The 56,510-nt window shown below is 35.1% G+C and overlaps 2 protein-coding genes and 1 non-coding gene across 5 annotated transcripts; 1 reads left to right on the top strand and 2 right to left on the bottom strand.

Moving 5' to 3' along the window:
• Positions 1 to 1,807: 1,807 nt before the first annotated feature.
• Positions 1,808 to 22,140, bottom strand: LOC146131858 (stomatin-like). 3 transcript variants are annotated; one of them, XM_083397970.1, is made up of 8 exons: positions 19,678 to 22,140; positions 19,211 to 19,314; positions 18,794 to 18,866; positions 18,387 to 18,469; positions 16,071 to 16,274; positions 8,994 to 9,049; positions 5,385 to 5,463; positions 1,808 to 3,618 (listed from the first exon to the last, which is right to left on the bottom strand). In XM_083397970.1, the coding sequence occupies exons 1-8, from the start codon at positions 19,769 to 19,771 to the stop codon at positions 3,430 to 3,432; spliced, it is 882 nt and encodes a 293-aa protein (XP_083254096.1). In that variant the 5' UTR covers positions 19,772 to 22,140; the 3' UTR covers positions 1,808 to 3,429. The 3 variants fall into 3 exon arrangements, with proteins under 3 accessions (XP_083254096.1, XP_083254099.1, XP_083254098.1); XM_083397973.1 differs by having other exon boundaries at positions 21,172 to 22,140; XM_083397972.1 differs by having other exon boundaries at positions 21,681 to 22,140.
• Positions 22,141 to 34,734: 12,594 nt separating this feature from the next.
• On the bottom strand, positions 34,735 to 54,442 carry LOC146131856 (short transient receptor potential channel 4-associated protein-like). The gene is made up of 17 exons (XM_083396614.1): positions 53,940 to 54,442; positions 53,262 to 53,393; positions 52,853 to 52,942; positions 51,518 to 51,682; positions 50,482 to 50,669; positions 47,910 to 48,073; positions 46,234 to 46,401; positions 45,079 to 45,188; positions 43,936 to 44,070; positions 42,988 to 43,102; positions 41,568 to 41,788; positions 41,130 to 41,270; positions 40,147 to 40,258; positions 39,338 to 39,444; positions 38,416 to 38,486; positions 36,911 to 37,040; positions 34,735 to 35,700 (listed from the first exon to the last, which is right to left on the bottom strand). The coding sequence occupies exons 1-17, from the start codon at positions 54,096 to 54,098 to the stop codon at positions 35,545 to 35,547; spliced, it is 2,364 nt and encodes a 787-aa protein (XP_083252740.1). The 5' UTR covers positions 54,099 to 54,442; the 3' UTR covers positions 34,735 to 35,544.
• Trnaq-uug (transfer RNA glutamine (anticodon UUG)) lies at positions 48,608 to 48,682 on the top strand. Its single transcript has one exon. It is a non-coding gene; the product is annotated as a tRNA-Gln (tRNA).
• Positions 54,443 to 56,510: the final 2,068 nt, after the last annotated feature.

Here is a 56,510-nt window from a genome sequence, read left to right as displayed (position 1 = left end):
AAACGCTAAATCGCACCCTAACCCAAACAATATGTGTTGTGGTATGCGGCATTTGAAGAAAAAAATTTTTTATCAATTTTTACGTACAATAGTGAAAGAGCGCCAAATTTTCGCGTTGGTCTAGAATCCTATCACAACGCACATTATTTGGGTTAGGGTGGGTCAAGTATTATTATTAAATAATGTATATAATAATACTTGACCCACCCACACCCAAACACCAACCGACACCCTAACCCAAATATTGTGCGTTGTTTTAAAAATGTGGTAGGATTTCTAGATTAATTTTACTTATCCTGCATTCCGTCAAAGTTTTGTCAAAGCAACACATGATGCGCAATCATGCGTGTAAATAAAAACATTGTCTCTGAGAATAATAGAAATTAAAAATAATAGGAGAGAGTACGTTTAATATAAAGAATAATCCTACGAAAGGTGTTAAGCCTGCGTAAAAATATTTTCTGCGTCTTTTCTAACTTTTTTACAATTGTTGATTTAATACAAAGACGGCAGCTAACTTTGCTTTGCAAACTCTAGATAGCACCGTAGGGGTTCTTAAACTTTTTTGTAACGCGGCGCCCTTTACAAAATTTCTTGGTTGGCGTGTATCCGGTTCAGCATGAAAATTTTGGGAGATGACGTTGTAGGGGTCGTCTTATTATTTGTTGTTATTTAATGGCGTGGCCCAAACGCAGACCTGTCACCATAAACATTGCTCGTAAAGCAACAGGAGGATGTTATTTGCATTCCGTTAACACGCCTCTGCTAAACGATTCTATGGCCAGGCGATGTGTACAAAAGCCAAACGAAGCTTAACGAAACTAAACTGGATCTTAACTTAACCAACTAAACGCAGCTGGACAATGGCTCAACCCACTCTCAAATAATGTAACGAATATAGAAGTTATTATGCTGGATTATTAGTACTGTGCATGGACCTTAAGCTATTCCTGTAAGTTGATTGCCGTTCTGATGTTATTCAATAAACTCAGATACGCTTAATACCGTGCTGTGGTTTAGCTGTTGGAACACGCAACCTTCAATCAACATTTAACAAATGGAGTCGGAATCAAATCATAGCAGAAACCTGCACCAGCTCCAAACAATTCAGTTTTAGCCCTGCAACGTCATAAATTAACGTCGTAAAACATGTAGATTTGAAAAGAATGCCGTGTTTTAAGATTCAATTTATTTTTGTGCATCTTTGCGAACTTTTAACAAAAAGAACATAAAGAATAACACAAGAACAGCGAAAGAGTTGAGCCCTAACTAATTTCTTTGGTCAGAAACTGAAATGGATTCTCACAACGTTTAAGGAGAAAAAATGCATTTTGTTCAACTAAACAGATTTATTTATAAAATTATTTTGTTTACACACTAAGATTGCAGTTAAGTCTTTATGGACCTCTTAAAACTAATCTACGGTTTAAAAACCCTGATATAGCAGTTTTGTGTTTGCTTTGAGAAATATTGGCGGGAATGACACGTGTTTGCCACTTTTAGAAGTTTTATTTAAATTCTTTGGTGACAATGTTATGACTTGAATCCCACATGTATGTCCAATGACTAGGAGTAAGGCTTGACTTGCATGGCGTTAAAAACTTAAAATGAATTGACTGGGATTTTAAAAATGACTTGTTTAAAACAGTGCCGCTCAGTAAAATAACTGCCCTGTGTCACAAAAACAAATCGGGATTTTAGTATACAAAACTTCATTTTCTTAACCCTTAAATAATTTAGCAACATGTTTCTCTAAATAACTGATTCTTTTCTGTAAATCGTTACTTTCCAACAAGATGCAACGCGCTGAATTAAGTAGATATTTATTATTGGGTTAGTGCAGAGGATGGTTATGTACAATACAAGTTACGAGCAAGAATGCGGAACAGATCTTTCGTTTTGAGGAGAACATAATAAAATACAAGCTGTGGTATTTTAAAGCTGGCTTACAAAATATACATGTTCAGTAAAGAAAGGGTTGTTATTCTGTACCAAATTCTCATACATTTCTGAGTGAGTTTTGTGCACGAAAGAACGCCAATTTGTTTGCTAGAAGGAAATTTACGTTTAATTTTATTGTTTTAACTTTATGGTGTAGAAAAAGACAACTATGTACAATCTGCAGTTGACAAAAACATCTGTACGGGACGGAAAAAAGAATCAAAAATTATAAGTTGCAAGAGAAAACCTGATGAAGATAAAAACAAAAGAAATGCTAAAGCTGATAAAAGCTAAGTTAATTGCCCGATTAAGTAAAACAATACCGTAACACGATTTAGTGAACAGCCTTGCAATATACACGGCGATATTTTCTACAGTTTAAAATATACTGTTTTTTCAGCATGATATTTTGTTAAGTCTAATATTATCACACTAGGATAATGTTTCTCAGTCTTTTTTCGCGGCGACCCAAACACTTAAGCATAAGTACGACATCGTAGCTTCGGAGACCTAATTATTGTTACTAAACTTTTTGAAAGCGAAAACATAGTAAATTTGAAATAATCGGTACGAATTTAACTAATATGAGCCACGTTTTCGTAAAACTTCCTCAATTTTTTTAATTTTTGGAGAAATTTTGCTCAGAGCCAATATCGTTAAGCCTAACCAGGTGAACTAAAGCAGTCGGCGGCCCATAGGTTGAAAAACAATGCACTAGGAACTAAAGCAGGACTGTTAATCTGCGTCAATTAAACGGTGAAAAAAGAAACGGTTAAACACTAAGGGTTTGAGAGCGCTGGAAAAAAATGGAGAACAAATGCAAAAACGTAATTAGAAAAATTAGGGAAAGCAACAACGAAAAACTGGCCCGAGATATTCAACATCAACGGTTAATTTTTGGTGGTGAACTGTAACACTAGGTTTAGATGAGTTGCTTGATTTGCAATAGTGAACAACGCGAGAGGCAAAAGCGCTTATTTAATAAAATAGTGCTATGGTTAAAAGGTCAAAGCTTGAAGATTATTTTTGTAAAACACACACATTTTGACTTTGGTGAATTATTGTTTTTTATATTTCTTAGGTAAAGGCTTAAAATAAAATAATATAGCAATAATAGCAATAGCTAACTTGTATTACATAGTCTGAATAAGTTTCTAAGATAAAATCCTGGTTGAAAACATTTTTTTGTCAGCATGATTCATCTACTACTTTCTATAGATTCTATTAACAAAAAAAAACGTTTTCAGGGAGAAATGATATTAAAACTCAGCCATAGAGTTTACTGTTTTAAACCCCAAAAAAAACATTTATACCCTTTATCCAATTTCCATAGCCAAAAAAATAGGTTCACGATTAATTCTAGTTTTTTTTTAAAGAATTTGCCGCTAGTTGGCGACAACACACACACGGGTTAAAAAAAGGCGAAAAAAAACAGTTTTTCATCGTTGCTCTTTCTCTTTCCGCTTCCACTCTCCGCTCCGGCTCCTTCTACTTTTTCATGTAGGTGCTGATCAAGTCGATGGGCAGAGGGAAAACGATGGTGGAGTTCTTCTCGGCGCTTATAGAGGTCAGGGTTTGCAAGTATCGAAGCTGCATCGCGTTGGGAGACTCGCTCATCACGTCTGCGGCTTCTTTGAGCTTCCTGGATGCGTTCATTTCACCCTCAGCTGCGATGACCTGGTAAAAAGGGGGATGTTTAGTCGGTTGTTTCGTTGGTTTGCTGGATCTTAAGATAATGGTTGGAGGTTGAAATGAATCGAGCTTCATTGAAAACATTCAAGATATGCCACTTACTTAAAAATCATTTTTAATTTTACCGTTTGCCGATATTAGTTGAAAAATTTGATTGGGTTGTTTTTTTGGCGTTTTTTTCAGGTTTATTATTATTTTCATTTTTCGGTTAGTTTATCGCTGTTTTAGGGTTTAAACTGAAAAGTTTTATTTGCGGCTAAGGTTGCCTGCCACAAGTGAGTTAAATCGATTGTTTTCTGCCTTTATTTGCAGATTAATTTCTCCGTCCTTTTTGACGTGTTGACGGATTTTTTCTGACAGTGAGTTACAATTAAAACAAAAACGTTAGCTGAAATATTTTGGTAATTACACCCCGGGTAGCCATTATCTAATAAAAGCGCGACCATTTCGCCGTTTCACTGCACACAAAATAAACACAAAATAAACAACAATTGAGAGATAAGACGTTCGCAATTATGCTGTAAATTTCGCATTCCTTATTGCTATTCTACGCCGTAACGTACTCGATATTATCATTAAAGATCTGTGTCTTTATGCCTTTTAAACAGAGCTTAAAGCTAATGAGTGATTTATTTTAAAAATCGACCTGCCATTAACAAGAATACAATTACATTGAGCTCTATTTAAGGAAAGCAAACACATTGCACTGTGGAGTTAATATTTAACATGGTCTGTGGCACAGATTGCCTTGGCTGTAAAGAGATTACCTGACTAACAAAGAAAAAAATGCCTAACCACGAAATCCTGATGATTGATATTAATAGGGATGACTGTTAATATTCGCTTCAAGCCGATTCTCGATACAAAGTGATTAGGTGTGACTCGTCCTATACTATAGGGTTGTATCGGCGAAGATTAGATACCAAATTAATATTGGCATTACTGCCATATATTGAAATCAAACGCAAGGTTCCTATAATACTTAACATTGTTTTATTCATTACATACTTAAAAGTTTTAGAATTTTCAAAAAAGGGGTGTATCTTGAAAACCGGGTGTAAACAATAAAAAAGGAATACATGATGGTAGAACATATTCCAACCACGTATTGTGGGTGGATGATTTATGCGACCCTATCCTATAAGTCGATTGCTGTATATCCGATATGTTTTGTTATGTAAATAGGTCAAATACAGGCTGTAGAGTCGGGAGTCAAACACAGGACTCCGCAGTCCTGATTATCCTGATAAATTGTGTTTGTGTGTTTATGTGCGGGTGTGCGCGTCTGCGTCTGTTTGTCTGTGTTCCTGTTTGTCGAGGTGTCTGTTTGTCTGTGATTGTGTTTGTCTGTGCGTCTGTGCGTCTGTGATTGTGTTTGTCTGTGTACTTGTGCGTCTGTGATTGTGTTTGTCTGTGTATCTGTGATTGTGTTTGTCCGTGTTTCTGTGATTGTGTTTGTCTGTAAATCTGTGCGTCAGTACTTCTGTTTGTTGATATGTATGTGCGTCTGTGATTGTGTTTGTCCGTGTTTCTGTTTGTCTGTGTATCTGTGCGTCAGTACGTCTGTTTGTCGATGTGTTTAAAATGTATCTGTGCGTCTGTCATTCTGTCGATGGGTCTGTGTGTCCGTGATTCTATCTCACAATGTGTGTGTGTGTCAGTGTGTTGTGCGTCTGTGTGTTGTGCGTCTGTGTGTTTGTTCGTCTGTGTGTCAGTGATTGTCTGCGTGTCTGTGTATCTGTGGTCCTCACCTTGGCCCTCGCGTCCCTCGCTGCTTCTGCTTCGGCGGCCATGGCTCTCTGAAGTTGAACTGGAAGACGAACGTCCTTTCTGCAAAGCGCAAAATAAGCAGGTGAATAAATATAAATAAGAGCTCCGTATACAGGTCATAGGTTACACCAGTGGTTCCCAACATGGGTGCCATTACTAATTCTCAAGGGTGGCTAAGAAATCCGGGTCTCGGAAAAAAAAACTGTTTTCTCTTTTTTAATCAACAAACATACATACAAGCAGGCAACTGAACCCAGTGATTAACTGCTGGTGAGTTATAATATTAAAAAAATCCGGGTCTCGGGATCTGATTTCAGCTTAATTAATAAGACGTTTACAACTCTTTATGTACCATTAAGTACAGTAAACCAAATTATATTTTTATTGTTTGCTATATTGTGTATAGTTGTGTGTGTTGTTTCAGTTGTTGTAATCGTGGTATCATAGTGAATTACTTCACGTGTATTTTTGTGGGGGTGTTTATTTATTATTTATCTTGGATGGCACAAGGCATAAAAGGTTGGGAACCACTGCGTTACACTGTGTGAGGCAAAATCTAGTTAACAGCGGCGGTATAGCAGCATTGTCAAACCAAATAATGGCGTGGGTTGGTTTCGGAATATCCGTTATGTTGGCATTACATTATACGCCAGTGTTGTTAGAACAATATCTTGGGTTACAACCGTTCTACATATTCAACAATGAAAACCGAAAAATGGGGTCAGTTAGAATCGTCTAATCTAATAGATGGGGCTTTTCTCGCGCCAACACCTTGATTAATCTCAAATTGGCTTCAAGTTTAATATATGTGTTTGATCGTTTAGGCCTACCTTTGAAGTACCGCAAATCCGCAATGGTCACGAAAACCTTTTATTTACTACACAGTAAAACAGAACAAATCCAATCTAAACAATTTTGTTAAATCCCAAATAAAACTGAAATCCTCAATAACAAGGTTGGTGTAAAAAATGTAAAAAAAAGATAATCTATTCCGGGTTAGCGGACTTTTAGATTGATGTACATATGAGATTTACCATTTAACTGAGTGTAAATTACAACTGTAATGTTGAATTGCGAGAAAGTAGATGCGTCTTTAATCACCACAGTTAAGAATAAATTGGTTTGCCACGAGGTCAATATTGACCAGTTTTGAGCAAAAGGCTTTTGAACGATTATTCCGTTGAAAAAGAAAATCATTACAAATATGGCAGGCTTGGCATTTTGTTTTTTTTGCCGAAAAAGAAAATAGATGTCTTACGCAGGCGATTCAAATTCTCAACAAATATCTTGTATTGATAATGAACTGAATCCGCCAAGGGAAATATTGACCCGCGTTTTGTCAGGCCTACAAACATTTGATTGAGGAGTCACGGGTTTGGAAATGACAAAGTCGGCTGTATTGGCTTAATTTCACATTCAGGCGTCTAAGCAAAGATTTGAGGTTTACCAACGGCGTTTTCAGCTTTGCGAGCAAACAGATTTGGAAAGGGGAAAATCTATTTAAATGCAGCTGTATTGCTAGAATATTATTGTAAGCTCTAAAGCTGCCGTTATCGTTTTAAAATTTACTATAAACGATTGAGGCATTCACTGTTTTTGTCTCAATAATTAATTACTAGTGCGCGTAACTTTTTGTAATTTGAGCATAAAATAACCTATCGTATTTCGAATAGGCATATAATGCACAATTTTAATTGGTTAACTGTAAATATTGCAATATTTAGCTAATTCTTTCCGTGCAATAAGTTGATTAGTATTTGATAACGTTGTATTTTGGAGGAATTGTGTCGCAATTTTTGGTATTTTTTTTAGTCTGACGCAACTGAAAAAGTTTAGGAACTACTGCTCCGAAGTGTGAACAAAAAAACTTGCATTGAGAGTTTGCGTAAATTGTCAAGGTTAAATCTAGATACTTCTAAATCTTATTAAAGTAAAGTTGATTGGCTTAATTGCACATTCCTGCAAATTTAACAGGCTTCTGCAAACGTCAATTGGACCGCAGACCAACAATCAAACATTCGAGATTGCATAAGGGATATAGTGACGTCACAGTAACCGTTATGAACAATTGGAGGTCTTAAAAAATGTTTGAAATAAAGTGAATTCTTCAATTTGAATTAAATGTTAAAGATTTGGGCTTTTGTAATTTTTAAACTATAAAAATTCTTTAAACGTACAAATTTAAATCCTGAAGGTTTGATATACACTACGGGCCCAAGACGTATCATTCATGGTATAACAAAAAAACGTGGTTAGGTGTGGTTTAGAAATCTTAGTGTAATCTTTACCACAAAAAATACAAAACTCATTTAGACAAAGCATAGAGGCTTCTAAACTTTCGTAGCCTAATTCGCTGCATTTTTTTACAAAAGGATACAATTAAAACTGAGCCATCAGCATAATACCCAAGATAATAGTATGTAAATACAATTATATTTTAGTTTTTTAACGGATAATGTGCAATACATTAAAGCCTCGCATGCTTTTTTGCGTAATCGTTACATAGGGTATTTTTCCACAGTCTTTGCATGCTGCGAAAAACAGTTTGGGAATCACTGGTCTACAGTGTTACGTAACAACGTTCGTATTAGTCCCCAAGGATACCGGAGCACTTTTACTTCTATTTCTAAGCAAGCTAATCAGCAATCATGATTAGCGGATATTTAAAGTCCCACGGGTCCAATCTTCATAACGCAAAGAGCACAATATATATCATAAAATCGCTCCTCAATCAATACAACTGCAGAAAATGGGACAACTCTAAATGCGTACGGCGATTTTCTTCTGGACAAAATATTGCAAGGATGTCTAATTGCATTTTGATTAGGGTTTTTAATATTTCCTCGTGATGAATATGTCAAGAAAATTTCTCATCGTTAAATTAAGACGCATATTTTGTTCGCTGTGTATTGTAAGGTTGCCAAATTGGATTGTTAATGATGGTTCAATATTTTCTCCTAGTTACTTATTGGAGCTGACAACATATTGCTAAACTTAAACTGTTACAGGAATTATACGCCGGGAACTCCTATAGAACTAATAAAGATTTTTCTTTTTCATTTAAAATTTAAAATAAGTTAATTTAAATCCAAAATTAACTGCAAAAATCCCATTAGCGAAAAAGTTATGCATCTTCAGCAAAATTAGGTGATAACGCAGTGTTTTTCAACCGTCAAGGCCCCAAATCTTAGTTTTGTTCACATATATAAAGTTCAGTGAATGTGATTGTGTCGCCCAAGCTACGCTGTTATACTAACGCTTAGTGTTCAGGTTGCCGCGAAAAAATGGCAAGAAACACTTGCATACACCAACAGGATTTGAAATTTCGTCGATATATGAAGACATTACGTGATCAGCAAAAACCAAGTCAGACTAACAAGAAAGAAAAGGAGGTTTTTCCGGTTAAGAATAAGAAGTGCTTCTATAGGGTGTTGCCGAACTTTATTAACTTGATTATCGTTAAACGATAGAAATATTGGCTAGGCTGTTATACTTACGAAAAATTGGTAAAAAATACAGCAACAGGATTCGAAATTCCGTCGATATATGAAGACATTACCGACTAACAAGCAAAAAATGCCAGGACTCACATTTCAACTCGTTCCACCTTGATTCCCCATGGGTCCGTGGCCTCATCCAGGGTTGACTGAAAGTAAAAGGGACATGAATTATTCAAGCGGTACAAGGATGACGTCATTTCTGCAGAACGACTGTCAAAATGAGGGCTTTGCTGCAGAAAGACAGCCTCTACATACGGTAAACGAGCGGATTATGTCAGTATTTGATACGGATTTTTTTTTAACTTTTTTTTGGAATTATTTTTAAACTTTTTTTTGAATTTTTTTTTAAACATTATGAGATATTGTTAATCTGTTGTCTTAAACGTGTTCAACCAAACCAAAACGATAAAACAAATAAAAAAAATCGTCTTAGAGCGCAAACTTTTTTTCAAACAAAAAAGAACACGCTCAAATACAAAAAACGTATTTGCCTAATTTGTCTAAGTGGATTTTATACAAGAGATACCAATACTAGACCCTCAAATCATTGTTGGACATAGCAGAAGGCCATACAAAGCAAGTTAGGTTTGTGTGGACTGATCCAGACTTGCCCCACACTGCTCTATTTGTACCAAGCCTGGACCTAATCGGAGTCACTTCTCTAAACAGCTGCAGTGGCAACAGACGGGACGCTATATAGGGCGTCTGCATATAACAGATTCCGTTCCACAATCCACAGGCGTCTATGCATTAGTAGTAGGTGTCAATTAGTAAACAATTTCCGATCTTTATACCTTTTAAACAGCAATTTTGTTAGGCTATGCCAAGAATAACACACATAGGCATAGATAATTCTAATAGAGACCAAGCTCACCCGAAGTCGTACTGATTAATCATAGCAAAATGATTTATTTACTCTAATTTCAGTGTTTTCTCATACACCATATATTGGGTCTATTTTTGTATACTTTTTAACGAAGGAGTCTACTAAGCGGAGATTGAAATTTCATTTTTTACAGGGTATACTCTGTTTAGGTTAAAGGTGTTCTAAAATTAAATAACACTTATTGATCCTAATATAAGTGTTTGTTTGTTTGTTTATTGAGGCAAAAACGTAAAAATAAAAACGACTTTGCTATATATATATTTTGTTAGCATTGATTCAAAATATATTTTTAATTACTTTTAATGAACGTGATCTTGGTTGAAACCACCAATGCGTTTATTTTTCAATAGTTATATGATGTAAAATGCGAACGTGCCAGAATGGCCTATCATACAACACACAACAATAAGCATAATCAATTTCTCAGTAGCACGCAGCGTTATTTAGCGTTTATTGTTGTGAAATAAAACAGCACAATTTCCTTTGCAATTCGAAGTAAAAATATAAATGTTCGCGGTAATTAGTCATTACGAAAGCTAGTTTGGTGTGTTTTGGCCATTGAGATAGACATGTCAAAACCGGCACCGTTGATGGGGCCATTTATTGACATTTCGTATTGCTAGCTTTTGCTAAATTGTATTGCGTTGTATGTTTAAATACGCCTTAAGACACATTTTAGGGAATTCTGATTTTGTCGGACAAAATGCCTTGATGCAATGGAAATCAAATGATTTAAATTGCTTCACCATAGTTACAAACTAAAACTTTGCCGCAGATTTTATTTTTTAGGTTCTACCCCTAATTAAGTATGCTGCACAATTTTTTTTCTTTGTCGTGCCAAATAAAGGATTCGCTTTTATTTTTAAAAGAATTAATGTGAAAAAAATATTAAAATTGGACAATTTATTGGCGCCATTGTAATCGTAAGAAATTAAACAAAACAAAATTTGTAAACTATTAGGTTTATACCACTTTTTAGGACCTTCGATAAATGACAATTCGAAATGTCACCACTATACTTCACATAACGTCGTATAGTTAGTCTGGCTGGGCGGGTCCTAACTGCGCAGTGGAGCAGTGCGCAGGTTCGTTGTTAACAGCAACGCGATGTTTTGTCACGGGCGAGTGCGCATGAGTTGAACTGAACTGCAGTGGCCCGTGACGATTGGGAGTGGTTTGTCAAAAGTCGTAGTTACCAAAAAAAACCTTTTCTATGAAGTGCGATTTTTGCCAGAACAAAGGAAAATTGAAATGATTGTAAATGTACAACTTCAATATATTTTTTTTATTTATTTTTTGTTGAAGATTATTTTTAGGACAGTCCATTGGAATTGCTTATATAATATACTTCACAAAAAATGAGTTCGGCCAAAAAACTTGAAAATTTTAATCTTTAATATAGGTTCACATATTTCAAAGCATTACAACCTTGGCTTACTGTGACATTGCGTGTTAATTATTGCTTATATCGCTTTAATAGCGATAAGCCAAGTTATCACCGGCGATATGCCTTTCAAGGTAAACTTATGTACATCAACCAAACAATGACTTTTACCCGATGTATATAGGGAAAAGGTTAACAACAATACAGGCTTTATGACGTAGACAATACAAAGGAAGCAATGACTCGGCAATTTATTTCTGTTGTGCTAGATGTCTGTTGACATAGCAATGAAAATACAGCAAAACGGGCGTTTTACACAGTTTATCCTGGTAAATAATGATGCTGAAATGCTTTTGCCGACAGTAAGGCACCAAAATAGTTTTAAAAGCGCATTTTTTTTAATCAACACTGAAATAATGCAAGTAAGTTATGCGCAAAGCAAAGTCGCTTGTTTTATTCATTTCTCGTACTCTTTTTTCGTCTTATTTTTAGTGCATTTTCTTTGGCTGTTTGGTACGCAAATAGCAATTTATCAAGATCTTATAAGTTAACAATTTCCAACGCAAAAAAGCAGTCATTTTCTTTTAAGCGCGTGGTATGTCCAATGGAAACGTAAAACAAAACGTTAAACCTTCTTAATGGAAGGGTAAATAGTTTAGCAGTTGAGCATGACAGGACACAACTGGGTAAATAGGTGACATACCTTTTAACCAGTGAAGCATGTCTTTTTTCGCTTAAGTTGTACGTATTATTGAAGTCTTGGGACACAAGAAATTCAATTTAAACTGTACAAAAGGAATTGGATATTTTCGTTCACATTTGACCTATTTTTGTGTCGGCCTTATACTTAAAGATTTACAAGTTAAAAAAAAACTGTCATTGTTTAGGGCAGTGCTTCTAACGTTGTGTGATATGTAGGTGTGCCATAACACTTTTGGTAAGTTTGGAAAATAATTTATTTGTAGTACCAACAGACATACACGCAAGCATATGAGACTTCAATACGCACTATCCATTACAAGTTTTTATTATTAATACATTTACATATAGTTTTTCGTGTGTTAAGCGCGATTGTAAAGTTTCTCTGTAGTTCTGTTAAAAGTGTGCCGCGAATACGATGTTTTTGGTGTGCCACAAGCTAGATCAAATTGAGAAACACTGATTTGGAGAAACAGAAGTTGAAATGTGTTCTCTTGCAGAACGTATAAGGTTAGAGCTGACATGTAAAAATCTCCGTCATGTGACACAACGTATCAAAATACAAATTCGAAAGAATGTCAGCCAGAATAACATTAACGTCAGGTCTCGTGTCCTGTACACCGCATTATAACAAACAGGTAGCATGCTTCCTGCTATTGTGACATCACAAGCGAGTGTGTCACAAGGCATCATTTAAACATCGATCAATACACAACTTTCAGTTTTTAAACGGCTGACAAACAAGTTCCTTTGGCGTGACGTGTTTAGCATAAAATACGTTTAAGTCATTAATATTAAAAAAACTTGTATTTGTAAATTAAAGCATTATCTGTAAATCATACTGAAATATCAAACATACCTCAATAACCGAGCACAAATGTTTAGAAAATCTATAAACAACAGATAACTGTTTGGGCGTAATTTAAAAAAAATCATAGTGCTATCACATTTCCTTATTTGTTTTAACAGAAAAATGCTTTGCAGTACATTTTAGAACAAAAAACAGAGGCCAGAATAATTCATTCAAGCGCATTCCAACCGCAAGTGACAACATTTGGCATTAAAATACCCAACCGACGCCTAGAGTTACAAATTACCGACATATTTTCGTAAAAATTGTAAATCGCGTGTAGCGGATCCAAATAACCGCTAAAAATGCGATTTAGTGCAAATAACGAACTTTTTCCGTTTCAATTAAGGCCCATACATCCAACACCCCTAAAATCTCTGCTACGGACATACAGACATGAGGAGCACGTAAATTGGGATTATAGAACGAGCAGGGCGCGCAATTCGGCCCATTTGAATGGCATAATTCAATCAATGCTGTGGAGGGCCGACAGTACTAATGGCCTCCCTAGCTGACTCCTGTCATACACAGTCATTCATAATTCAGAGTCGGCCTCCACAAACTAAAGCCGCTTCGAACTCAAAGTCGCGTATTCTTCGATTTTTACCCGCTATCTTGTCTGCCGCGAAACAGTAATGTATTGCGCGTCTGTAAATTTTTTTTGATCGGTTTGGCATGTTTTCTGTAATTTAACAAATTATACAAAAAGTTTTTTTTTTCAATCAAACTACTTGACATTTTTTACCTATACAAAAAGTTATATTGTTTTTCAATCGACCTATTTGCCATTTAGGTAGCCTATTAGGCATTTTGTAGTCATAAACGGACAAATTAAATAATTTTTTTGAAATTAAAAAAAATCAAATTATAACTTTTGGTGTGGGAAAAACTACAGAAAAAACTTTAAATAAGACGATCGAAGAACACAATGATTACAAATCCAGATTCAGTGAGTTGCAAAGTAATTATTTAAACAGAACGTTTTGTATTGCAAAAACGAGATGGTTAGAAAAACGCCACATAAATATAACGGTTTGTTTAGCGGAAAACGTACACACAAATTTCCGCAAAAACGCCGGTTATTTAGTATTTACGGAAATGTGCAAAGAGGGTAGAAATGCTAAATTGCAACTGCTGTTCTGTTGTTAAATATCAAATAAAACCGAATGCGTGGACATCCATCGTTAGGTATAGTATTAATTTCAATAGCCTACAAGTAATTACAAGGGATTCCAGCCTTAAGACCGATATTAGAACAATATCAACGTCGGAATAAAACACATTTTGGAAAAGACCATAATACACTGATAATCGTAATAACGTTAAAATCGGAATACGACCCAATTCCATTGGAATAAAACCTAAACGGCTAGAATAAGGCCTATACAACGGTTTACCCAACCCAACCCCCCCCCCCCGTAGCTTTAGGAATAATTCCCTGATATTTTTAACCCTAACCCGATTTCGAACCGCACCCATTTACCCGCCTAACTCCCAATAGAGGCACAAACAATCCGGTGCCAAAACAGCGGCGCCGTTTAAACTGGGGCGTTCAAACATCGACACCAAAACTGGAAATGCCAGACAGGTGTCCCCCAACCGCCCCTAAAGTTTAAGGGGCTCTTTTGTCCAATTAGGCCTTATTTCAATGAATTTAGGACTTGTTCCGACAGGTTTATGTATTATTCAGACCATCTTAGATTATATTTTGTCGTCAGGGTATTACTGCGTATTTGGCTTTTTAGGTCGTCGGTCTTAATACTAAGATTCTGCTTAGTATATTGTTGCTGTGTATGACGTAGGTCTTATGGTGTGTCCCATTGCAAGTGATAAAAGCAATAGCTAATTGAACTCCCAAATCATCAAAATAATATTCCCAATGAAAAAACTTCTAATTGCTAAAATACGCTTCGCAAAAAAAACGCAGACAGACGCCAGAAAACACAAAACAACATCGTAAAAGCATCAAATCTCTACAAGGGTCGCTCTATCATAGGCTGCTTTGTATACCTGTACATACAAAATACTAAAGAAGGCAGACCCATTCCAAGTAACCGCTCCTATTATGACTTGGCCAGAACTTAAGGGGACAATGCGCGAACGCGAGCGGCCCATTGTCTTTGCCATGGCAACCGCGCTAACATCACGTGAGAAGTTTTGTGTACACGTAGCGCAATTGGGGGGAGGGGTGTTGAATTACAAACGACGTTACAGCGCATATCCCGGGGTCGTATAAAGGGCGGTTGCGTTTACGTTGAAAAGTACAATGGAAACTGTTTAGTTTTACCTATTGCTTTACACACAACACTGCTACACGAAACAACGACATAAACGTCGTAATGCGGGCTAAAAATCTAGACAAATCAGTCGATTTTTGTAAGTCTAAATATATTTTTTTTTTTTAAAAGGGAGGTTTTCTTAAAACTGTTTGTCATAATATCAGAGAAAGATACAATTGTCATAAATGTATTTCTGTACGCATGTTGCACTAACATAGAATTTTCGCCCAAATTACATTTTGGGTACCAGAAGTCGCAAAAAAATCGGTTTATTCAAAATTGGAACTCTTTTTCTTGAACTGGCGGTATTGGTTGTGCTGTATGTTGTGTAAGGTTTTTCAAACAGAAGTGGGCAGTATTTTGGCTTTAAAGTTAGACCAACTGCTAAAAAAGTGTCACACAACTTGCTTTTAATCTTCAGTTAACTTCTCAAATCAAAATACAATAAATATTATATTGGAACGTACAACGTTTTTCAATTGTACAAATGTTCTTCCGGCAAAATTATATTAAAGTGCCAACGTTTCGACCACCTATTCGGGCAATCTTCTTCAGGGCAATATGTAAACGTTTTTGTTTCTTAATTATGTTGGTGCGGTCTGATGTACTCAAATATCGCATGCGGACCTTAGAAACACTCGAGTTTGACGTTTGTCACACAACTTGCTAATAATCTCCAGCGAAATGTCAAAACAGCAACAACAGCAGGACATACCTCCAGTGTTGTAATGACTTCTTTCTTACTAAAAAAATTAAGCTATTTATCCTAATTTTTGCGCATAACATACTTTGCTTACTATATGTTGCGTTTTACTTGTTTTTTTTACTTAGGTTGTTGTTAATTAATTATCGTACCACAATAACAATTCTAATTGTTTAACGTTTCTTTTTTATTGCAAGGACGTGACTTGAAATTGACCTGCTCTAATTATGGCTTGACTTGACCAACTGATGACTTGGACTGGGACTTGTTATTCATTTAAAAAGACTTGACTTGGACTTGAGTCATTTTACAAATCACCTGACCGACTAGAGTCGTTTAAAAAGACTTGTTTACAACACAGCTTACCTGCATTCCAGAGCTGATGTACTCGCGGTCTGTGAGGACTTCTGAAAGGCTCTTGGTGCCCAGCATGTTACGGAGGGTGGTCTGGGCCAGTAGGCGAGTAGCACCGTCCGCGTTTTCCACGTTTGCAATGCTCATGGTGGCGTCCTGCACTCTGTAGTAAACCACTGCGTCCACGGAGATGGTCACGCTGTCCTTGGTCAAGATCTGAGCGAAAAAGGTGCGAATCAGCCTAAAAAAGTAGGGTTTGCCTAAAAAAGTAGGGTTTGTCTAGAAAAGTAGAGTTTTCTAATACTTGGCATTTTGTTCTGATAGAGATACTGCAAGGTTGTTTGGCCAAAATTTGCTTTAGATTCAGAGGTTAACCAATTACGTTTTTTATAAATTTTCCTTTCAAGGTAGAACCGCTAAATTCGAACGTAAATCACGACTGAAATTTCTATATTATTTTGGTATCAAGATCTGTGCACTAAAGAAGTTGGTGAATGATTTGAAAAATGAAATATGGTCCGTATAACAAGCAAATGTTAATCATCACAATCGATAATTATGCAAATCTGTAAGTCTTCCGTTAGTAACATAAAGCTAGTGTTTATATAGGTGCTTTTCGCATTGTCAGCAGAATTTTGTAAAAAAGCGTGATATCCAAATTGTTCACATTACTCAGTTATGAAAGTAATTGCATTCAAGACGACCGTTAACATTTTACAACAACGGAGATAACCAAACCGTTTTAAAGCGCAAACAACAACTTTTTGAAACGCTTTCGTGTCTGTCTTACAAATGCCAAAACCAAGCATCAAAGGCTCCAACATGAAGAAAATCTCATACAAATTAACCAAGTAAGAGAAAATGAGGCGGAAAAAAATGCGGGCGGGACTGACATAGCCGTCAGGCGCCTGTCCAATTAAACTTGACAAGCAGTATGTGACAGCGGCTATAGAGACAGCATAGTGTTGGCGCTCACATCGATTGTGCTTTGGCAGGTGACTTAAACAAACCCTTCCGGTTCTTCATCACTTTTTAATGACTCGGGCGTTCTTTGTTCTCGTTATAGGATAGTGGCAGAATTCAATGTGTTGGCGTATAAAACAGGCGCTGGTTTTGCAGCAAAGGTAAAATAAAACAATTGCGCATGTTTGATTTACAAGCAACGCCTTCTCATTACGTTCAAAATGAATAAAAATATGTTCTAAGCGTTTAAAAAGAAACCTACTCTTGTATGGGCTTTGATATTTTTACTATGCTTTGCAATTGATTATATATACCTTTTTCTGGCGATTAACCTTTTAGTAATAGTAATATATCACGTTTTCGTCAGTATTTAGTTCATAATGCATCGTCAATTCTTTAACTTAAATGAATAATTTCAACCTACAATTTTTAAAAGTTAAAACTTTAACATGTTCTGGTTTATGTAGCAGTGACCGACAAGCAGAAATCTGCTGCAAGTGCTTTTAAAATGTGATGAAACCCTTGAAACCCGTTTATTTGCCGCAATAAATGGTCGCCGTTGGTGGCAAAAAAACGAAAAACAACGGAATTTCGGTTGAAATGCGCGGAAACAACGACTAGTACATGGCGCAGATAACAGGATATGGCCCAATTAGTAGGCTAAAGGTCGAGCTTAATGCGTGTATGCTCAGTGCTCACCAGTCATAAGCGTTGCTTTTAGTGTTTTACGTGTGTGTCTATAAACGTGTGTGTGTGTGTGTGTGTGTGTGCGTGCGTGCGTGCGTGCGTGCGTGTGCGCGTGTGTGCGTGTGTGTGTGTGCGTGCGTGTGTGTTCGTGCGTGTGTTCGTGTGTGTTCGTGCGTGCACACGTTTGAGTTGAATTTTATGATATCTAAACTGTCGTAAAACGTTTTCCAGCCAATGCTGCTAAGGCGCAAGGTTAAATCTAACCACACATGTAACATGGTAGGGTTTCAAAAAAACACGTTTATGAAACGTGGTACACCTGCAAGTTATTTGCCAATCCGAATTATCAAATGTCTTGCTGGGGCAAAAACATGACCTCACTTATTTAGAGCATACTTTAAAACAGTATAGGGTCTAACAATTTGTATCTAATTATTTTACCATTTCTTATCTAACCTTAGTATATTTTTCTACTAACTCTTGCCATTTTTATCGTAGTTTGAATATTAAAATCCAACTAATGCTGCTTTACGTAATTTTTTTCCCTTATTTCTGTTGTTGTCTAACTAAAACCATTTTTAACTAAGATATCAACTTTTTTTATCTTGTGAATTTTTTTAACACTTGGTTTATGGTTTGTGTCAAATTTGAAAAAAAATATATATACATATAAATCACCTCTTGTGGCGGAACATCAAATGACACAGTTCGGAGGTCAACCTTTCTGTATTCGTCCGTGCATGGAATGATGAAAAAGATACCTGGAAAAAAATCGGGTCTATTTCTTAGACATACTTCAAAGATTTACACAAATTTACATCCATAACATACATAATATATTATTTTAAATTTGCATCATCTCCTTTTTTATTTTATTTTTTATATTATTGATGTTGTTAAAAGTCTTGTTAATGTGTTAATGCTCTGATGAATGATAATTTATTTTAAACCTGTTTTCGACAATAACTTTATCGTTCAAAACCAAGGCAGAAAACTGGAAGCATTGTAGTGCCTATAGTAAGTTCTGTATCAGTTATCTAATATTGCCCAATCAGTTCCAAAAGATATTTGAAATCAATAATCACCTGGTCCCTTGGCACCTCCCTTTGACAAACGTCCAAGTCGGAAGATAACAGCTCTCTCATATTCTTGCACAACCTGACAATGAAATTAAGCTTAGTACTTTGTTTAAAAGCGTCTAAAGTACATTTTCAGATGTTTTTTTTTTAACAAGCAATTTAGTGTTGGAGAGAGCCAAATACACAGTTAAAACAACTAGAGTTAAAAAAAAACTTTGGCTGCTAAAAGGTGGAAAACAGCTATTACCATCAGAGATCACCTGGCAAAGTTGCTGTAAATATTTTTTTAATTTTGATACTTTCACAGTGATAGGAAGTTAAGCCCTTTTTGCAATGTGTAAACAACAAATTTAGTTTAGACTTAGTTGGGAATTGAACACTTAGGCTTCGATATTATACATTAAATAACGCTAGCTTTTATACCTTGATACAGGCCCACAATGTAATAGGGAATAGGGCTATGATGAAGAACATTGAAATGCCGAGCAGAATGATTCCACAGCACCCATACTCAGTATCTTCGCCGGCTGAAAAAAAATTGTATTTTAGCTTTGATTACAAGTTAACTGTATTACAATTTGAAAATATTAAACTAAAATTATAAAAAAAATCTCCTAAAACAAAAAGAAAAGCATAAAACACACAGCAGTAAAAAAGGTTATAAAACAAAAGTATGAAGAGTGAAATCTGAGTGTTTTTTTAACTTTTTAGAAGAGCAACTCCGATTTTAAAAAATCACTGCATGCAATACCACCAAAAAACACAAAAAAAAACTAACAAGAAAACAGACATGCTCGAACACAATTCAAGACACGGTGAACAGAATTCGGCAAGTTCTCCAAAAAAATGCTACCGAATAATTTGAATGTTTGGCACCAAGCAGAACCTACTTGTATTTATCGCGGCATTGTAAGTGTTAGGGTTCGACTGGCCGTTGCGCTCAGGGTAGACCTTATTACCACTTTCCTGGTGCTGGCTTTCCATTGTCGAAAATAAACAGAGCAAGATTCACAGGAATTTTTAGCGTATGCTTACAAATCTCACCGACCTAATTGGATCCTAGGTATAGCAAAACAGAGCTTAAACTTCAAAGTGCCTATGGCTCCATGGTGTTGCCTTTATGTGCAGTCGGTTAGTAAACATGCCTTAAATCCAGCAATTCAAAACAGAAAATCGTCCACTACACACTCATTAGCAAACTGCTATACTAAAGCATTCCAGCGAAGATTATGACAGTATAATGATGAGGCTACCTGATTAATATTTATGATATTTTGGTAAAATATGACAAAGCAATTTTTTCAATATATTTATAATGAAGGGTGAAAAAATAACTTTTATAAATGACTGATTGGTGTGTAAAAAGCCATGCAATTTGATTATAGTTCTACAAAGTAGCTGAACAAATTATTTCTACAGTCTAACAAGTTCAAATGTCTTAGGAGCAATATTTACTAGGGGTGGTATTAATATTTTTTATAATACCTTTCTTAACACACACACACACTTAAAGATTACACACTTGACACACCCCAACATGCAACCCAAATCACATCACTTTCAATTCAAAAAAAGTTGCATTAATGGATTTTTCTGTCCTTAACAATTGCTACAACACCTCATAGTTTTTGATCTAAAGTGGTGCTTAGCCATGGTCATAGACATAACATTAAGGTTCAGGGAGTATTACCAAAATCCATTCCCTTTAATTAAATTAAACATCGACTAAATCTGATAATTAAGTGACATAAGAAATGTGTATCTGAGAGAAAATACAAGTAAGGACAAAAAAATCCATGTACACCAGGGCTTCTTAATTTACCGCGACCTATTGAAGGGGTTTACAGAATTTATTTTTATATGTAGCAATGCTTTTGTCACTAAGTAGCTTTCTGTTACTAGTAGTTAAATGTTCATATTCCACTTAATGCACACATACAAACTATCAAATTTGGGCGCTTGTATAGAATCCCATCACTTTTTTTACAGTAACGAAACAAGTTGTCAAAATTAAAATTGCAAGGATGAAACAAATATGGGAAAATAAGGATTCTAGACCAGTGCCTAAATTGGTTGATGGTATGACCAGTTATCTGTTAGGTTCAGTTCAACTTTTACATTTTAAATGCACCTCTGGGAATGTGTCGTTATACTATATTGGCCGGGGTCAACAGATTTTATTCGAATAAGCATTGTAGTCGACGGTAGAAATAAGTTAAGAAGCCCTGATCTAAGTCAAAATTGCTAACCCAAACTCTATTTCATAATAATTACAAGACTTTTGTTGGCAAGTTAAGTTACTTATAGAGCATAAAGATTAGTGCAGAAGCAAATGCTCTCAATCCGCCAAATTTTTCGTGCAGAAAAATTGTGCCACCACTTACAAGGATCTATATTCAACTCGTCTTGTCCTCGTGTCTTGCCTCTGCTTTGCATTTCTTCCATTTTCACGGCAATAAAGGTTACATGCAATGTACACAGGTAATCGAGTTACAAGTCTCCTATTTTTGCCTGCATATGATCACTCGTAAGTGGACACACATCCAAGGAAAGAAGGCTGACAAATGGCCGGATTACTACTGCAGGACATTTCCAGGGCTCTTTCGTTTTGTGGGTAGCAAGTAATGCAAAAAAAAAATAAAAAAAAAGGTACAGTCTACAAAAATCGCAACGCACGTTATTTGGTTTAGGGTGCGGGTTAGCGTTTGAGTTTGGGTGGGTCAAGCATTATTGTAACCCAAATATTGTGCTTAAAGCTTAATTTGTAGACGGTACCTTTTTATTTTGCATTTTTTTGCTTTTTTTCTGTACCAGATTAAAAGAGCCCCACATTTCCTTACCTGATATTTGTTTAAAGCCACAGAAAAAATGTAAGAATCCAGTTGAAACTTACATGTGTTTATTTGATCATTGTAAGGTCTGTGGCCGGGCTGGCCTGAACCATTTGTTTCCTTGACTCGCTCCATTTCCATATATTAGCAAAGAAAGGAGTTCAACTACCAACTACTAGACTTGGGTGGCTATTAGTTCCTTAGACATACAACATTAAGGTGGTGGCATGCACAGATTAGGTCGAAAGCGTACACAGCACAACGATTAATATACAACACACGAAAAAGGCTAGATTCCAACTCGAACACTTGCTAACCGTTGCACATGCACCCTGGTCTAGCTTTTAAGTATTACCAATCGCGGCAAATTGAACATAAGACGAATTGTTTGGTTTCATTTTGACCTGCAGGCCTTTAAAAAACGACTCTCAAAACTAAAAAACAAACGTTCACTTGCTGCGATTGTCGATACAAAAACTGCAATGCAGAAGCCTTGATCGAAATACATGCTGCAACATGTTATTTGGGTCAGTCTAGATGCGATTTCTGGCGAAAAAGGGCCGCAATTGCAGCAACATGTCCTTCTTTACCTCTCTACTGGCGCTCACGTGCGAGTGAGCACGGCTCAGTCGTCTCTGCTTACAAATAGTCGCAGGGAAAAAAGTCTACTGTGCTTTTTCCCTTCGTCATGTGACGGTTGCCATAGTATGCGGGGCGTTTAAAAGAGAAACGAACTTTGAGGAGAAATTATGCGTAACTACCACCTTTGCTTTGTCGTAGGGGTTACATAACATTAACGGGCGCCTATTATTTCGCGCCTCTAAATTGCATTGCACTTTTATACGTTATTGTTCTATTGTTTTTACGTCTGATGTCTAGCGTCAACATAAAAAAATATGTTTTACGACCCGCTAAAAAGTTACGAATTTACGAGATTTAGGAACCGAGTTTAAATTAGCACTGAATACGAGAAGGACCTTTACTTTAAACATACATAGGCTTGCACAACTGCAAAATGTTAGACATAATAAATTCCCTCTAAAATATTCCCAAGTTTTTCCTGTTATAAAACTGTAAAATAGTGTTGTGAAACGCCGACTTTGGTATTTGCGTATTGAAGGGTAATTGTGCACACTTAATTCCTGTACAGGTGAGAGTTTAAAGAAAATATTTCTCAAAATTTTCCGCGTGCTAGCCGTTCTACAGTTTCAGTTTGATTCAAGCTAGTCACGTTACGTGACGTAACGGCGTCACGGGTTGTGGTCACGTGATAACGCGCCTTACGTAGCCGACAGATTCAGCTGCTGAATTAGCAGCCGTGTTTTCACACACATTTGATTTAAGATATGCCGTTCTTACTAAATCACGCCTAATTGTTCAACATGCCATTAGTGCACAGGCTTAAGGACCCAAGCCAATGTTAAATGTATGACGTTGTAAGTGTAAACTACTTCTTAATGGTGTTTGATTTTATTATTAGCCCAGTTAATACCGTTAATTATTATTATTATCAAAGGTAGGTAATCAATCACCAGGGGCGTATCCAGTATTTTAACGATATTATCGGGCGAAATTGCGTGTATATGGGTTTATTTCGTAAATGAGGCATTTTTCAATGATGGCTTAAATGTTGTAAGACTGAAGTGGTTTTAGAGTTGGCGTTTCATTTATGGCCATAGACAAATTTACTGCTTAAAGCTACATTTCAAACCAACCCAAAGTGAAGCATTGCAAGAATTTGACAAACACATGACCCACATGCAAGGTTCAAGGTTACTCAACTGGTCTAGGAAGCGACAATTACGAACGACAGAATTTAAATAGGCCAGGTCACATTAGGTATATCGGTTAATTTCGAATAGAAGTCGACATCCGCTATTAGTTAGTTCTATTGATACTCCAATGCAGTGTTTTTTTTCTGTAAATGTTTTTTTTGACCATAGTAATGGCGACATTTTGTTTTGTATTGAGCGGGAGTATTATTGCTTCAAAGCAGCGGGTAGCAGCAATGGTGGAAGTAAGCGCTATCTGTCGAAACGGCGACCCGGTAAAACAATTTTTTTTTAAATATCCTGTTTTACAAGGGCATGTCCCTTTTACAACTAAGATTTCAGTTTCATATTTGTGCAGGACATCGAACGATAACCTCACGTTTTCTAAAGTTACTTGTTTTAAACGTTCCGTTATGACGTACCTTTGTTACGTCATCTCTAAAAAAATTCATGCGTTCTGGAATCGGACATCCTATCTCTCTAGTCCAGTGGTTCTCAACCTTTTTTCTTTCGTGGCCCATTTTTGTTGCACAAAAAATTTGTGGCCCAATAAGTTTTTATGAATGGACAAACTATAAAAAGGTTTAGAACAAAAAAGCGGATCATATAACAATAAATTTACGTTTTATTTACATTCCAACTCAATTCCCCCCTAAGCCATTATTCCTGTAAAGTTAGGTGTAGTGACACAAATGAAACTAATTCTTCAAAAAATCTAGCTTTTTTAAAGTGGCCCATCTAAAATGTTTCCATGGCCCACCAGTGAGCCATGGCCCACTGGTTGAGAACAGCTGCTCTAGTCACTATGCGCTGTTTAATATTAAAATGCAACAAATGTAACATGTCTTGAAGCGCAGGTAATTTAATATTTTTTTTAAATAATATGTTCATGACAAAAGGAAGTGGCTATTAGACTGGATTGCTCTTTTACGCTTGCACCCACACGTGATTTTACATTGATTTGGGTTAGGATGAGGTTAGGGTTTTTAGATGGGTTTGGGTGGTGGTAGCATTTAATTTAATTTCTAGAATTTGTATAATTTCAATGATTTTTTCGGAAACCGATATACATTACTTTGTTAGTCGGGTAAATAGCCTCAGGAAGTGCCTATTGGCAATTTAACGGATTGCTCTTTTACGCTTGCACCCGTTAGTGTGTCGATTTGAACTACTTTGGTGCCCAGGTGAATAGCCTCTTCCTAAAAGATGGCGTTTTGTTATTTACTTACTTTCTAGGAAAGCCGAAACATATGGGCCATAGCTGTAAATCAACATTTTAGGTAATTTAGCTTTTGCAGGGTCTACGACGTTTATCGTAAGTGTCCCAACCGGAACGCTGTTGCCAGTTAAGTAACCCTGATTTTACAGGTTAGAAGCAACCCCCATTTTAGCAGGTTAGCAGCAACAGACAAGCGTTGTTCATACGATTGGAACCTACCTACGTCTGAAATGAGTTTTTGTCGCGACGTCGCCTCCAAATCAGCTGTTCCGTCCTTTTTTGCCAAGCTGGTCATTGCAACTTGGTCGGACATTTCACTCACAGTTACTCAACCGCCCAAAACCGAGCTCTAAAATTCGCTAAAGTTTCAGATTTAAAGATTGGCTATCGGCTAAACCAGAGGTCCTTTGCGTCGTTGGCCTATAAACGACGTTACAATAATTTCGTTTCGTATCTAAACCTTAATGTGGTAAATTACTGGTAATCAAATGCTAACAGATATTACTATACGACAATATTGCGATGGCTTAAATCACTGTTTACAATTAACATGATTTGGCTTGATTCTTTGGGGAGAAATGACTTGACTTCACTTAAATCATTTACTGTGTTCTATTTAAAAAAATATTAGTAAAATGAGGTTATTTGAGCCAACTGTTAAATTTAATACCGGTACATTAACTTGGTATTTGTTTCAGTTTTTGGTGTCTGCTACAAAAATATTGATCAGAACTCGAAGAATTTTATAAAACACGTTCAATAATTTTATAGGTTTAGTATTTTTTTTTGATGCAATTCTGTAACTTTGACTTGACTTGCTATTTGTTGAAAACGGTTTGACTGGGACTTTAAACTGCATCAATTTTGATACAAACAATAAAACAAACCAAATAAAACACAATCCTTTCCAATTAGAAAAAACGTAAAATAACTACTAAGCTATGCTAACAGTGTAGCGTAGAAGTAGGTCACACCTAACTACAGTACGACTCTAACTGCATGCAACTAGGCTAGAACTTGACAGCCTGAAGCCATACTGAGCTTAGGCAGCCCATCGCCTCAACGGAATGCAGTCTTTTTGCTGTTTGTGTTTAACTGCAACGTCTTCCACTTAAAGCTACGGGTGGATCTGTGAATGATTAAAGTTTTGGCCGTTTAAGTTATTCTGCCAAAGAAATGGACGATTGCTTTGTAAATACTCGTCAAAAGGTTTAAGCACTTGCCGTGCATTCTGCGTGTGCAGTGTGCACATGTGAACAAACAATTGGGTTGTGCTCAGGTCAGAGTCCAAGCTTTAAAATTAGATAACACTGGGTCATTTACGGTGTTACAAACAAGTCATTTCGAAAAGACTCAAGTCTCAGTCAATATATTCGTAAAATAACTCAAGTCCAGACCAAGTCTTTTGAAAAACAGCAAGTCAAGTCATTATTAGCACCAGTCAACTTGTCAAGTCCTTGTCGCAAATATAAAACATTAATTTTTAAAACTAATATTAAAACTGGTAACTACTATTAAAACTGGTAACCTTGCCCCATTATGAGAAATATCTAAGTAAAAAATAACTTAAACGCAACATATGGCAAAAATCTGCAAAAAAAAAAGATAAATAACCCTATTTTATTCAAAATGCTTAACGAAACATTTCATTTTAACCCAAGTCATTTGTTTAAAAGACTTAAGTCAAGCCAACTCACTTGTCCAAAAGACTTAAGTCAAATCAATTTATTTTGCCCAAAAGACTTAAGTCAAGTAAAGTCATTTGAAAACAGTGACTTTAGTGCACTTAAGTCAAGTCACTGACTTAAGTCATTACAACACTGTTCAAGTCATTTTTATAAGAGCTTTACGAAAGCTATTTTAAAACGAACTTTTATAAAAAATGTTGATGTTTCACTTCGTTTTCTTTGAATTAGCGCAGATTTTCCAACGAGTATTTAAAAGTTATGCGAACCTGTAGTTATAGCACAGTGTTTCTCACACTTATTTGCAGCGGCCCAAAAACTAAGCGAAGTATAACAAGGTAGCTTTGGTCGCACAATTCTCTTCATTAAACTTATAATGCAGGGGTTCTTAAACTTTTTTACCGCGGACACATAAAATTTTATTTTACCTCGCGTGGACCACTGTAGGCAGAAAAATTAAAAAAATTACGTCACAGGACAAATAGACTTCATAAATCTGCTGATTTTTGTCCAAAAATGTGGAAATGGAATGGAATCTAAATGCATTCAGTACAAAACCGTTCTTTTTGCAATTTAATTGATTTGATTACTTATTTACACTAATATTTGAATTAGGTCTACATGGACCCCCTAAAAGTAGTTCACAGACCCCCAAGGTGTTCATGGACCCCAGTTTAAGAACCCCTGTTATAAAGGAACAAAAAAATATTTTGCCAAAAATCAAATTTCAACTAATCGAAACACGTGAACAACTGCAGTCGGCGATTCAACTAAATTATACGACGACCAAAATTAGGCTTCGCCACCCATAGGTTAAGCACTGCTATAATATGGAACAATTTGCCGGCGGGATCTATATGCGCTATTCAGTGGCTCTTAACCTTTTTAAAGACGCTGCCAAAATAACTTTTTGGTATAACTTTTTGGATATCAATATCCTTTTTCATTTTTCACTATTTTTTTATATTTCTTTTTTTATTAAAAAACTGACACATATGAATGATCAAAAAACAGTAGATTCAAATATGAATTTGCCTTTGATTAAACAACAAGAATGTAAACAATTAAAACCATTGACATATTTAAGTTTTAGCAATAAAATAAAGCATATCATTCAATTGTCAAAATCACCCCTAATAATTTATAAAATTACTACACGCCAGCTACTATCCATCATTAAATATTACTATAAATCCTTAGGTTATATCGAATTTCATGTTTATTGTTATATTACAATATCGCTAAGATTTTTTTTTAACTTTTTAACTACTGTAAATCAAAAAACAACGGTTTACTTAAGAAAAGCAGTTACACCAGGCCTTCATTAGCTTTTTAAAATCCAAGTAGAAATTTACGGAAGTGGAATTGCTGTAGCGATAATGTTACACAATACTCCAGGAATATTAATAATTCAACATTCGAGCTGCTTATTAAAAACAAATCCTTACTTGTGGCTCTTTGCCAAGGGGTTTAGAAATCGGTTTTCATAAAGGATCGGAAAACTGTAAATATTGGAAATCGCGGGTCGATTACAAACTTTGTATTAATGTTAATTAGTTTGATTATTCAACGACTAAAAAATATTTATCTATTTATATAGTAGGCTTTATGGAGTTGTCGTTTAGTTCAGAATTGCATTAAAAATTAGCTTAGCTTTGCATTTGACAAACATTCCTGTTAATTAATGGTTAATCACCCGTTTTTGTTTTAGGAATTCGCTTCTATATGGACCGGGTGAATTAAACTGGTGAGCCGGATTTGACTGGCGGGCCGTAGTTTTGTGACAAAAATAATCGCTAAAGCCTAGATTGTATTTGTCGGACTTGTGACCTAATGCAAATAATCGCCACTGTTTTATCCTGAAACTAATATACAAATGACTTTTTTTAAATATCGGATCGGAGCCGATATCCGATACCAGGTGGTAATATCGGTATACGACCGATACTAGAGTGGTATTGTTGCCCATCCGAATTTATATGTGCAATCTAGCAATGGTTTAGCAGCGCTTTTTGCCTCAAAAGTGGAACCTTTTAGATATTCCACTATTAAGCCTATCTTAAAAACGTACGCAAAGTCATGAGAAAAATTTGTCAAACGAAAATAGTTGCGCTCGCCTATGCTTTGCCAGGTCTACATATGCCCTGCCTTAAAAAAGGTAAAAAAAATACTAATAAATCTGACAACATAGCTAAACTCCGACAAAACTCTGTCGTCTCAGTCTAACCGGCTCTATATGAATTGTCTTGTAATGAGTCGCAAAACGCACAACATCCAGCGAAACCATTATCTCGGGGGACTGAGCTGTCTGTCAAGCCGCGCAAATTTTCTCTGATCGAAAGGGGTCGCGTGCCGCGAGTCGCATGTCGCGCGCGGCGTTTCACAAACGCCGACTTGGACCGCGACAGGGTTTTTCGTCTCTCTGCGCAGTTCGAATCCATTAGCGACAAGCCACCGCGGATTTGGCTCCGGGAAACAAGCGTCCGACAAATAATGCCTATGTACTGCAGGTTAAATGCCTGTATGTTTGTTCGGCAATGTGGAAATGATGTTTCGCGCGAACGGCGACAATATAAGCGACTTTGTTGAAATATTTGTGAAAATGTATACTTCGATAAGTGCAACTTCAAATATAATTTAAATATTTTTTTTGATTGACAAGTCTACATTTGAAAATTGGTTTCGATTTTTTAACGCACAATTTTGGATGTTTTATCTTAATAATAATAGAAAAACGGTCAATTTTGCAAAAAAAACAACGCAAAATATTCGATAGAAAATCGATTTTATTTGTAAATTAAAAAAAAATTAAAACTTTAAAAGGCTGCGAATATGACACGCAGTCAGGTAACAAAAAAAATACGCAGCATATATGCGATTTAATAAAGAGTTAGATGTCTACTCGTTATTTAAGATGTCCGATACTAAAAAAAAGTACAATTCAGTATAAATACATTCAATACAAAACTGTTCTATTTGTAATTTAATTGATTTGATTATTAAATAAACACTGATATTTCAATTAGACCTTCATGGACTCCCTAAAACTATTTCACGGAACCCCCAAGGTGTTCATGAACCCCAGTTTAAGAACCCCTGCTATAGTCGTTATAATCTTTATCTTAGTTAAACGCAAATGAACTGCCACCGATCGAGGATTCGTTATCTCGATCGATTGACGCGAAGCTCATTGTTACGACACAGAACACCATAGTTATGCTAGCCCTCTGGTGCTTAATTAGGGTCATTTTTGCGCGATGGGAACTTGTCTTGTTTCCCTACGGGGGCCTAATACTCCAATCACTGGACAATACCGAGTTGAATTATTTATGTGAGTACAAAAGTTATAATACAAAGCTATAGCGCAAAGCGAAAAAAAAAACAAAAAAAGCCTTTATATCGTTTAAGTTGTCAAAAACATTTTTATGGGGTGATGAAACGAGCGCCAAACTTTCAAATTTTACCTAAAAACCTTCAAATTGCCACAAATTCTTGAATAAACCAGTTTAAAGCGGTTCTTACCGTTTTTTGTTGAAAAATCCGGTAAATTCCACATGAAAATTGATTTTTGCCAATTTTTGGGGGGTTGATGACACGAGAGGCAGCATTTTCTTAACTTTTTGTAAGGGAGACCAATTACTCCAAAAACTGGACAAGAACTTGTTAAATTATTCATGTCAGTCTTTTGGTGCAAGACTTAGGGTTAAAAGGCGTTTTGTAATAACCGCCATTCGATATAATTGAAAACACGGGTAGATTGCTGTGTTTAATTGTGCGTTATCGGATGTTCGGGGGTATTTTTAGGTATATAGGCCTACGATACTTATTTATTCCGATAACGCGATCCGATCAAATACCCGATACCCGATATTTTGAGCAAAAGTAGTGATGTCTGATACTTGACATTTTGTTCCGATACCGATACCCGATATTTTAACAAAAGTATCGTGATTCGATGCGATACCAAATGACGTCATTACCATGCTCAAACAGGGGAAACAAAATAAAAACTTTGAAAGTACTTCTTTTTCCAAGTTATTAGCCAAAGTTTGCTTTATCCCTGGGGTTTAACTATTATCTGCTGTTGTTCAGGGGTGGGCAATAATTCATTCAATGGAAGAGCCATTTGCAGAAAATACAAGTACCAGGGAGCCTCAAAAGTTATTTCAATACAAAAACGGTAAATAATGCAAAGTCAGCCGCATATAATAACAGAACTGTGATATAACAAAACAAAACGGTAATAATAACGGTAATAGCAAAATAACACGCACAATATTTAACGAAATGCTGGCCTAACTATAAAAAAGAAAAAGAGAGAAACGCTTATAAACGGTATTCTTGGAGTCTTGGTAGCATTTACAATTTTTTGGAACTTTAAGATTCAGCTAGAAGAGCCACAAAAAACATGCCGGAGAGCCGCAGTTTGCCCACCCCTGGTCTATACTAATTTTGATGATTACTCTAGAATGTTGAAAATCGCTGCCTTTATAGAAAACTATTGCAAAAATACCTATGAATGTGATCTCGGAAAGGCACCGATACCATCTCAGTATCGGACGAATACCGATACTAACACTTGATATCGGGTACCGGCTCCGATCCGATACTATCGGACATGCTTAGCGACCCATTACTAAGATTAACAAACAAAATGTAACTAAGGATTTTAGGTTTGTTAGGCGAAAAAGTCAATTTATAACTAGAAAACCTAGTTACCAATTGTTTATTTGCAGTTTTAATCTTATTTATTAACATGAAAAATGCTCGGTTAGATAACAAACCATGGCTGAAAATCTAAAATAAATTCGATATCGGATCACCCTAGTATCGGACGAGTATCGATACTACAACTTCACATCGGGTTTATGCGTCGATCTGACATTATAGGACATCTCTAATACAACTGTACATACACTAAGCTATTTGGTTTAATCGCCTCATACAGTAAACCTAACCAGTGGGCTTTCATCGAAATTGAATACTCTTCTAATAAAATTTTAAAATGTGGTAAAAACCACTGACATAGCACAGAACTAGCTTACTAGATAAAGACTGGTTTACCATAGATAGACAAGAACTTATGAATTATTCATGTGAGTGTTTTGATGCAAGACTGAAGGTTAAAGTGCGCTTTGTAATAACCGCGATTCGATATTACGGCAAACACGGGTCGATTTCGGTATTTAATTGTGCTTTATACCAGGGGTTCTTAAACTTTTTTTAACGCGGACTCCTAAAATTTTCTTTCATCTCGCGTGGACCACTGTAGGCAAAAAAATTACAAAAATGACGCCATAAATTGACGTCACAGTACAAATAGACTTCATAAATTTGCTGATTTTGGTCCAAAATTGTGAAAGTGAAATGCAGTTTAAATACATTCAGTGCAAAACCGTTTTATTTTTAATTAAATTGATTTATTTAATAAATTGATTACTTCTTAAATAAACACTAATATTTCAATTAGACCTTCATGGACCCCCCAAAACTAGTTCACGGACCCATGGACCCCAGTTTAAGAACCCCTGCTTTATACTATACCATAGGTTTGAATACATCTGTAGACCTGCATAGTTACAAGCTGTATATAGGCTGTGGCTACCAGGCATAATGTTACAAGCTATATTTGGTTATTTGCCTCGCCTTGTATCTAGTTACATGGCTATGATATTTATTACAAGGCTTCAATGGAAATTAAATGCTTGCAATACAATTAACAAAAACACTATCAATATACGTTTAAAGATAACGAAGGTTTTTTGTGGTAATTATTCGAGTTTTTGCCATTTCAACAAACTATATTTAGTTTTTGACCAGCAGAGTATATTTTATCACAGTTCTATTTTGGAAATTGATTGTTTGTAATGAAGTTAAGAAAAACACTAGCACAGGATTATAGGTTAAAAAAAACGACGGACTTTCAACGGTATTTAATTGCGAGGTATAGGGTGCCATTGAGCTTTTAAATACATTGTCGTTTGTTCATAGCTTTTACACCAAGCTATATTTGGTTATTTGCCTTGTAAAATAAATCTAAATTCAGGGCTGTAATGGAAGTTGGATGTTTTCAATAAAATAAAAATACACTAGCACAGGATTATAGGTTTAAAAAACGACGGATTTTTTCAGTTATAGGGTTCCATTGAACGTTTAAATACATTGTCGTTCGCTCATAGCTCGTACAGCAAGCTATTGCAATGAAATAAAAATACTAGCACAGGACTATAGGTTAAAAGATAACCATGTTTTTATTTTCGTCATTTAATTGCGCATTGATGCCATTGGAAGTTTGTTTTAAACACATATGTATGTGGTTTATACACCAAGCTATATTTAGTTATTTGACTCGTAAAGTAAATTTAATTAAAGGGCTGTAAAATAAATTGAATGTTAGAAACGGTTTAGATCCGATATTATACATAGTTACATCAATGCATACTATCAGTTCGAATAAAATTAATGACTATTTTAGCAATTTTCGACACTTTGCCAAAACCACTGACCTAGAAGATGACTCACAAGTAGATTAACTTGCAGTCATGGTTTAAATACTAATGCGAATGTTTAGATGCAATGCTATTCGGTGAAAAACAAGCAAATTTTCTAGTTTTAAAAACCTAAAATTTGTTATTTGCTTTCATTTTAATCGCAGACTGATTTAAAATAGTCTTTGGTTTACATCATGCAAAGTTATTATCCAAGATAAGAGTTGAACTATGAAATGCATTTTATGTTGAATTAAGTTAAATAATTACCATTTCAAAGTAGATACAAATCGCCAAGCCTCACGGGTATCAGTTAGTTAGCAAAAAAATTAAAAATCGGTTATCGATATCCGCTAAAACAGTGATATCGGTCGATCTTTGTTTAAAATGTCTCTTACCAAATAATAAATCTAATCACTGTGGATTAACAACTTGAAAACTCGTTCAAAACCACCAAGAACGCGGCTAATTTACCAGAAAGAAGACATGTATTTAAGATCAACCAGCACTTTGCTTGCAGGAGAACATTTCGAACGAACGAAAACGAAAACGAAAAAAGCGTCTTTGAGAAAGCTTCCAAAAATGTCGCGCACCAGCTGTTCAAAATAAGCCAACGAAATAAACAGCAGAAGCCCATTTTTGCAAGGCCACGTTTCAAGTGCGATAAAAAAATAAATAAACGCTCAAACACAAGAATAACAAATTGAACGCAACATACAGTTAAGAAAACCAGGGCTACGGAGTCGGTTAGAAACAACCAGAGCCCGAATTCGGCCGAAAAAAGTAGCCTTATTACGGAGTCTGGTGAAATTTATCATTTCCGAGTCCCGGGTTCGACTCCGACTCTACAGCCCGTACTCTTCCCATTAACGTATCAAATACGGCGGATATACTCGTATAGGTGTTATAACTCAGAAAAAAAACAAATTATGCTCTTTCACGTTTATAATTCACAGTTTGCGGCCTTATCCGTTTTCAATTTGGTACAACGTAATTGCGCATGCGCACGTCGTTTTTTTGGTTAAGGTAATCTTAAGTAGTCTAACTCAGGTAATTGAGTTGGACGTTAGCAAAATAAACCTACTCTGTCGAGTCCCGAATCCCGAGTCCGACTCTGCAGCCCGAGTAGAAATCTTCCGAAAGAAAAGTAATTTTACAAAAGTGAAACGAAGCCATTCCGGATAAGAAATTAACAAAAAATAGTGAAAGATGGTTTACGGCGAAGTTTTTCAAATTAAAGCAAGTGAAACGAAAATTTCGAAGATTTAACTTTTAGGAAACTTTGAAAATTTCGCTGATGTCTGTTATCCATTGTAAAGTGGGTGAAAAATCTGAGCCAGAGCGAGCGAACACCAACAAAAAATGAAAAGCGTAGAAATTTAAACAGCTTTTTGAAGTTAAATAAAAACACACAAAAAAAAAAAACGTTTTTTAATACCCAGTTTCTTACTGCTAGGCAAAAAGAAACTTAATCGTATATACACTTTACGAAAAATTCGTGAGGAAACAATATCTTTTTTTGACAAAATTTGCAAATTTACTTCTGTTATCAAAGCCCGTATATAGAATTAGGTATCATTTTTAACGTTTTGAATAACTCTTTAATCAAACATTTTCTTCTCATTATGTTTAAAATTAATAGAGTTATTCGAAACGTTCGTAATGTTACCTACTTCTATATGGGCTTTGCTATTCTTACTACAACTTCTTCTATAAGAATCAAGGTTTATGTATTTCGCAAAAATGCTGCAAACAATGAACGGAATTTTTTAAGATAGAACAGGGCCTAAAAAAATATTAACTTAAAGAAAGTTCCCTAAAAGGATGGTTGATATGTCAATTAAGGTTAAAATACTGAAAATGTGACAGGATTCGCAGATGTTAAATCATAGAAAAACAAATAAGGCATGTTAAAGGCCTTCAGTTCAACATTATTAAAAGCCCGAAAAACACCGCATATGAATTAATAAAAAATGTTTGCACATTTCAAAGAATTTAAAAAGGCGTATCAATCTTTTTCGGGTTAGAATCAGGATTTTTTTTTCAGCGAAAGAAATAAACAAACAAAAAACCTCGGAGGAAAAAACATACCTGATTTTGTTTTTCAAAAAATGCACTTGAATTAGGTTTTTCCCCGTGTTCTACTAGGGTTACCCCTTGATAGTCTTTTTCGTTCAAAAACATACCAAGAAATCGCTTTTAAGGGCTTAATCGTCGCAGAAATGTCGAAGCATTTACAAAATTTGGTAATAGTGGCATATTTATTCCAACAACGTTTTGCAAGAACCCCGACACAATTACGTCTCAGTTTATTATGCTGTTGGTAGAAAATCAACGATATTTGAGGCTATGCGCGCGTAACGTGACCTTGGCGATATACGCTGTCAAATTAAGCGACCCTGTCCAAATTTACCCCTTTCGCCGAATTATATACGTATTGACGCACTTACGTTACGTATGCGTTACGCAAGTAGTGAGGTGCGTCGATAATATGTGCGGCCAAGCTACGGACCCCGCGTAAATTCAGAGTTTAACCCTCTTCACGCACGTATTTTACGTAATCCAGTCACGTTTGTATGTTTAGCACAATCGTACGTAATGCGCGTACGCATACATTACAAGGTGCACTGTAAAACGTTGTTTTTTGATGAAATTAGGGTCCAATATTGAGGACCTAACGCTAATTAACATTTATCCCTTTTCAAACGTCACGTCGCATCAAGCACATTACGCAAACGTTACGCAAACGTTACGTAAACACGTTACGAGGTGCGGTTGCACTGCAGAACGTTGTGCGTCGTGTGCAGAATATCGAGCGGATTTTCCAAGTGATGACGTATCGACGTCGTCCGCACGGGGTCGCTGCTGAGCAGAAGGGAAACCACCGAACGCCATTCCTCGAACTTAACGCCGGAACTCTGCGAAGAAACAATGGCTTTTAAACGCGAGATTATAACTAGAATATGGGATTTATAAGCTCAATCGAAAGAAGATCTTAGTTGACAGTTACTTTTAGTTAACTTGCAAACAGAAGTGTTTCTCAACCTTTTTTCGCGGCGACCAAATAATAAGAGCGAGTATAAGAGCGAAAAACGATTCTCTTTACTAAACATTTTGAGACAGTATTACAAGCAAGTTGTTTTTCTGGCTTGGCTTGTTTGTTCTATAAGCCTGAATAAGCCATTACATATTTCGGTAAGCATTTCCGAAACATCTAGTGCAGTGGTTCTCAACCTTTTTTTATCTTAGGGACCGGTAAAATTTCAAAACAAATTTTGCGGACCGGTGGACCTTTTTTTTCAAAAATTAAAATCAACCCAAAATGTAATTAAAACAAAAGTATGCAACTTAAACGCAAAGAATGGAAACTTAAATTCAATGAGCAATTTGCTTCTGTCTCTTTGATATCATACATGTTATACGTGGTTCTATTAAAGTTTTTCACATACAACTGGTCCTAAAATTTAAGGCTTAAACGATCTGTAGCCTACTTTTAAACAGTTGGGCACAACACTTGCATTGTGTCGTACGATAAAGTCCAAAGTAGACCATTAACTCTATATGTTGCAAATTACGAAGCTGGCTAAGTTCTAAATTTGATGGACAAGCAATCAGCATCTTGCATTTTGTCGTCGAGATTTAAAATTGTAATATATTTGGCGGACCGGCAGGAAAGGTGACGCGGACCGGCGGTTGAGAACCACTGATCTAGTGTATATCTCATAATTCAATTTCCACATATTCAAAACGTTTACAAAATGCTACCTACTTCTGTATGGGCATTGATATTCTTAACTACAACCTCGTACTGCTTCCACATTTCCGTAAATTAAAGAGAGATCTCGCTCATAAAGAATCTCAATGAATCTAACTATACAAAACTAACACAATCAGCGAACCAACCAAATCAAACGGCCACACAACTTCGGGGTCGCGACCCATGGGTTGAAAAACACTGATCTAACCCCTGCAGGAACACCACTTACCGTTTGAGTTTTGGGTCGCGAGCCATGGGTTAAGAAACACATATAATATAAGCCTTATATTATTATAAGCTCCGCGAACACCACTTATCTTTTTGAGTTTTGTTTCGACGATTGTGAACAAAACGCTGCGATCACCACTTACCGTTTCTAGCGATTTGCAGTCGGTTTTCTTCATTGGAAGGTTGTAGTGCGCATCCCAGAACTTTAGCAACTGCTCGAGATTGCGCAACAACCCGCAACCGTCCACCATGTCGCGCAAGCCCGCCAGGTAGCTGTGACGTCATAAAGCGGGGCGTGGTTAGACAATAGCGAAAGAATAAAAGCCGATTTCGTGTAAAATAAATTATTCGTCCGGTGAGAAGGGCTTATTCACAGAATACACATTGCGTATGTGTGGTGTAGGTTTAAGTAGGATTTCAGGTGAGGCAGTAAATGTTTTGATCCGTTTATAGGAGCTTTTCGAGCATTTGACGTATTTTTTAAACGTAAAACATAAATGCTTTTCGTGTTCAACGAATTATATGAGCCGGAGAAATTTATTGCAGGAACATATCTTGTTTTGGTCAAAAAATTGTTTGGGTTTGTTTTGCCTTGTTCTAGATCTAGATCAATTTTTTTCAAGGATTATAGAAAAAGACTATATGCAAGGTCGTTCGTATGGATGCAGTGTTCGGGGTGTAGGGGTCTGCCTCATTAAGGGCGTTTAATTGCTGGTCAAATATCCAAAAATATAGTGTGACGTAAAGGTATAAGTTCTTTGCAACTATCTACTACTATCTAGTTATTATTGTTTTTGATTTTAGAACCCCTGAGATTAACAAATCAGTTTGAATGGATTGGCACAAAAACTGCAATAAGAATAAAACCCTATTGTCGTAGGTAAGATTAAAAACAAAACTCTTTTACTCCGGGTGAGTTTGTATTTGGCAGTAAATGTTTTAATCCGTTTATAAAAGTTAATGGTATACTGGACGTATTTGAGGTCTTAAAAAAATATGCATTGTATATTATCTTAAAAACAAAACAGTATAGACTTTCTTGTCTCAGTCAAAATCAGTCACTATAGGTTCTAGTTTATAAAAGAGAAATATATTTCGCCAATCACGGCATCATCAGTCTCTAAAAAAAAACGAATACAAAATAATGTAAGCACGTAAACCAGGTGGTAGAATTTAAAAATAATAGGAAAATAATCATAAAACCTAGAGCAACAAACTACGCGACCAGGTTAAAAATATAAATAAAAGAGAAATATATTTCGCCAATCACGGCATCATCAGTCTCTAAAATAAAAGTTTTTTTTAGGGACTGATGATGCCGTGATTGGCGAAATATATTTCTCTTTTATAAACTAGAACCTATAGTGACTGATTTTGACTGAGACAACAAAGTCTACTGTTTTGCTACCATTCGAAGTCATTGTCGTCACTAACGTGCATTAGGGCGAGGAGATATCTTCTTTTTCAAATATTCGGTTTGCATTGTATTATCTTATTGACAAATATATCTATTTCCAATAATTTATCGTTTGTGTCTTTTTAATTTTTAGACTCCCGACATTTACAAATCGTTTTGAAAGGATTTGCCTAAAAAGCTGAAATTAAACCCTGTTGTAGTATAGGTAGCATCAAAACAAGTTCTACTTACGCGGGTAGCTTTCCTTCCCTGTGGGCGAGTATAAGAACGAGTAGACTCGTGTTGAGGCAGCTCACATTCTCCTGGAACAAGATGTGAGAAACAAATTAATTTTACTCCAACTCGGGGTTTAACTTCACAACACTGTTGTAAACTAGTCATTTCGAAATGACTTAAGTCTAAGTCGAATTATTTGTGAAATAACTTAAGTTTAAGTCAGGTCATTTGTGAAATAACTTAAGTTTAAGTAAAGTCATTTGTGAAATAACTTAAGTTTAAGTCAAGTCATTTGTGAAATAACTTAAGTTTAAGTCAGGTCATTTGTGAAATAACTTAAGTTTAAGTCAAGTTATTTGTGAAATAACTTAAGTTTAAGTCAAGTCATTTGTGAAATAACTTAAGTTTAAGTCAGGTCGTTTGTTAAATAACTTAAGTTTAAGTCAAGTCATTTGTGAAATAACTTAAGTTTAAGTCAAGTTATTTGTGAAATAACTTGAGTTTAAGTCAGGTCATTTGTGAAATAACTTAAGTTTAAGTCGAGTTATTTGTGAAATAACTTAAGTTTAAGTCAGGTCATTTGTGAAATAACTTAAGTTTAAGTCAGGTCATTTGTGAAATAACTTAAGTTTAATTCAAGTCATTTGTGAAATAACTTGAGTTTAAGTCAATTTATTTCAAAAATAACTTAAAAAAAAACGATAAACTATTAAAAATGGTAAACTCTTTCGATTACGCTAAATTCTAATGTATTTTCTGGTTGACTGGTGATTTAGTTTTCATAGACATGGAGAGCTTGGATATTAATCTATATTTTCCGAATGCTTAAAAAACACAAAAAAAAATCATGTCCGATTTGAATTAATTCAGATAGTTACATAATTAAAAAGGTAAGAGTCGTTAGATTAAAAAAATCAAAAAAAATCTTTAAACTCACCTGGGAAAGGGTTGGCACTGTTAGAAGTCGGATGAGCCGAGCGGCTACCTTGACGCGGTAATTGAAGTCGTCAAAGTGACGTAACAAACGGGAACTCGAGAGGGCGCCTGTTACGTCATAATAAATATTTAAAAAAATCAAAGACAAATTTTCCACTAGAAATTTTATTTTAAATCAATTTTTAGCTTTTATTCAATTCAGACACAATTTTAAAAAGACAAAAACAAATTTTCCAACATCTTAGTTTTATTCTTGTCATTAAATCGAGTATTCTTTAATTTTTTCATCAAGAGAATTGTTTTACATACATACAACATTGAACAGCTTAAACAGAAAGTTAAGACCTTCTACCGTGGTTTTAAATGTTTTTTGGCCTAGAATTATATTTTTTTTTATAAAAATTATAAGAAATGACGTCATACAACAAGTAGACAAAAAGTTCAATCTGAAATAAAGTCTAAATACATTTAAGCAGAAGGCGTCAACACGTTTTTTTTTAATTAAACTATTTTCTTTTGGGTACACTATGGACGGATCTGTCATGTAGCTTGATAATAAATTGCAAAGCCAAAAAGCTCGTGTAGATCGACATTATATTTACTGAAGATGATACAAGTTCGTACCACATCGTCTTATTCAAGATGATGTCGATCTACTCGACCTTTCGGCTTTGCAATTTGTTATCAAGCTATTTTATTTTATTCTTTAAGATTCGAAAAATCTCTTCATTGATCACCCACACAAAAGCACATACCCTCAAGGGGTTCACGGACTAGTTTAAGAAACCCGTGTTGTACAGTGAAACTTACCGATGTGCTGAGGTTCATTGCGTCTGACGTGGTGTATTGTAAGGATCACACAACGCACAAACATGTTCGAATCCACCAAACTATCGTCGATCACATCAAGCAAAAGCTGGAACTATAACAACAAGACAAAACGTGAATGTCTCTTGTTAAACAGTTTGTTGTTCTTTGCCAATAAAACATAATTTAAATTTAAAATGAAAAGTAAAGTCCGGAAAATAAAAATTAAACAGACAACATATAGGTTGTAATACTGGTAGATGTATTACATACACGCTAAAATTATGTTTTATATTATGGTTTATTTCAAAAAAAGTTTACTTAAAACAAAACGCATTTGCGCTGAATGCGCTTTAGTTTCACATTTTTGGCTCGAAAACATAACGTTTTTGAAATCTATTTGTTTTATAACGTTATCTCATGCGGCCACTGGTCCATGTAAATTGTAAAGGGGCCGCAGTAAAAAAGCTTTAGAGCGACTGGTGTATAGTGACTGATTCGGGATAACATTTAAACCCCTGCAACAAATCTTGCTAAAGCAGTTTCAATTAATGGTTTGGTGATCATCGCAACGTATTTAGAGTCCTACCAGTGTTTTTTAAGGTGTGTTTTCCCAAATTTCTCCAGCGGTTTCCCAAATTTTGGACTTGCAACTTTTTGGTATTAAAATGAAACACTTGCGGTCTCTTAAAACTACTTAGCGGTCACCCAAACCAAACCTTAAAAAAAACCCTGGTCCTACGCATTTAAAAGTCCTGAAAGTAATCGAGGTTCATACGAGAACTATGACTGTAGTACAGTTAGGTACGTCACGAATTGTGCGAATAAACTTATAGATATAACGAAAATCTGCAGACTTTTGCGAGTGTTATTTCGTCCGGGCCAGTACTGATTTGAATTCAAAGCCATCCTTCGTAATAATTTTGTACGAAGTAATCGTTTTTTATTTTTTTTTATTTTTTATTTTATTTTTTTAGACGACGTACCTTGGCCGTGCAGTCCATTGTTCGCTCACAGATGACGAACGCGCGAACATTGCGTCGCATTATTGTTGAAAGAAAATCGAAGTTTCCTTGCATTACAGTATCCACTCTGGCATCGGTGCTCAACACTAAGCTCATGCTCTCCTGCAAAACATATTTTAAAAGGAGTTGGAACTAATGAAACGGTGTTTCCCAACCTATGGGTCGCGACCCAATATCGTTTTAGCATTTTTTTGCTCAAAAAATAAAAAATAAATAAAAAACTATCGCAAAAACAAATTAAAATAAAAAAACAGAAAGTTTAAAATATACTTTTTTGTGAACAAAATATTAAAATTATTTTTATCCAAAAAACAGTAAAGCACCCTCGACTCGTTTATTGTCAAACAGAAACGAGTTGAAAAAATATTATTAAAAAACTAAAAAAACTCTAAAACTCACCTCTATTAGTTTCTTTTCAAGTAGAAAGGCTTGGTCAAGAGGACAAGTTCCTCCTCTAAGGAACGCCTCCATCGCTCTTGTGATCCAGAAGCGGACGCAGGAGGTTGGGAGTTCTTGCCTGAGGAGGGACACTATCTGGGAGAGCATCCCCTCCTCCCCGTCGTACAAGGTCGAAGTTTGAAGGTCACGCAGGTCGTCCGGGATCGGAAGGTTGTGCTCAACTTGGATATAAAGTTGATTTGAAGGAATACGTGATTTTGTGTCGTCAATAATGGACATTGTTTTACTGGAACGTTTGGACAATGAAGTTGGTAACTGTTTAACTACATATAGCAGGGCTACTCAACTATTTTTAGCAAAGGTCCAGTTACAAAAGTTGAAAATTTGGTTAGGTCCGTTATAACTCTCATGAAATAATTTACAGTCATACAAAATCTAATAGGGTATAATTTATCCTCGCTTCAACTGAGAATTATGTAATGCCCGTTACTAGAAAGGGATTTTGAATAAACAGCAGTAATTGCTTGCCAAGAAAAAACTCATTAAATCGCATTTCTAAGTAAATACTGAGACAGATAAGGTCCAGATTCAACACTGAAAAGGTCCGCCAATTGAGTAGCCCTGACATATAGGTTACAATTAACTAGGTTATGAAGATTGTTGGTTCCCAAACTTTTATTATATAGCCAATACCATTAAACTTGGCTCCAAAGTATAAACAGTCGTTGCGGTTGTGTAAGCTAAGATGCAGAATGGCGAAAATATGTTGTTTTTTTTATTACGTTTAAAAAGGTAAAAGTCAGTCGCTTACCTAATGTGAAAATTCTAACTCGCCCCCAATGTTATCTAACAACTTTCTTTTACCCAACGCATTGTGGGTCTCCACAAGTTCTCAACTTTTTTCACCACGTAGACCCCTTTAGCCACTAGGTTTTAAACCTAAATTCACCCGAAGAAAAAAGTAAATGCCTGCAAATTTGTTAATATACGAAGAGAGTATGGACTCTTTACAATGACAAGCTCTTCAGCTTGGTTTGACCAAAATATTAGGAATGTATTTTTGCTCGTTGATATTTTGATAAAAATACTATATGCAGTTAAGTAAACAACAGAGAGAACACTGAGCAGTAAAGTAAGCGCCTTACTTGTCTCGGACTTCTGTATTTTTCAAATAACATGACTTTTACTTATTTTGCCACAGTGTTGACTTGAACTTAAGTTAAGCTGCAAATGACATGACTTGGATTTAAGGTATTTTAAAAATGGCATGACTTGGACTCAAATTATTCTGCAAATGACTTGACTGAGGTTTGTTTTTTATGCAAACGACTTGACATTGACGTTATTTTGCAAACAACATGATTTGGAATATTTTCATTTAAAAATGACATGTTTACAGCACAGACAAGTTATAACTCACCAGCATATGCCTTTAGCTTCTCAGCCTCATAAGTCGACAGCAGTAGGTATCTGTTGGCGTGGCTGTCCGCCACAGAATGCATCAGGCGAAGAAACTGGATGCGAATCACTGTGTTCTAAATAACAACAACCACACATTGAATCGACATGTTATGACGTCATATAGATCGAAATAAAGGTTTAGAACGGCGCTTTGTAAGTAGGATTGAATTGCACTGTGGGCAAGCTCTTTTTGCTATACTGTTAAACCAGCTTTTTATATATAAATTAGTCATTATATTGAGTCTTTTGCTTTGAAAATGTGTTGTACTTATCGTTAGGAAACTTACATATCTTGTTTTGAAATCGTTACAAAAAAAAGGGTTTTGTGCTTATAATATATTTTTTCTAATTGGTGTTAGTGTTAGTTGAAATTACTCACAGAAAATTAGGAATAAATTAAAAGTTAACAAATTGTCAAGGTCGTCGGTTCGAATCTCACTACAGGCTAACCTTTCAATTTAGTATTTATTTTCTTTCGTTTAAACGATAAATCAGATTAATAAACTAGTAGGAATACGAAAGCACATAAAGTGGTATGTAACATTTTGGGAATATTTCAAATAAATCTTAAAATTTTGTTGGAGAAATGGAGGTTGTAGTTAGACGTAGAATTAATACCAAAGCCCCAAAAGAAATAAATAGCATTTTGTAAACGTTTCGAATAACTCGTATTGGAAATTATGAAAAAAATATGTTTGAAATAAATGGAGTTGTTTGAATCGGTTAAAATGCTACCTAATTCTGTATGGGCTTTGATATTCTTACTACGTCTTGCCAAGTTTTCAATTGTTGAAAATGAATAAAGAGTTATTCAAAACGTTTAAAATGCTACCTACTTATGGGCTTTGATATTCTTACTTCGTCGTACTACAACCTATACAACAATTATTCCACAGAAGCAACTCACAGGACTACATTCCTCGTGACCTGGACCTTCATGGACTTGGTGGAAGTTGTTGTTAAGAGGGTTTTCCCAAACAATAGAACGGAAGGTCTTGTGGAGGCTTTGGACGAAACGACATCGAACAAGGCGAGATTGCACCTGCAGAGTAAAAGTTCGGGTTAGAGTCATATGGGTAATATGAGAAAATTCTTGTTCCAGGTGAGAGTAATACGAGTAAGCTTGGATTGTAACTATGAATAGTTTTTACGCAAGAAACATTGGAAACATTTTTTACAAAAAAAAATGTTCGGAAAGTTGGGGGTTGAGGAAGCTTCAAGTTGGTTAGACTTAAAGGGTGACGAGTAAATTCCGATGTTAGTAACGAGTAAAAATAACTAACCTCGGGAAACGTGTTTAAAAACAAGGAAGAGTTATAAAGACCTTGGGTTTAGAAATCTGTTATAATTTGGATCAAAGTTTATTTAGAATCGGACGAGTAATACGAGTAAAGTTTCGCAACTAGAAATCGTTTTTACGCAAAAACATGGGAAATCTTATTTAAGATTTTGTTTGGTAAGGGGTTTAAGTTGATTTGACTTAAAGGTTAACAAAGTTATAAAGTAACTATAGGAAAAGTGCTTTACAACGATGTCTATTTCCAGTTTTACCTAGATAGTTCGACTTAGGTTTAGACTCACCCGGGTATTCGGTTGTTGGAACCCTTTATTTGGTGCGTAAAGTCTGGTATTGGAAATTAGAGTTAGATCTACGTGAGTTCAAATTTTGAAAAACGAGTGATTGTTTGGGGGATTTTAAAGTTTAAGGGGGAATTTGGAATTTGACAAAAAACGTTGGGGATTGAAATATACTAAAATATTACTAATAAAGTTTACACTATTCAAGAGGTATTGCTCTTTTTTGTACTGAAATATTGACAGGTACTTGCACTGTTTTTTAAGGGTGGATTAAGTTTTGAATAGCGGTTAAAGGGGCCCATGGGAAGAAAAAGGTTGAGAACCAAAGGCTTATGTCTAAGTTATGTTTTGACTGAAATCAAGATGAAATAATTTTCAAAAAAAGGCTATTCTACTTTATATAAATTCTGTGCAAAAACACCAATTCTGTGGCTAACGAATGATAAACGTGGATGCGTTTTGGATACGGTACCTCCTCGCGAAACTTCCCGGAGAGAAGAAGACTAATTATGAGGAAGAGATCAGCTCTGGTAGTCTTCTCCTGGATCAAGCTCATCTGGATGAAGACGCTGTCTGACTCATCTTAAGAGTAAATAAAAATAAGTTGATAGAAAAAATGAGAAGCAAATTACAAAGCGGCAGTTAATTGAAAGCAATTTCACTAAAGTATTATGTTAAATTAAACTTTAAAGACACTAGACCAGGGATCTTAAACTACGGTCCATGGACCCCTTAGGGGCCGTCACCTAGTTTTAGGGGGTCCATGAAGACCTAATTGAAATATTAGTGTATATTTAAGAAGTAATCAATTTATCAAACACAACAGTTTAATTAAAAATAAAACGGTATTGCACCGAATGCATTAAGACTCCGTTATACTTTCACATTTTTGGACCGAAATCAGCAGACTTATGAAGTCTATTTGTATTGTGACGTAAATTCATGACGTAATTTAAAAAAAAAATTACCTATTGTGGTCCACGCGAGGCCAAAAAAAAAATTTTAGGGGTCCGCGGTAAATTTTACAAACGTTAGATGAGCTTTGGAGCATAATGGTTGGAGGTTGTAGTAAGACGTAATAAGAATATCAAAGCCCATACAGAAGAAGGTAACAATTTGCGACCGTTTCGAAAATGTCTTTATTAATTTTAAACATCTTACCAACACCCAATTTTTTAGGTCTTAACAGATGCTCACGCCATTTTCACAGCAATTAAGACCAAGTATAGTCGTGCCCGTTGGGTTTACTTAAAGCAGGGGTTCTTAAACTTTTTTTACCGCGGACCCCTAAGTTTATTTTTTGCTTTCCATGGACCCCGGTATGCAAGAAATTCTCCAAAATGATGTCATAAATTGACATCACAATACAAATAGACTTCATAAGTCTACTGATTTCGGTCCGAAAATGTGAAATTGAAATGCAGTCCAACTATACATTCAGTGCAAAACCGTTTAATTTCAATTAAAGCGTTTTCTTTGAAAAATTAATTAGGACTACTTCTTAAGTATATACTAGTTCTTTAATTAGACCTTTCATCTCTAAAACTAGTCGACCAACCCCCCCAAGAGGTTTAAGAACCCCTGACTTAAAGTGTAACTATAGAAACAAGTATAAGTCATATTATACCATGATTGTACTCAATGAGGCGGCTGAATTCAGTTTCGTCGAGTCCCAGGGCCTGGGTGAGAATTTGCGTCACAAAGTCCACCGGCTGCGTGCCGTCCGATGAGTGCAGCGGTCGACACAAGGTGGCGCACATCTTCTCGAGAAAAAGCGGGATGCGCAGTAGGAATTCTGCGCAGAAAGTGGTGGTAACGATGGTAACGATGTTTTAGATTTGAGCTGCTCTCATACCCGATATTTCAGGCAAGTATTTCGTCCGTTTTATCTTATACCAAATGACGTGAATGCTAAGATAAAAATAATAATAAAAGGAATAAAATTCAATGTGTTTTAAATGCAGAGATTTTCAATAAAATTTATGTGTTTTAATGCAGAGATTTTCAATAAAATGTATGCTTCTTAAAGGCAGCGATTTTTAATAAAATTGATGTGTTTTAAATGTAGAGATTTTCAATAAAATTTATCTGTTTTAATGTAGAGATTTTTAATAAAAATTATGTGTTTTAATGTAGAGATTTTTAATGAAATTTATCTGTTTTAATGTAGAGATTTTTAATAAAATTTATGTGTTTTAATGCAGAGATTTTCAACGAGTGTTTTGTGAAAGATCATCAGGTGTTTCGCAAGTAATTTCTTCATTTTACAACAGTTCCATAAACTTCCATTTAACCTCGGTTGAAAATCACTGAGCAGAATGGACTCAAGTAGCTTTACTTTATCAAAGTAACTCCAGTATCATCATTTCAACTTAATTTATTCGCATGGAATAGTAAGACTCTTTGTGTTTGAATAGGATTGTTTGATGACTTTAATTATTTTTTTACCAAATTGGAATTATTTTTTATAATTAAGGCAGGAATTTGGGTCTATTTCATGTGGGTCGCGAAGCATTTCTAAATGCTACAGTTTTCTGTTAGACCGGGAAATTATTGCATTCTCATTACGTAACATTTATGCAACAATATAACAAATACGTAACAGTTGGATGTGTTGTGTCGATTAACTATTTTAATAGAAGGGCGTATCTTTATGGAATCCAAAACCATTGGCCGCAGGTTTTTGCTTTGCGATCACTGTTCCGCTGACGCGTATAAAGTCGTATATAAACAATAAAATTCGAAGTTTAAAAACGAGAGTAAAATCAGGATCAGACATTTTTTAAAAGGAATATAAAGAGATTCTATTTGAATAAGGAACTGACGATTCCAGCATAGGCGAAATATATATTCCTTTAACAAATGTCTGATCCTGTTTAAAACTTTGAGTTTTTTTTAAACTTTGAGTTTTATTGTAACTATTTCAGTACGTACGCCAGTAGTAAATATGCACATTTTATGTAACTTTTTTGCTTGGTCTTGTCTCATTGTGGGTCACACAATAAAACTTGTATAAAAAGCACAAACTGAAAAAGGTTGGGAAACAATGGTAAGAGATAGACAAGCAATTTACTGCAGTACACAAAACCTAATTGATCTCTTTTATTCCTGGTTTTAATTGTTAGGTTTTTAAAATATTGGACAAAACAAAACCGCTGTTAGAACAAAGCATAAACTCTTGAAGATATTTAAATTAATTGTTTTTTTAAACGCCTAAAAAGAACAAAAATTACATTTAGGTATGAGGTTGGCAATATCCACATTAAAACTATGAAAAAGAAATTGCTTGTTTTCCAAATTTACCGTGATTGAGTTGCGTGACCCCTGACCCCGAGGTGTGCAGCCACTGGTCGTGCTTCTCCAGTGAGTTGTGCGATGAAGCTACAAACTCAATGTCCGACATCACTGCAGAAAGCAGGTGGCAGAACTGGCATAAAGTGTTTCCTTTCAGGTTTTCGATCATATCCCTGAGAAAAAAAAAAAGTTAAATGCTAAAAATACTGAGTAATAAAATAACAATGTATGCCACGAAAAAGTGTTTTTAACTTAACTTTTTTGATTCTTTTTTCAATGCCGCTTTTAAAACCTATGCAAGCTAAGGAATAGAGTAATAAAATACTTATGTGTGCCAGGAAAAAAAACTTTAATCTAAATAATAACTTATTTTTAATATATTTTTTGGTTTATTTTCTATGACGCTTTAAAAACCTATGCACCCTAAAAATTCAGAGTAATAAAAAACTTATATATGCAAGGAAAAAAACTTTAGTCTGTGTAACTTATTTCCAATAATTTTATTTAGTTTATTCTCTGTGCCAAAATTTAAATGATTGAATTACTTTGTTTGTTTTTCTACCTTTGAGAAAAACTGTTGAGATTTTGACATATTTATTTATTCATATTTTTAATTTACTGTGAATGCCCTTCAATATGAGGTTGCTTGTACTAACAAATTGAGCAAGCATTGGCGTATGGTTGTTTCTCGACTCTCTCCTCTCTGAGCCTGCATAGCTCAGTTGGTAGAGCGATGGTCCCGGCTTGACCGGAGGTCGTGAGTTCGAACCTCACTGCAGGCTAGTTTTTTTCTAGTCTGCTCTGCTTGCATCATTGATCGACAGATTCGGTGAAGAGTCTGCAATGGCTTTCGGTATACTAATGTTATGTAAGCCGTAATCGTTGGTCAAAAAGCAGCTTCAGAAGGGCTAGATTTCAGTTGCAAACACACATGTGTGTGTTCAGGTTTCATTGGTTCATAATTTTAAATTAGAATAAAGTCAGTTTTTAACCCTTTTTGTTAAAGTGCCAAATCATCAATTTAGGCAAGCATTTTTTATGGTGGGAAATCAGTCAAAAATACATTTTCTGGTAATTGCATGTCTTTCTTGAACGTTTCGGCGGTTATTATATTTTACCGTGTAAATATATTTATACAATGAGAAACCAAGCTATATTCTTGACAATGAATTGCAAAGCCAAAAAGGATGTAGTGACTGCCAAAACGTTGAAAAAAGTACAATCACAACAAAAACTATTTTTTGACTGATTTCTTGTCATTGCAAAATGCTTGCATCAATTGATTGTTTTAACTTTAAATAAAAGCGTTAATTTTATCGACTATCTAAACGCACTTGTACAAATATTTTAAATGATGATAAAACAGGCGTGTATCGTCAACCTTTTTGGCTTTGAGATTGATTAAAAAGGTACATTACAGATTGGTGCATAGTGTTCCTAGGCCAGTATGGCAGAAAGCTGGCGACTTGACGACTATGTCGGCCGAAGAATCAGACAGAAAACCGAAGAAATTGGTTAAAAAAAAAATTAAAAAAAAAAAAAAAAAAATTAATTTTAATTTTTTTTTAAAAGATCGATTTTCCAAACAAACGTGTGCTTGTTCTACACATATTCAATCCAATATTTTTTTTAAATGCTGAATATGAAGGAACATTTCGCACTAAAATTGGCAGAAAACACTTTTTTGTGCCATTCTAAAAAAAGTACGAAGCATGTTGTTTAGCAGGGATAAGCCAGTGTTTGGAATATAGATTGTTTATTAGTTTAAAAAGTACTAAATTTCGATAGAACTGTTATGTATTTGCAGTTTTACTTGATTTGGCAAATACTTCTTATTGAGTTAAAAAAGCAATCATGATAGTCGCCATTCCTGTTAAATAGACAGGTATGACATTCGCATGGGCATAACGAGGATGTACTAGGCCATGCTGTTCAATCTAAGGCTTAAACTATATTTTTGGCTGTTTCAATTACGTAAACTCAAAAAAATTTCGTGCTTCCCGCGGACTTCATCCTCGTTTAGCTATTATTGTGTTTCTGGAGCATATCTATTCATCCAAGAGATATTATGCATACTATGACATGTTGCACTTTACTGTGTGACTCTAATTTCGGCAAACAATTTCTATTAACTTGGATTATAACACACTGTTGTTTTTTCATTAAAAAATTTCTCCCAGTTCAAAAAAAAAAAATTCTTGCTTTTTAGTCTGATTTTAAGCTGCATGTATGCACATGAGTTCGCCCCAAAACAGCTTATCTAGGTAACAATGTTAGAGTAAAAAAAGCAGGCATGTGCACCCCCAGGTACTTCAGCATACCCCATAAGTATTTCTTTGTGTCACAAAAAATTTTGCGCCTTCGGCGCAACTTTATTTTTATTTGTTTACTTCTTAATAATATTTTTTATCGCCTAAACATGACAAGGTTGATACATTCCTTTGACGAACAGATCATTTAAGTTTTGAGGCACAACTAAAAAAACGAAGAATTTACGCCAAAAATGCTTGTCACCAGAAGGCTGGCAAGATTCTGCCAGCCTGTCCTAGGCTATGTTTTTCCGACTCGAATATTCACTTACGCAAGGCCTTTGATGTCCTTGAGGACAATAGGCATTGAGGAAGGAGACTCGGAGCCACAGAGGAGAACTTCTTCAAGGACAAAATTGATAAGGGACGGGATGTTGTTGTTGCATCCGGCAAGCAGCGAAAATAGAGCTTCCAGGAGACCGGGAATCCTTCGCAGATGGCTCACGCTGTAACCTGGCACCTGGGTGGAAAGTGTGGGCATATGTTAAGGTGCAACAGTCAATATCAAAGCATAATGGTCGGAGGTTGTAGTAAGACGTAGTGGGAATTTCAAAACCCACACAGAAGTAGGTAACATTTTGACTGTACTCTGTGAGTATGAGTGGAAAGTGTAGGAAAATATTAATGAGTAACAGTCAACAGTTAGTATCAGCATTTTCCTACTTTCATAGGACCCATTTATAATACACGCCCGATACTAGGGTGGTATTGGTGCCTATACAAAATAATAAGGATTTAGGTCAAGTGCATGTTTTGGCCCAGATTTTGACAAATTAATTGGAGCAGCCATGATTTGCGAATTTTTTTTAAGCAGTACGGGTTGTGGTTTTTATTTAAACGATGTTAAATTAACCGGTTAGTAGTACATGCAAATAAAACCAAAGCCTTTTAAGATTTAACAGAGCATTAAAAAATGGGGTTGTTTTTTTTACAACAAATTAGTCATTTTTGAGATGTGATCAAAAGAAATGTGAAAAAGGTATAAAATAAATAGCTGTACATTGTACAATATTTGCAAAACTTTAAATCCTACTATAGATAACGGTTATTATTTTTCATTTAATAATAATAAAAACTATTTAATCTCTTCCTGGACAAAGTATTGTTTCCATTACAATAAGCCTTAAGCATTTAACTAGACAGGCAATATTTATATTCTGCAGTGCTACAGTTGTTCAAGGTTCACATTAATTTACTTCGAGCCAAAATAAACAAGGCATTAATATTTAACAGCGTTTACACAAACTCAAAAAAATCAATTGGGTTTTGTGTGACAAGAGTAGAATTATGTTGCTGTTAAATTCTCACCTGCACAAAGCACTCGTAAACAACTTGCAAAATTGATGTTGCCGTAGAAATCTTCTCTTTCGGAAAGGGAGGCATCCTTTGTGACCTGTTCAAGGTCGTAGGGGAGGTCATGTTAGCAGTGGAAGCATCATGGAATAATCCGCTGACAAGAAACTCCAGCAAACCCTATAAACACAAGATCTTTTAAAACAGGGTTAACCTTACCCCACAAATTAAAAAGACTTTTTAAAAAAAGATTGTAGGTTTTTAAAGACCTAAAAGTGGGCCGTTTTTTTTTTATATATATACAATTCAAAAACAAAACAGTTTTAATGCCTTGGTCAACACAATTAAAAATAGTTATTTAATTGTGTTTGTACTGGGACTTTCTAAACAAATAACTTAAGCTGTACATAAAATAAATTAAAAGACATTCAAACCCTTTGTAAAAAAAAAGGGTTTTACAAAGACTTTTCAATGTGAAAATCAAATCAAAGACGGTCTAAAACTTTTAAAAGATTCACAGGCTTTGTAGTAACTCTGTATGCTCAATATAAAATAAGCTGTTTGATAATTATTAACAAAAACACAGTTTGTAAACAGGAACACTAAACACAGTTTGTAAATAGGAACACTTTCAGTATACATCTTACTCCAATTATAAAGTTGTTGGTCTGACAACCATTTTTTTGTCAGATTAACAATTTTATATTTGATACATTGCCTGGTAGCAACAGCAAATTTTTTAAGTTATTGCTTTTGTAAAACTTTACAAACTGTTCATAATCTTCAGTAGAAAGAGAGTGGCCCAAATAATAGATAAAACATTCATTATTTTATTAGCAAACGTTCCGGCAAGTTCTTTTGCCATCATCAGTGCGGTAAGTGAGGCTAAGATAAAAACGAGTTACTATATAAACGCTCGGAGAACGCTATATAAACAGAAAAAAGGAAGTCGCAAAGTAACGGTGATAAGAACTGCAACGGAAAAGTACACCCGCAAGGCGAAAGTATGGCAAAGAAGCGGATGGCAAAAGAACTTGCGGAAACGTTTGCTAATAAAAGAATGAATCTTTTATCTATTATTTGGGCCACTCTCTTTCTACTGAAGATTATGAACAGTTTGTAAAGTTTTACAAAAGCAATAACTTAAAAAATTTACTGTTGCTACCAGGCATTGTATCAAATATAAAATTGTTAATCTGATAAAAAAAAATGGTTGTCAGACCAACAACTTTATAATTGGAGTAAGATGTATACTGAAAGAAATACAAAATGATTTTAAAGGGTACTTGTTTAACAGAAAATGGTATCATTCTAGGAAATTAATGCAATAAATTTAAAATATAATATTACCTCTACTAGTTCAAAGGAACAAACTAGTTCGGCCGCTCCAGTAGATGCTGGTTCCTCAGGTGTTCCAGGAATAAGGGCACTGATCAATTTCTAAACAACAAAATTCTTTGTCTCTTTTTATTACACATATGTACACTTATTTTAGTTTGCATTCAACAAAAGATACACACACATATGAATAGAAGATAAACAATATTAGAGTTAGTAGACATCTATAGTAGATACGCAATATTACAGTAGAATGTGTTTACAAATTTCAAATCTTAATAAATAATGTGTTGATGAACAAATACTGAAGTATCAATTTTTGATAGCTCACTTGGGAAATTATAAAATAGGGTCTTATACTTGTAAATAAAATACAATTTAAAAGGTGTAGTTTATTTCTCTGTGCAAATTAAAGACTTACCTTAACATCAGATGTAAATGTTAACAGAGTTTTTTCCTTTGCTTGATTCCGGATCGCAGTCATGCCGTAAACAGAATCAATCACGATTTTAGCAAGACTAGTTTTTTCTTCAGAAAAGAAGTCTCTTGGCAGCTGGAAACAAAAATCGAATTAGAAAAATAATCTTCAAATTTGACGAATATATATTTCTTTTATCTAAAATTGAATGTTATTAAAAAATGTAATGGGATTTAACAGAACAAATTAAATACTGGTAAAAAATGCCTTAAAACAGGTATTTAATATCACTTCATTTGAAAACTCGAATTTATTAAACATTATAATTTAAAAACAATTACATTTTTTATTAATACAAATACATTAATTTTATGTTGTATTATGTTAAGCTAAGACCAGAGTTTATAAAACTACAAATGACTGGAGTGGTAAGTGGTAACACTGGTTGACTATAGGCCCTGAACGTTTTGGGCAAGTGATAAAATTTTGTGTTTTATTTCAACTTAAACAAAATAAAATAAAAAAAACATTTCTTCAATCAAATATTATGTAGTTTTATGCAATTGCCAAAGTTTAATTATTTTATTTAATTTATGTTTAACTAGCATACAACAAATTATATACTTCAAGTTATTTTCATGAATAAGCATTTGAACAACGATTACCAATTTAACCCTTTACCTGCTCAACTCTTCCAAATTTCTTTCTGCCATATATTTGGCAATTGCGAATTTGTGTGAAAGCATTTTTGTTTTTTTGCTTGGGCATTTTTCCCTTTCTAGATTCCAGATCTACGCTCAAAGGATTATGGTCCAATTTCGCTCTTTTTATATTTGACATTGACCAGGCTAACGTAAGGCAAATAACCAAAACCACAAATCGTGCATATTTTGCCTAATTTAGCAAAAATAAATCTGAAAAATATTGTGGTATGACTGGCAGGACAAGGACTGCAACAAAACGGTTTTAATCTTTTTTTCTACAGAAATACCACAGAAAATGGTAGTACAATTTCAGATTGAATAAACATAAATTGCACATTTTGTTTAAAACTAAAAACTAATACAAAATTGCAACAAGTACCTATTGCGATTTAAACAGAAAAGCTATTTTATTTGGCATTTCTCGATTAAAATATTTTTGAAGACTAAAACGATACATTTATTGCACATAATGCAGAGACCAAAACATATATTTCATCAAGATTGACTTGATTTGTGAAGAGTCCAAATTGCAGTCTGTCCAATTCCGGTTGAAGCAATCACTTTGTAGCCAATCTTCTCCAAACTGTTTAGCACTTTACGCACCGGTTTCTTAACGACCCATTCTTTAAACGGGTTACCAGCGGTTTGCTCCAAACTAGCTCCGAGATGCGCCATAATGTCTCTATCCGCATCTTCGTCACCAACAACAGTTGGTCCGCTTTCAAGCCGAATCTGGGTGGTTACTAGTATATAGGGCATTGCAATGAATTTTATTCTATGGTCTGTAAGTTTTCAAAACGGTTTGTTAAAATTTTAATTAAAGATAGACCAATATAATCACTTACTCATTATATCAGCTGATTAAAGCTCCTATCAAAGCCCATACAGAAGTAGGTATCATTTTAAATATTTCAAATATCCGTAGAACCAAAAATTGCATATTCAAAAAGTTCAAAATGCTACCTACTTCTGTATGGGCTTTGATATTCTTATTACATCTTACTACAACCTCCAACCATTATGCTCGGCTTACTCTCAAAATACTATTTTTACAAAAAACCTAAGTAAATGGCTTGCTTAAAGTCCATCAAGACACATTTTTCAAATGACTTGACTTGGCTGAAGGATTTTGGATAATAACTTGACTTTGACCAATAACAAATAACTGAGGTTAAAATTAGTTGTTTTCAATAAATATTTTATACTAAAATTGGATTATTGATGTAATTTTTTGCTCGCAAACTAATTAGCTTGTTATATATGTATATGTTGCGGTTTCGATTGAGAGTTCTTTCTTTACAGACAGGCTTATACCAATTGTCACAGTTTACTGTTTAATTTTATGTCAATGATTTGACTTGCCCTAACAATGACTTGGGCAACTGATGACTTAGACTTGACTTGTTATGTTTTACGAAAACTGACTTAAACCAAAGTTATTTTATAAATGACTTGACTAGAAATTGAGTCTTTTCACAATGACTGGACTGGTGTACAACAACAACGGGCGCTGGTCTAGAATCCTACCACAACGAAACACCATTTGGGTTAGGGTTAGCGTTTGGGTTAGGGTGAGTCAAGTTTTATTATTAAATAAAGACTATAATAATACTTGACCCACCCACACCCAAACGCTAACTCGCATCCTAACCCAAATATTGTGGGTTAATTTCATAACTGTGGTAGGATTCTAGACCAGCGCCCAACAACGCTCATTACCCAAACTACCATTAACTTAAACAATAATTTTCAAGTTACAATTTTCCATTGAACCAGCTATCATCCATTTAATAGATAACTTTACTAAAAGTTATAGTTAGGCTTTAAAAATACAACTTTTTCAAGGTGAATTATGACTGAACATTAGCATTTAAAAACAAGAAAATTAATACTTTATTTATGTTTTTTCTACAATCGATATGGACTTTACTTCCGGAAATATGATGACACTGGTCAGCTTTCGAGATGCTTCCTTTTTTTGTGTTCAGTAAATACCTTTCTAGCGACACATTTTAACGACTTTCAGTACAAAGTCGATAGCAGAAGTTAAATTGTTGTTCTTTACATGCCCAAATAAGTATTGAAAACCAATTCTTTTCGGTTGTTCCTTATCAACAAACTATTGAATATCACCAAACAACAATGATGCAAAGGTATTTCAGGTCGGGTATTTTCTGAATTAAAGTGAGAGATTAGTCACCGCAAGGGGGCGTTGTTGCTTATAATGTAAACCGACATTTTGGTTCCTCATTTTTATTATCTATTCATGTATTGTATTACTCAACTTAATGGTATGTACTCAATAATGTAAAGCTAATGCTGCAAACTGGTTTAAAGGCCGCAAAGTTTCTGTAAAAACTGCACCTTCTTTAACGTTTTTAATTTTTTTTTCTTGGCTGTGATTGTGAACAAAAACAAATCTTACTTTCTTTGGATAAAAAGTATAATTAACTTCAATTGACGATGTAATATAAAAATCTGGTAAAGTTAAATAAATTATAACATAATTTCACCAAATTGCAGACTTGTTTGGAATACAATTTATAAC

The sequence above is a fragment of the Ascidiella aspersa genome, chromosome 9 (genome assembly GCF_963924565.1).
Source record: "Ascidiella aspersa chromosome 9, kaAscAspe10.2, whole genome shotgun sequence".
NCBI classification, from domain to species: domain Eukaryota; kingdom Metazoa; phylum Chordata; class Ascidiacea; order Phlebobranchia; family Ascidiidae; genus Ascidiella; species Ascidiella aspersa.
Note: the sequence above shows the minus strand (reverse complement) of the source record. Positions and strands in the feature narration are given on the sequence as shown.

Excerpts from the sequence above, each read along its gene's own strand:
- LOC146131858 (XM_083397970.1), bottom strand. The coding sequence starts at position 19,771 with ATGGAAAGCCAGCACCAGGAAAGTGGTAATAAGGTCTACCCTGAGCGC. Across the intron at positions 19,315-19,677 it reads CAATGCCGCGATAAATACAA|CCGGCGAAGATACTGAGTAT; the intron begins GTAGGTTCTGCT and ends ATTTTTTTTCAG. Across the intron at positions 18,867-19,210 it reads CATTGTGGGCCTGTATCAAG|GTTGTGCAAGAATATGAGAG; the intron begins GTATAAAAGCTA and ends TTTCATTGTCAG.
- LOC146131856 (XM_083396614.1), bottom strand. The coding sequence starts at position 54,098 with ATGTCAAATATAAAAAGAGCGAAATTGGACCATAATCCTTTGAGCGTA. Across the intron at positions 45,189-46,233 it reads CCTCATTGAGTACAATCATG|ATGAGTCAGACAGCGTCTTC; the intron begins GTATAATATGAC and ends TTTACTCTTAAG. Across the intron at positions 40,259-41,129 it reads CAATGGACTGCACGGCCAAG|TTCCAGCTTTTGCTTGATGT; the intron begins GTACGTCGTCTA and ends TTGTTGTTATAG.